The sequence below is a fragment of the Symphalangus syndactylus genome, chromosome 15 (assembly GCF_028878055.3).
Source record: "Symphalangus syndactylus isolate Jambi chromosome 15, NHGRI_mSymSyn1-v2.1_pri, whole genome shotgun sequence".
In the NCBI taxonomy this organism is placed as follows: domain Eukaryota; kingdom Metazoa; phylum Chordata; class Mammalia; order Primates; family Hylobatidae; genus Symphalangus; species Symphalangus syndactylus.
This window is the reverse complement of record NC_072437.2, coordinates 60,318,542-60,390,630: the sequence shown is the minus strand read 5'-3', so window position 1 is coordinate 60,390,630 and position 72,089 is coordinate 60,318,542. Positions and strand designations below refer to the sequence as shown.

At 35.7% G+C, this 72,089-nt stretch overlaps 1 long non-coding RNA gene across 1 annotated transcript; it reads left to right on the top strand.

Moving 5' to 3' along the window:
- Positions 1-25,878: 25,878 nt before the first annotated feature.
- On the top strand, positions 25,879-52,864 carry LOC129463862 (uncharacterized). The gene is made up of 3 exons (XR_008651316.2): positions 25,879-26,363; positions 47,323-47,666; positions 52,302-52,864. It is a non-coding gene; the product is annotated as an uncharacterized lncRNA (long non-coding RNA).
- Positions 52,865-72,089: the final 19,225 nt, after the last annotated feature.

Below are 72,089 nucleotides of genomic sequence, written 5' to 3'. Positions count from 1 at the left end.
GGCTCATTCCTTTAATCCCAGTGCTTTAGGAGGCTGAGGCAGGAGGATTACTTGACACCAGGAATTCAAGACTAGCTTGGGCAACATAAAAAGACCCCATATCTACAACAAAAACTAAAAATATTAGTTTTCATAATGGGTTTTATATTAGTTTTTATACTGGGCATGGTAGTCACATGCCTCTAGTCCAAGCTACTTGGAAGCCTGAGGCTGGAGGATTACTTGAGCCCAGGAAAATAATAATAATAATAATTAATCATCATAATAATAATAAATAATCACCACCACCACCACCACCACCATAGGCAAAGAAAGAGAAAGAGGACAACTTTTTAAAAGATGACTTTGTTCTCTTTTGCGTTATTGTTATTGATTACTACTACTTTTTCTCTTAAGAAACAGCAAAAGCTCAGGAAGGTTGTAATATTTTTGAAATAAAGAAAGCTCACGGGTGGCAGATGTCGGCTTCCAACACAGGCCTCTTGGCTCATGCTCAATTCATCCTTTTCCTAATACACACTGTTAAATTTCTCGTCTGCACACAGCCTTCTATTAGGTTCTTGTTCTCACAGAACTTCCAGTCAAGATACAGAATACTGTAAATATCAGGATTAAATACTAAAATACCAGTTATAAATCTTATAGGAGTGAAGAGAAGGTTATCAACAGGTATTTTCATCCCTGCTACAGAGCCAATAAAATTAATAAGTGTCTTAGCTGAGAGTAATGAGCCTATTACTTTGAGCTATCATAAGAAGTTAGAATAAGTTAGTATTTTAGGAAATAAAGCAGGAGCTGTTGATTAATTTTTAAGTTTGTCATTATAGCATAATTTCTCTAAGATATTAAATTCTTAGTATTTTATATAGGAAATTAAGCAAAACTGTGAAATACATACATAAGTATTCACTTACATATATACTCCCATATGTTTATATTACAATAATGGAAATAAAGTGCAATAATCAAGCCAAGAACCAAACTGTTGCTGGATTTTATCTTTCTCACTTACATCAATACTGTCAGTGCTTAGATTTTGTTTTTGATTGTTTCTAAAATAGTTATTTTCCATCTACAATAAAAGAGAAATGTTCATATTTGCTGAAGAAATGTTGAAGTTGCTTATGCTAGATGAAGTATGTGTCTACAGTGAAAAGCATCAGATCAAAACCAGTTGTTTTGGTGTTTTGAGCTGTCTTAGATGAGATGCATGCTGATCTAATTAGTGGTGCAAAAAACATTTTTAAAAGGAAAAATAGCTGGGCTGATTGTTGCACATTGTCATCAATTAGCAATAACTAGACAATTCATTTCAAAGGAAAGAAAAATATATCACTAATTGACTGTTACCTATAAACATTGTGCCAAGCAATCTCAACTATTTAGAGAGTGCAGACTTTAATGTTGCTTTGTGTGTCTCTTACTCCTTGCATAGTTTTCCTTCAACCACTGTGAACTTTGTCAGAACACAATAATCCCCATTTTTAACTATATTAGTTTCCTGGGGCTGCTATAATAAAATAACAAATACTGAGTAGATTAAAACAACAGAAATTTATCGTGTCACAGTTCTGAAGGCTTGAAGTCTAAAATTGAAGTGTTGGCAGGACCATGTTCTCTCTCATGGCTCTAGGGCAGAATCCTTCCTTGCCTCTTCTAGCTTCTAGTGTGTGCTGCAATCATTGGCATTTTTTTGCTTGTAAATGCATCGTTTTAGTCCCCTGGCCATCTTTTTCCTATATGTCTTCGCATCGTTTTCCTTCGTAAGTTTGTCTGTCTTTGCATATACAAACCTCCCCTTTGTATAAGGACATCAGTCACATTGAATTGGGGCCTACCCTAATGATTTCATTTTAATTTGATTCCCTGTGTAGATACTTTATTTCCAAATGAGGTCACATTCTGAGGTACTGAGGGTTATGACTTGAACATATCTTTGTGGGGGGGGGACACAATTCCACCCATAACAACAAGCATTGGAATTTTACCTATAAATCGCTAAAAGTGAGATCCTTTTCCTCTTCCTCCCCAGGACTTCCTCCTAACTGAGAATAGGTTGGCAGATCACCTGGCTTTTGCATTTGGCACCTCTCTCATTCCAATAAGAGACCAGAGGTTTCCGTCAGCTTTTTCATATGAGTTGTTATCTGCTTGCTGGGTTATTGCAGTGATTGTCTACCCTGCCTGCATATTGGAACCCTCTAGGAAACTTATGTAATCATTCTGGGGTGTGACCTGGGCATGGGTTTTAAAAAAATATTCTCAGGTGATTCTAATATGAGAATACAGCTGAGAACCTCTACATTAGGAATAATATTGAATTGATCATTTGTTGATCCCACATTCTTTCAATACTTTTTCTTCTCTAAGATTACTATTATATTTTTTATTACATTCTAGAGCCTTTTGAAATACTTTAGCTTATGTGCTTTAGGATAATCATGAAGAAGCCTAGATGGATAACACAGGGGAGGAAAGATAGGCATGCATGAAGAGTCATGCTGGCTAGGGAAAAAATACTGTTTGAGTCCTAGTTACAAGGGGGCCAAAATGAATTAATCATTTGCCTGTTGGCTTTAGAAGTGGGCTTATCTGAGACAAAGAGAAGGGCAAACTAAAAAAACTGGGCCCTGCAAAGTGCTGGAGATGTCAGAGAGCAACAGGCCCAGAGATAATGCCATGAATCTGATAACAAAAGAGGGGGAGAAAAGGAAGGTACATGTCTCTTTTTAGTAACGTGAACACTAAGAATGAGAGGGTTATTCTCTCTTTTTTCAAAAGTATGTTTTAAATGTATCATGGCTTACAAAATAAGAGCACTGAAATAATCATTTGAGAAATAATGAAGTTATTATGTATGAGGGGTGCTACTGGGGTAACACTCTGTACCTGGTTTGCCATGTTTGTTTCCAACATTTATTTTCTCCTTTGAGAATGGGAATGTGTGTATGTGAATGTGACTGTGTGTGTGTGTGTGTGTGTGTGTGTTTCAATACCCTGAAGGTATGATTGGTCATATTCCAACACTGTCTTAACTTTCCTTCCTTTCTATACAATTGACAAAGAGTTAATATATTGAACCAAATGATATTATCATTTTGAAGTATTTGCCCAAGGCCGTGAGCATTATATTCTCCATTTCAACAATGACTTAGGAGAAGGCAGCTCTGAAAATGTACAGTCAAAGCAGGACAAAACTCAACTCAGAACAATGACTGAAGACTAGTTTTATTTGATCGATGAACTAGAGTATTGGTTAAGATTATCTAACATTTTTTACGCCCCTAACCCATGGTATAAACCATGTTTATGTCAATCCTAATCACAGTTCCCAACTATTAAATTATTTAACAGTAACACTGCAGACATTTAAATCATGATTTATTCAAAGATGTCTTTTTCACATAAAGTTTATCTTGTTAGTTTGGTTAGCTCTGCATTATTTTAAAGATAATTATCTTGCAAAGGATAATTCATTGAAAAGTATTTTGCTAAGACTCCAGAAAAAAAATGGATCACAGGCAAGTTCCCAGAAGAAGCATATTAATAAAGTGTTGGAAAACCTCTGAAGGATTATATTCTCTAGAGATGACCATCTATTGGACATATTAGCCTTTAAAGTCATTTTATTTTTAAGTTTAAAGATCTATGTGAAATACTGTTTTGAATCCTGGAATTCAAATACAACCTTTTATATTGTTAATCTTCCTTGAAGTTTAAAGAGATGGGAATAAAAAAATTATTTCATCTTAAATTTAGCTCCATGTATACTTTTTTCTTTTTAACTCACCTACCTTTTATGAATACTGCCTATGGACTAGGAAGTATAGAGAATACAAAACAACTGACATAATCCCTAAATATAGGAGTCTTTTGTATATATGAAGTGGCTACATATGCATAATACCCTGTTTAGGAAAATGCTGCAAGGTCAGCTGTATTTTAAATAATCAATGGCTTATTTTAAGTCACTAATCTTAAATCGAGAATGTTAATTCCATTAAAGCAGAAATCATGTTTACTTTGCTTATTTCTATATACAAAGCATCTTTGATATTTCCTTATGCATTGTAGGCATTTAATAAATATTTGTGGAATGGACAAACAAGAGGCAAAAGAGGAAGTTTTAAGCTTTAAGGAGATTCCAGGTGTTCTGTGAAGGAGGATTGAAATTTAAACTGGAACACATGCTAAAAGCAACCAGAAAAAAAAATCTGAAAATTAAGGTTATTTTGAAGAATGGATAGAACTTGGACAAAATAAAAGGGAGTGGGATGTGCATAGGTGTATATGAATGTGAGCATATGTGTGCTGACACATGTATGTAGAAACAACCTGAGAAAATTAAAGTGGCAGGGTGGATGTGTGGTGGATAGAGAACGTAATAACCACGCATCACTGCAACATCCTTTTGGGAGTTAAAAAAGAAATAAAGCTGAGTAGGTTGAGTGAAACCAACCTCTTGGAAAGCCTTGATCTTTTCTTTTAGAAGTTTATAAATAAATAAATAAATAAATTTGTATATGAACTGTGTGTGTGTGTGTGTACAATTTCTTTTTTTCTTTTTATCATCAAGTAGTTTCTAAGATAGACTTGAGGGGAGCAATTCCTAAACAAATTAATGAATTTGTGGGGCTTTTACAGTCATGTAAGATGCATCTATTAAAAACTGAACCAGGTAATGCAGAAGTAGTGAGGGGAAAAGGAATAATGAATCAACATAGTTTAACCAGAAGGATATGAAGTAAGAGGGAGAAAAAGAAGCAAAATATTCCTGCAAGTTTACATGTTGGGTGATGAGGAAATGATGGCTTCATTCTTCCTTTTGTCAATATCATTTCTCAAATTGTCTTTCCCTTCTCCTTCGATGATTTGGTCAATGTTTCCTTCCTGACTTTCTCTTGCTTTTTCTAAAGGCTTAGTTCACAAGTCTCCTCCTGTTTCCTGTCTGGATTTAATGTCCCTCTTACACAATTTCTTGGTTTCCTTTGTAGGCCAATGTCATAACACTCATCACACTCCATCACATTATTTGTTCACACCTGTTTCTTTTACTACATTGGGTTCCTTGAATATAAAGGCAAAAACATGTCTAGTTCTTAGCACGACGTTTGGCATGTGGTTGATTTAAGTTGATAACCATAGAAAGTTTAATGAATGAGTTTCTTCTTTTCTTTGCAATAATTAGTAGTCTAAGACCTGGATATTTACTACTTGGAAAGTTAGTTCTAGAGTGCTCTACCATGGTGGAATAGCTTTCTTACTTCTCTTTTTTATATAACCTGTGTGACACTGTTCCAGCATTAGATAAAATATTAGATTTAAAGTGGAGTGAGAGGAAGTTTTAAACTTATTTATTTTATTGTTCTCTTTGGGGTTCTATGAAATCTCAGAATGGAGAAATGTAGAAGATGATGGTTGCCGCTACATTTCTCGATTTTCAAAGATCACTCTGGCCATTTATTTCTGGGGTATCTGGAAAATTTAGTTGTGGTCCCCAACATGCTGAATTTTTACATTCTAGGAAACACTAGTGAGAGTTATATGTGAAATGATGAACTAAGAAAGAAACTCAAATTCTCTTAATATTTAAGTATTTAAATTTAGACATGAAGATTTAAAAAAAGTCATATCCCTTTCCTTGAATCCTTATATAATAAGCATTTAATTTACCTGAGCTTCAGCTAAAAATGAGGATAACAGCTGTTGTATCAAGGAATTTAAAGTGTTCTGTGTTAAATCCCAGTGTGTATGACATTTATGTTGCTAAAATAATTTGAGAGCTCTGATCTCTAAAGTAGATTGCTAAAATAAAATGTACTATGATTAACAAAAACCAAATATTACAGAGATAGATTTTAGGGATAGTATTGTTGGCTTTAGCAAAGAGTATGGGAGATACTAGATTTGTCATTAACTGTTTTTCTTTCACCTGGAACATCCTACTTTTATTCTTTCTCAGTCTGAAGTTTCTGAGTGGATATCTACCTAATTGTGTTGCTTGTTTTCAAAGAGGGATATTAGAAAGTTTCATTACCTACCCCATGAAAAAATGTGTATTTTCTTAATAGTAAATATTGATCATTATCAATTTATGAAGAAGTATTTATATTTTTAACATATTTAAAATTTGGGTTACTCACAAACAGAAAATACTATTAAAGAAAGTTTGGCAAATGTCTTTAAACTTTTTACTGCCTTAAGTATGTAAGATTCATAGTTTTTATTCTCCCACAATGATGTAGTTACAGTTAATATTTTGCTGTATATATCATCCAGTATGTAGGAATGTGGCATTTTCTTTTTTTTTCTTAAATCTTTCTAAATTGTAGTCAATTATTAAAAGACTATTAGACTAGTCTTTTAAAATTCTTCCACAATACCGAAAAACCTGAAGATGAGCTTTTTGTTTTTGTCAAGCTGCTTTATCTCTAATGTTAAACAACTTATTAGTTTAGGGATAGTGTTTATTTTTCTGGTAAATAATGTTCATTCATCCAGAAGTATTTATTAGGTGCCTACTATGCATTTTTCTAAGTCTGTAGATGCAGTCATTGATAACACAGACAAAATCTCTGCTCTTCTAGTGCTTACATTTCAGTGAGAAGACAGTAAAAAAAATAAAAAACTAAAATAGTTTGAAAGTTAGTGAAAACTGCATTGAGAAAATAGGAACAGGATATTATTAAAATTTTAAGTAGGGTGGTCATGAAAAGCATCATTAAAAAGGTGGAAAGAGGCAAATGGAGTGAAGTCTGCATGTTTGGCAAAAGAATATTTGAAGCATAAACCTCAGCAGAGGCAACAATCCTCGGGCAGAAGCACGCCTAGTATGCTCCAGGAAGAACATAGAGAGCCATTTGGAAGTGTAGTAAGAAAATAATTTTAAGAAGAACTGTGGGAAATTAGCCAGGTGTGGTGGCGGGTGCCTGTAGTCCCAGCTACTTGGGAGGCTGAGGCAGGTGAATGGCGTGAACCCGGGAGGCGGAGCTTGCAGTGAGCCAAGATAGCGCCACTGCACTCCAGCCTGGGCAACAGAGCAAGACTCCATCTCAAAAAACAACAGCAACAACAACAACAAAAAAGCAAAAAAAAAAAACAAAAAACAACCAAAACACAAAACAAAACCAAACCTGTGGGATAGTGAGTCATGTGAAAATAGCCATTAAAAAAATTGCCTTTAATTTGAAGTGAAATTGGAAGCTATTGTATAGTATTGAGCATGGCAATGACATGATCTGACTTGATTTTTAGTAGGATTATTGTGGCTCCCTTGTTTAAAAAAGGAAAGTGCGGGGGTAAGGGAAGAAGTAGGGACACAGTAGGAGACACATGGAGTGAACTCGACAAGAGGGTGTTTATAGCAGTGGAGGCAGTGAGAAGTAAAATCTGGACTGACTTTGAAGGTGAAGCCAGTTAGATTTGGTGGACTCAATGAAGTACAACAGAAAAAGAAAAGAGATGACTCCAAGAGTTTTGTCCCAAACAACTGGAAAAATAGTGCTGCCACTGAGGAGGTGTAAAGATACAGGGAGAAGCAGTTTTGGAGGGAAGACCAAGAGCTCATTTCTGGACATACCAATTTTGAGATGTCCGTCAGACTAACTCAGATGGAGTTAATTAAATAAGCTTTTGGAAACTATAGACTGGTGATATAAAATTACAAGTTGCCAGCATAGTGATAATACTTAAAGCCACGGAATTGGATAGGATCACCAAAGGACTAAACATTTTAGAAAAGAGAAAAACTTCAAGGATTTCCTTTGATGCCCTCCAGCTTTGAAAATTAAAGAAAATAAAAAGGAACCAACAAAAGAGAATGAGGACAAGTGGCCAGAAGAATGGAGTGTCCTGGAAGCTAATTTGAACCAACAAAAGAAAACGAGGCCAAGTGGCTAGAAGAATGAGTGTCCTGGAAGCTAAATTGGAGAATCAAATATTTAAGGATGTTGCTAGGTGAAGTAAGGTGCTGCTAAGTCCAGTTAAGATGAGGCCTGAGAAGCGACCATTGGAATTAGGATGAGAAAATCATTGTGGTAGAGTGATGGAAGGCAGAAGTATAACTGGAGTAGTTGGAAGAGAAAGAGGGAGGAGATGAATTGGAGACAGTGAGCACGAATAACTCAAGGAAATTATTGGTTAATTTCTAATTATAATACATGAATACTAAGTACAAAATGTTAACAAAAATTGTCACTAGTATTTTAACATGCTGCAATATTCGTCTTCAAATTCATATACAAACCAACCTACAAAGCAATCATGTTGGGGAGCTTTACTCCCTTTCCAAGAGTGCTTCCACGGACCAAAATGATTGCGAAAAAGTTATTTTTTTAAAAAAATTCCTAGAACAAAAGGATTTTTGAAAGAGAAAGGACCTGAGAGATCATCTCTACAAACTCATTCAGTTAAGCTTTTCCCTCTAGTTTCTGATTCTTATTTACATGGCATCATAATTATTGGTGGAGAAGTCAGGAACTCAGGTAGTTTTTCAAAATAAATATCTTAATACATAGCAGTGAATACAAGGGGTTTTGAGTGACTTAACTTCCGATTACATTCTCATCTTCACCAATGCTCATAGAATGTGGCCATTAATATGTTACAGTCCACACAAAATTTTCCAGATAACACACAAATGACCAAAGTTACATTATGAATATCTAGCAATGTGGTGGCTGCCATCTTCCTCAGCGCTGCTCTGTTCTCAATTTTCCAAGAACTCTCAAGGGATCATTAAAAGAAGGAACTATAAATATCCACAGATAGTTTTGTATTATATAAATATAAACTGTGTATCAGAAAGTGGGCAAGAAACTATTAAAAAATCATTTATTCAGCATACCTATGCAAAAACAAAATTAATACTTATCCTCATATGATTTTCTGGTTTCAGTATGTATAACACTAATATCTTTTGTTTGCCAAACATAATGATATATCACTTTAGACTGAGAAACATGCTAATAAAATAATATTTATATAATGAATATATGCTTCCTGTTGTCTCCCTTCTCACCTTCCTCACCCATTCTAGTTCAGAAGAGAATATAATACTTATTCTTTGATTTTATTAATTATTACATATTGATGTTCTGAATTGTAATATGCATTTTAATAACTAAATTGGGATTTGCTAAAAATAGCATTTTAATATCTTTTGCAGTTCTTCAAACATCTGTCGGATGCCTTGTTATACACAGATTTTATGTCACATCCGTATATAACATTGCTTTTGATTGACATGAAAGATTTGTAACTGATTTGAGATCATTTAATCACTATATTCACGCATTTTTAAAGTCTTGGATTAAATGAATAGTTTACATCTAGTTTTAATATTCTTCACAAGTTTTTTGGGTATTAACTAAGGACTTCTGTTTGCATGTAATTTAAAAATTTGATTAATATGCTTTACAGTTTTACTTTGTATTTTATCTTGGATCTGAGATCTTGGAGGCAAATTCTAGCTAATGCCTCTTTGCAGAGATTTTACAAAGCCATAAGAAGAGAAATGAAAATTCTCAAAATTATTACAGGAAGCTTTTGAAAATTGCAATCTAGTTGGATAGGTAGCATTAGGATACAACTTTTTGACACTTTGTCAGGGTTAAATATATGTAGAAGACCTCTGCTATGGCCATAATGGTGCAACTTGTACAATGCTTGCTCCTCTGCCTGTCAGTAAACATAAGACTAGGCAAAATGTATGTCAACTATTTTTTAAAGATCAGTGAGATATGGAAATAATAATATGAGATGATATTTTCAAAGACTTTGGTTAGGGCACACTCTCGACTACAATATAGGAAGATGAGGCCCAAGCAAAGCATGGTGCCCTCATTGAGCTAAGGAGGCAGATATTATAGTTTGGGGCTGCTGAAGTGGCTAATAGTTTAAGGCAGGGTACTGGAAAGGAGGAAGCTGTACAGAGGGAGGTATCAGAAGTCTGTGTGAGGTATACTACATGCTTTTGGCCAAAGACTAGGGTCCATTTATATAGGGTAAGACTCCATGTGTTGTAACCAAGAGCGGCTGCTGGTTGCCTGAAAAGTGAAACTGAAATGCCAGGGGTTGTTGGAATTGCAAAACAGTCAGAGCAGAGAGACCATTCAGAGCTCCCCAGGCATTCAGCTGAGATCCCAGAAATGCCATGACTTTGGTGTAAGGAAAACACACTAAATATGGATCACATCATATGACTAAGGATAAACTCAAGATAGTTTCAAAGAATAAAACCAAACCTCTCCTGATCTAAGAGAGCCACCAGTAATTTAACGGCCACCAAGAACAATCTCAACAGATTTTAAAGGAGTTAACATAATTCACATAATGGATTATGGATCCAGCGATGTCCAGTATAATAAAAAATGCCTTGACCTGCTTAGAAAATTCAATTAAAAGGCACACTCAACTAAAAAAAGACATAAACAGACACTTTACAAAAGAATGTGCTTGAATAACCAATCAACACTTAAAATGTACTAAACATAATTAGTCATCAGGGAAATGCAAAATAAAATTACAATGAAATACCATTTTAAACCAGATAGAATGGCTGAAATTAAAATGACTGAAAATTCAAATGTTGGCAAGGATTTGAAGCAAAGTGGATCACTCATACATTGCTGGATACATTGCTGGTGGGAATTAAAATGGTAAAACTATACAGAGAACTGGTGGGGTTGTTTCTTAAGAAGTTAATTATACATATATGCTACAATGCAGCAAGTCTACTTGTAGCTAAAATCTGCATGTAACCAAAACATTTATCAACTGAGAATGAAGGAATAAATTTGGTATATTGAAACAATGGAATACTACTCAACAATAAAGAAGAATGCATATAAAAACATGAATGAATCTCAAGAACAATGTGAGGGATGTTTGCTTCCATCCATGAGGGAGCAAGAAGCTTTACCTTCTCACTGCAAGCTAGAAACAGTTGTTTTCCGTTATTATAGCAAAGAACTATGATCTCTGAGAGACAGATTTGAAAGAGGTAATCTCTTCAAATTAACTTGGGTTTCTGCCTGGATGAAATTGTCATTCTGTGGTAGAGGGATGAACTTGGCATTTGCTGAGTTGAGAAGATGAAGATCAGAATTTGTAGAGAACAAAATTTGGCTAAAATTTATAGGTAAAATACTGGATAGAAGGTAACCACAGATAGTCTAGAAATCTTTAGAGTTGTCCCCTTAAACTTTTGACTGAATCTATGCATGCCTAAGCAAAAACCCCATGGTGGGAGGAAAGCAAACACGGAAACAACTTCCAGAGGAAGAATGATTTCTGAGGGAAGGAGGAGTATAAACTAATCAGTTTAACTGAGTGTATAAGAGTAGATTAAATTCCATAGATGAAAAGATCAGTGAATAAAACAGTCAACCTAGAATTATAAACCTAGATAAATATTTTTCAAAAATATAAGTAAAATATAAACATGTTTTCAGACCAAAAAAAAAAAAAAACTCAAAAAAATTGTAAAATCAAGAGAATTCACTGGCAGCCGATGAATGCTACAAGAAATGTTGAAAAGAAAAAAAAAAAGTTCTTCAAGCAGAAGGAAAATAATGCCAGATAGAAAGTTAATCTGTATAAAAGCATGAAGAGAATAGAAATGGTAGATAATATGTGGATAAATAAAACAGACTTGGTCGTTATTATAAACATAGATTTAAAATATAATTGACAGTTAACAGCATAAATAATAATGCATTACAGGGCTTCTATATATATTCTTGGGTTTTACATATTCATCTTTATTAACTTTGTCTTAAGTGTGCACACGTATTCTGGACCAGAGACATAGTTCTTATTAATTACTCAACAGTGAATAATAAGGGTGTTCACCCTCTCCACCACTACCTTTTCCCCAGGCCTTAACCCTGGAAAAACACAATGAAAGCCAGGTCCAGTGTCTTGCAGGAGTAGTTCTATCCATGAGGGAAAAAGAAAAATACTATTTTTTGTTTGGGCGCGGTGGCTCACGCCTGTAATCCCAGCACTTTGGGAGACCGAGGCGGGCGGATCATGAGGTCAGGAGATCGAGACCATCCTGGCTAACAGGATGAAACTCCGTCTCTACTAAAAATACAAAAAATTAGCTGAGCGTGGTGGTGGGCGCCTGTAGTCTCAGCTACTCGGAAGGCTGAGGCAGGAGAATGGCGTGAACCCGGGAGGCGGAGCCTGCAGTGAGCCGAGATCGCGCTGCTGCACTCCAGCCTCGGCGACAGAGAGAGACTCTGTCTCAAAAAAAAAAAAAAAAAAAAAAACCAAGAAAAATAATATTTTTCTGCTAATAAAAGGCAGAAAAAGGTGACCACTTTAATTAATGCACTGCTAAGCAGTAGAATGTTGGAATGGACAAATCCTCTATGCAACAGCCCTATGTGAAACTGTGCACTTAAGATCTATGTATTTTGCCATGTGCACATTTTATTTCAATAAAAAAGTAGCTAGATAGCAGAAAGCTTTATCTATTCCAAGAAAGGAAATAATAGGGATGTTTCCATCTAACGATTCATGAGGATAATTTGTTGAATTACATAAGAAACTCTTCTTTTACTTGGGAATGAAGGACATTATATATTCTACCATTCTATTATTAATTCTAACTCTTTGATTGGCATTTAAAATATTTGCAAGGATTATAGTGAGACTATCTGGAAAATCATTGATTTTGAACTTTAGGTTGACGGAAATGGATATTGAAATATCAAGTACACTCACAACAACAAAACTCAACTTTTTTCACTTTAATGAATAGTTTTCCATTCATGACACTGTGGATCAGTGAGAAGAATAGAGTTTAGAACTGAAGTTTTGAGTTTAACCTTTGACTTCATTATTTACTAGCAGTAAATCACCAGGTGAGCCACTGGCTTCTCTACACCTTGATTTTTTTTTTTTTTTTTTCTTTCTTTCTTTCTTTTTTTTTGAGACGGAGTTTCACTCTTGTTGCCCAGGCTGGAGTGTAATGGTGCGATCTCAGCTCAGTGCAACCTCCGCCTCCCAGGTTCAAGAGAGTCTCCTGCCTCAGCCTCCCGAGTAGCTGGGATTACAGGCATGTGCCACCACATCCAGCTAATTTTGTGTGTTTAGTGGAGATGGGGTTTCGCCCTGTTGATCAGGCTGGTCTGAAACTCCTGACCTCAAGTGATCCTCCTGCCTCAGCCTCCCAAAATGCTGGGATTACAGGTGTGAGCCACTGTGCCCAGCCCACCTTGTTTTTCTTATCAGTAAAATTGAAGTAGTAATACTAATTTCATGTTAGTAATACTAATATCATAAAATTGTTGTATAGAAAGTATGAATATACAATACATTGACGTTAAGTAGAATCAAAAAATGACTAATGCAAAAACCCTATTAGACCCCACTGAAGTCTGTTATTAGAAATATCATCTATGTAGATATTTGCTGAATCTGCTTTTATGTTGAAGCTTAGGCTTCATCACATCTTTACTATTAGAACAATCAACTAACCAGTTTCTTTGTTCCCAGCCTTGTTCTTTCATGTTCTATCCTCCATTAAACTTTCAGATAGATGTCTTTAAAAGTTGGTGTATAAAACATACAATAAAAATATAAAGTTGTAACTGTGTCATATGAATGGCAAATGTTTTCTGCCCAATTTCTTCTCACTACCCAATGGCTAAAGTCCAAATTATCTATTTCATGTAGTACACATGAGCTCAGTTCTGCCTGCTGACATTTTCAGCCCCACTTTGACCATTCTTCACTTGACACTTTGTCACTTGACAAATCCTAATTACCTTCTAATATTCAGCAAAAGGTCATTATTTTATTGAAGACTTACTTAACCCTGTCTTGACCTAGGCAAAAAGTTAAATTCATCTATGCTCATTGTAATGCCACACACGTAGCTCAGCTTATCACCTAGCATTTTATACCAAAAACATTTTATTATCTGCCTCCTTGCTGAACTCTGGGTATTGAGAGAAAGGTCTTTGTTATATTTTTTGTTTCAGCAGCACCTATATAATATCATACATATAGTATGTTCTCAGTCATTTGATGAATGAGTGAATAAATGGACACGTGACTATAATGTGCAAATCAGATTCTCATTTCATGTAGGTGGTTTGTTTCTGGTCAGGGAAATAACCATTTCTGTTGATAACATATAGTTTTTTTAATCCTAGAAATATTGAAAAAAATTATCAGATTCTTTTTTTTTTGAGACGGAGTCTCACCTTGTCGCCCAGGCTGGAGTGCAGTGGCGCAATCTCGGGTCACTGCTCTGCCTCCCAGGTTCTTGCCATTCTCCTGCCTCAGCCTCCCAAGTAGCTGGGACTACAGGTGCCTGCCACCACACCCGGCTAATTTTTTTTGTTGTGTTTTCAGTAGAGACGGGGTTTCACCATGTTAGCCAGGATGGTCTCGATCTCCTGACCTTGTGATCCACCCGCCTCAGTCCCCCAAAGTGCTGGGATTACAGGCGTGAGCCACCGCGCCCGGCGCAGATTCTTAACTAGAGAAACTCTTTGAAAATTCTCTGTTTCAAAAGAAGGATATGTTTGCTCAGAATACTTGAAAATTATTATTTTAAATTTCTGTATTCTTTCCTTTCTAGAAGATTGTTTGGTCAAAATTATGCAGTTAGTCTTTATCTGAATGCCAATTAAGTAAGTAAATGTCAACATACCATGCTTACCTCAGCAAGGGTAACTGTTATTTCAGAGAGTATAACAGAATCCAGTTACCTAGGAAGAAAATCCCTCCTGCTGGAAAATACCAAAGATGTTCATGTTATTTCATGGACTTTAAGTATGCAAAAATGCTTATTTCTTTAAGTAATTGTCTTAAAGGATCTTTATCTAACTTCAAGCTCATTATGCTACAATTGCAATGAAAAACTAGTCTGGGTGGTTCCAAAGTCATTCCTGCATTTGAGAAAGTATTTAACGATTCTAAAATATTTTCATTTCTGGACCCCCTTTAAAGTGTCCAGCGACTCGACTCCTCAGTCCCATTGGTCTTTACAAACCTCATTCATCTTAAAGTCTAAGGAGGGACACATGCAGTAGGCTTAAATTAAGAAGGTCTAATTCAGGTATGGCTAGTATGTATACAGAGAGCACAAGCTACCCCAACTTTGCCCTTGTCAGACATTCCCTGGTTAATCTCAGTTCTCTTTCCTGTTTGGCACAGACTCATATTCATAATTTATTATAATAGACCTCCAAGCAGCTACCAGTGATTGTTCTCCAGCAGAAAATAGGGGGAAACACTTCTGTTATCCAAAAAAATCATGAAGAAACTAATTATTTCTTCCCTATTGTACGGAATTATGTTCACAGTTTTTAGTTACCATTGTCACGTTGTGGGTATCACAGGCTGCACTAAGAGAACTGACTCAGAGCCCAGTCTACCAGGGCTTAAATCTAGCCTTGTGATTTACATGTTGTGTGACATTGCAGAGATCACATAACTTCACCTGCAACATTGGAAATAGTAACACCTACCACACAGGATTGCTGAGGGAATTTAATGAATTAATACTTGTAACTATTAAAACCTTTCTCAAAATGTTTTGAAAAAGTGTTGTTAAAGAAGATTAGCAGTTCTAACTTCTAAGACCTCTTTAAGAGTCATGACTTCCTGAAGATAGCTATTTTTCTATTGAAAATAACATCTGGAAGATAAGGTGATAGATTTTGTTTCTCTGTATTATACAGCCCATGTAAATATATATCTTATGAATATATATACTCTCCCATTCTGTAGGTTGCCTGTTCACTCTGATGATAGTTTCTATTGTGGTGCAGAAGCTGTTTAGTTTAATTAGGTCCTATTTGTCAATTTTGGCTTTTCTTGCCATTGCTTTTTGTGTTTTAGTCATGAAGTCTTTGCCCATGACTATGTCCTGAATGGTATTGCCTAGGTTTTCTTCTAGGATTTTTATGGTTTTATGTCTTACATTTAAATCTTTAATCCCTCTTAATTTTTGTATAAGGTGTAAGGAAGGGATCCAGTTGCAAAAGTTACAAAAAGAAGGAAATTTTGTAATTTGTGACAACATGGATGAACTTGGAAGACATTATGCTAAGTAAAGTAAGCCAAGCACTGATAAACCAATACTGCGTGCTCTGACTAATATGTGGAATCCAAAGAAGTGGGGAAATGTTGGTCAAAGGGTACAGAGTTTCAGTTAGGTAGGAGGAATAAGTCTTTTGAGATCAATTGCATAGCATGATGACTATAGTTAATAATGATGTATTGCATATTTCAAAATTGCCAAGAGAAAAATTTCAAATGTTCTTACCACAAAAAGTATTTAAGGTGATGGACATGTTAATCAGATAGATTTAATCATTCAACATTGTGTGTATAAATCATAACATCACTTCATACCCCATAAAAATATATAATTTGTCAATTTACAATAAAATTAAAAAATAGAATTTAAAAAAACCCTAAAATTGAGCCATTGATTTTTAAACAGCTTTTCTCATTGTTAAATTTTCACTGTTAGGTCAATAAGATATTTTTTTTTGTTGTTTCAAAGTTCATCACTTTGATATAGGTTTTAGTCCTGTTTCATCAAAATGATCTTCTGACTTTATTTTTAAAAACATATGTGTGTCTTAATTGTTTTGTACAGTTTTTGTTATATTTCATAGAGATTAAGGATTGAGTTGATTGACTTAGTCCTTGCTAATACATTAGTACATTTATTTTATTAATCACCTTGGAACACACGGTCAAAGCTCAACTTTGTCACTGAACTGATTGTGTTGAATGCTTCCTTTTTTTCACCTGTTATCTGTGATCAATGGAACTGATCAATGTTTTCTGTTCTTGGTAAACTTCCACTCTTTCCAAGACTATTTAGTTTGTTTATCCTTACTGTTTTGTTCCTGTTTCTGCAAAGAGGAGTGAGTCCAAGTCTATATTATAGTAATGTATAATTAATGGAAGAAATAAACACACACACACACACACGACCCTCCTCTATTTAAAAATAAATAATGAAATTTATTCTAACTTATTCATGTGTCTTTTTTCCCCCACAACCGTTTATCTGGGACATTTATATTAACCTTTCTTGTGTGAACGTTGCCATGTGCTAATGCACTTTTGCAGATTCATCTGGTTCCAGGATATATTTTGATGTATAAATGACTGTTACTTGGCCAGAAGAATTACTTTTGACTCCATTTCCCTTTTGGCCATGACTCACTCTTATTTGCTAGCATCACTAGGATATTCTAAACTTGTCATGGAAGCAGTTATCTTTCTCTGAATTCTGGTTTCTTTTTGTGGAGAGTACTACTTGAGATCAAATCCACCAAATAAGAGTACACGTGAGGGTGAGAACAAAAAGTAATGTTGCTGCTACCTACCATAGAACCACTTTTAGTGACAGAGTTTAAAAAAGTATCTCTGTGGTATGGGTTTCTTTGATATTTTCAATTTAACTTGTTACCATACCCTACTGTTTTCATAGCATGTCCACTTAAACTTTCTGCTATATTGATTCTTTTCCTCCTGGGGAAGGAAGTTGCATTTTATTATGGCCATCTGCCATACAGTGAAGGAGGAATAATTAAATTAGGAATTTCAGCAATAGTATTTTACATACACCTCATGAGTTAAATATCAAGGTTATTCAACCTTTGATAATGATTTCAGTGTCACTGGAATCTTAATGTATAGGAAGGAATAGCAACCCTTTAATCTCTAAGATCATGCCGTATTAGTAGCTGATATTCCACTGATACTATCCTATACAATAAAGCTAGCAAAATAGGGATCTTAAATATACAGAGAATTCAAAATTTCCTACAATTTAGGAAGGAGACATTTTTTACTTTGAAGTCTGATAAATCATTAATGCTCACACATTTACCCCTCTTCTCTTTCTGATTAGATTTTTTTCCTGGTGAAGAATGCGGGATGGAAATAGATGATGGAGTATGGAGGGTGTGAAGAGACATCTGTGTCTAGTGCCTATCCAAAGATGCTAACGAGATGAAATAGAGGAGTCCTAATTGCAGATAATGGATTTCTAAGGGGCTAAATAAATGGAGAGGAGTTGGAAAAAAGAAAGATTCGTTTGACAATTTCAGAAAGAACAAAACAGCAGCAATATGGCTATATGGGCCTCAAAGCTGAATCACAGAGTTCCAATGAATATGTAGCTGAAATGACGGGGAATGATGGCACTGCTTGGTTGTCAAGAGTGTAGTACTTAAGGCCGTTGTTACCTTTGTCCAAATGGCAGTGTTTGCACATATGCTTGAATTTTTAAATTGCGTTTACCTTACTTTAGAGAGAAAAAGGGGAAAAATAAAATTGATAAAAATAGTTCTAAGGGGCCGGCCAGCCACAGTGGCTCACATCTGTAATCCCAGCACTTTGGGAGGCCGAAGCGGGTGGATCACGAGGTCAGGAGATCGAGACCATCCTGGCTAACACGGTGAAACCCCGTCTCTACTAAAAATACAAAAAAATTAGCTGGGCGTGGTGGCGGGCACCTGTAGTCCCAGCTACTCGGGAGGCTGAGGCAGGAGAATGGCGTGAACCTGAGAGGTGGAGCTTGCAGTAAGCCGAGATCGCACTGCTGTGCTCCAGCCTGGGCGACAGAGCGAGACTCTGTCTCAAAAAAAAAAAAAAAAAAAAAAAAAAAAAAAGGCGGGGGGTGGTTGCCTCATATATGTAGTGTAAATGAAAGATGCTAGGAAGTCATCAGCCATGTTGAGAGCAGCGAATCTTTAGCTTCACTAAAAGCTCATTGGAATTAAATTGAGAAAGAAGAGACTGATGTAAAAACATGAACAAAATGCTAGAAATATATTGTCAAATACTGTGAAGAAAAAAAATTAAGGATTTCAGAAAATGTTTTAGCTATTTGGACTGGAATCTTTCTTTTTGCATAGAAACTGATAGTTGGACTTTCATGGACCTTTTCAGAGATGCTTTAAATATAATATTTCTGAAAACATGAAATTGCCCATACCTAAAAGGGAACTTATAGGCTAGTGGTCCCCCCAAAAGAAATATTTTGGCACATTTGCTGACATGTAGAACATGCTCAGTTAATATTTGTTGAAAAAAAATAAGACAGTGAAGTTGCAGCATAGTATCTCTTACTAAATGCTACAAGTTAAGAAATGAAGTTAACCAGCTGAATCAAGATCCTGGTTTCTTGCCATCTATCCTAGAGATACTGTGGTGTTTGACAGTGTTCCTAGTTTTAGTTTGACCCATCAAGTTGTAGGGCCTCAGCTTGTCTGTTAACCTTTATCTGTCAGAAGATCTCCAGTTAAGGTTACATCTTTTTCTATGTTGACTTTCATCATGTGTTCAGTTTGCATTAGAAAAAAAATATAAAAAGCAACATAAACAATCAGGCATTTATCCCCTTTAGGCAAACATGTCTCTGAACAAGGCTGTAATATTTTCTGTCATTTTAGTCATGAGTTGGACAGCTATATTCCTTGAAAAGATAAATTCTCTGCTAGTTAACGGAGTTTGAAGTAAATAACCAGAGGTGATAGGAAGCAATTTTAGAAAGATGAGGTTTTCAGGAAGTCGTTCTTTTTGGAGGATTCTGAGGGAAAACACCATTATCACCTTTCTTTTTCTTATTGTGCTGAAAAATTTTACACAGTTGGATTAATCATGCTCAGAGACAAAATACACACCAGTGATTATTCATAAGCACCAAAGTTGGAAATATGAGATTTTGTTAAATTTTTGGATTTTGACAATGAAAACAAAATTAATCTATATGTGTTACAAAGTTATTCATGGAGGGGCACTGATTTAGTGGAATTACATTTATGTTTGTATCCAATGACAGGTTATTTTCACCTCCTCATTTCTATTTTTCCTTTTTTAAATTTCTTTGAAAATATTTGATTTTATATATACCAAAATATTAACAAGTCCATGTAGTATGCAACCTTCTAAACCCCTGTGTTAACTAGCTAAAGACAACTCCTTCCTGTTGAAATCTGGAAGAGAGAAATTACTTACTGTACTCGGAGAAACTTAATATTAATTGAACTGTTTAGTGATTAAAACTATCTCATAACAAACATGACCCAATTTATGAACATGTTATGGAAATAGCTTCACTAACTTGTTCTGGTGTAAATTATTTTTAATCTCATTATATCATTGGCCTATCTACTTAATTTATAGAATTTTAAAACTGGATCATTTACTTTAAGCATCACATTTTACAGATGATAGCATAGGAACAAACCTGGCTCAGATAAAGTGACTTATTCAAAGATGCACAGCCATTTCATGGCCAACTTCAGCTTAACTGACTCTCAGTTTCGTCTATTATACAACATTACACTACAGAGAGCGGTGTCACAACAAAGCATAGGAGAGTCAAAAAGAGAAAAAGATTTTATGTTTTACATTTTAGATTCACTAGGAATGTCTCCTAAAGGCAAAACAGAATAGCCATAAAGCGCATGGGCTTTGGAGATGGACAGACCCTGGCTCTACACTGTGAGAATTAGAATTTTAGTCTTTGAATGCTGTAATCCACTTTGCAACCTGGTGAGATAATTTCTTCCTGAAATGCTTGCTGAGCTTTCTTGGAAGGTTTGGGAATTGACTCAACAAATCTATACTGAGCACCTACTATTTGCAAGACATTGCAACAATAATTGCAAATAGAGTATTCAAATTATGAGTAAGACACAATCTCTCTTTAGTTACTATACCTTTTGTACTTTTTTGTTTTTTACTTTTAAATCCACATTTGGTTAGTTGACTATAAAAACATTAGTAAAAGAAACACTGTGATTTGGGGCCAGCAAATGTATGTGAGATAAAGAAAGAAAAATCAGAGAAGTGTCTGTTCATGTCCTTTGCCCACTTTTTGATGGGGTTGTTTGTTTTTTTCTTGTAAATATGTTTGAGTTCATTGTAGATTCTGGATATTAGCCCTTTGTCAGATGAGTAGGTTACAAAAATTTTCTCCCATTCTGTAGGTTGCCTGTTCACTCTGATGGTAGTTTCTTTTGCTGTGCAGAAGCTCTTTAGTTTAATTAGATCCCATTTGTCAATTTTGGCTTTTGTTGCCATTGCTTTTGGTGTTTTAGACATGAAGTCCTTTCCCACGCCTATGTCCTGAATGGTATTGCCTAGGTTTTCTTGTAGGATTTTAATGGTTTTAGGTCTAACATTTAAGTCTTTAATCCATCTTGAATTAATTTTTGTATAAGGTGTAAGGAAGGGATCCAGTTTCAGCTTTCTACATATGGCTAGCCAGTTTTCCCAGCACCATTTATTAAATAGGGAATCCTTTCCCCATTTCTTGTTTTTGTCAGGTTTGTCAAAGATCAGATAGTTGTAGATATGTGGCATCATTTCTGAGGGCTCTGTTCTGTTCCATTGATCTATGTCTCTGTTGTGGTACCAGTACCATGCTGTTTTGGTTACTGTAGCCTTGTAGTATAGTTTGAAGTCAGGTAGGGTGATGCCTCCAGCTTTGTTCTTTTGGCTTAGGATTGACTTGGCGATGTGGGCTCTTTTTTGGTTCCATATGAACTTTAAAGTAGTTTTTTCCAATTCTGTGAAGAAAGTCATTGGTAGCTTGATGGGGATGGCATTGAGTCTATAAATTACCTTGGGCAGTATGGCCATTTTCACGTTAGGAGATATACCTAATGCTAAATGATGAGTTAATGGGTGCAGGAAATCAACGTGGCACATGGATGCATATGTAACAAACCTGCACATTGTGCACATGTACCCTAAAGCCTAAAGTATAAAAAAAAAAAAAAAAAGAATGACAAAAATTAAAAAAAAAAGAAAAATTAGAATGTAGAAACTAGTAATGAAGATTTTAAATGACATAAAATACTGATTAAATAGATTAAAACCATATTGAATGCTTTCATATTTGATCATGCATAATTTGACATGTCTAAACTACAATATTATGTCTTATCTGCAATCCAGATTATGTTTACTGAGTGAAGTCTAAGTAGACGAGTGAAGGGAGTCATTTGAAAATTAACTCATTTAATGCCTAAGGCAATTTTTTAAAATAAAATCTGCATTATTGTGATTTAAAGTATAAGATTTCCGTAGAAATAGAATTTGCAATGAATGTTTTTGGGTGTGGGTTCAGCACACCATGCTACTACAAATGAAAATCACTTACTTATTTTAGAACTTCTTACCTCATTAAAATGTGTCATTATTAAAGTCCCTTGTTACACATTCAAATATTAAAGGGAAGAAAATAAAGCACACCTGGCTGTATATAATTGTCCTTGATTCTAATAGCAAAATCATCAGAATTGCTCTTTAAAGATGTTCACATTATAGTCACTGATCGTGCTATTAATAGCTGTATAGCACTTTAATGGTGGCCTACTTAAAAATATATGTGAATAAATTGCATATTTTTTACAATATGAAATTTGGGAGACATGTAGAACCTGACACTCACTTCATCCCACCCTAAATCTTGGCGTCATTACAGACCGTACAAAGCTCCTTTATTCTAAGACTATGGTATGACCTAGGGCTAATATATTTTTGTTTGGGTCAAAATAAATTTTTAAGGATGTGCTGGGAATAGTATAGTCATTATTCTCATATATTTTCACTTCTCTCTGGGAAAAAAGTTTCATTCTGGTCATCACTGTACTTACATACCTTTCAAGGGTGGGCAGTTCTCTTATCTCTGTCTTACCTGAGTTGAATGACATAAGGTAGAGCTGGGGAAAGAGCGTATCGAGTAATGAGTTAGAAGGTGAAACAGGTACCAGCCACAGCTTCTCTATGCCATGTAGCAGTGAGGAGTAGGGCGCATCTGGCATTATTTCATGATTTGTCCACAGGACTCAGACAGCAATATGTTCCCACAGCACCTAGTTTTAGTTGCTTTGAGAAGAACACTACTTTGTCAATATCATTTTATCCTTTAAAAATCTTGCCCTTTAACTTGAATAGCGCCTGCCAAGGCATTTAATGTACAGTTCACATTAAAATTATCTTGACAGTTGGATATTAAGCAATGAATTCCATGAACTGGAAGATAACAACAACAACAGCAAAACTCATAAGTGCTTTCTGGTTATCTCTGCTATCTCAACTAACTTATTGTCATTTGATGGTTGGGTTAGCCAACCAGAGTTGAAAGAAAGTCATTCAGCTTCTCTTGGCTTTGGTTTCCTTTTCTGTATAATGATATTCTCTTATTGTAGTTCAAAAGTTCTTTAAAATGCCCTCAAGATCTCACATTATATGGATACTCTTCCTTCTTGAGAATTTCCCAGAATTGCCTCCCCTTAGCCCAGAGTAGTTAGAGACTTGTTGCTGGGTTCGTGGCATTAGGATCTTTAGCAAATCTTTTTGAAAAAGCAGAATTCTGAAAATTTTTAACCAGTGGATGTAGAGTGGGGCCTCAAAGTCAACATTTCAAAATAGTTCTACATATGAGTGTGAGACATAGCCATATTTGGGAAGAACCTGAATTGTTACAGATTGTGTGCTGCTATGTATTTTTCAGACCTGAATGATGTCAGAGTAGCCTCTCTTCACCAATAGGCCTACAGAGAATGATCTGGAGAGTTATGTAAAATCAGTTTAACTTTATCGCAGACCCTCAAGTATGCACATTATAACATTTTAAAAAAGGAAAATATATTCTTCATATGCCTCAATTTGTTTAAATATCAATTCAGGCTTGAGAAAAGAATCAGTTATGACTCCAGGTTTAAGGATGGAGAAATAGAGGAGTTGCTGGTAATTTAGCATGTGAGGAGAGTGAATGGGTTAGAGCTGATTTAAAATCGGTAAAGGGAGCAGGGACAGATGGTTTCAGCCTCACATTTTATGTGTTTTTAAAGGGAAAAAATGTTCTACATCTTCACAAGACATTTTTATTCTCTTTTCAAAATGCAGAGCTACTTCTTACAATAATGACGCATATTCCAGAACAGCAGAGTCAGATTAATTCTTTAGAAATGAAATTAGTTATTTATCTGTGGGAGAAATTCAGGTCCCCCAGCCACAAGTCAAACTTGCCCCAAGGCCACATTCATGTTCTTCAAAACAAACTCAAAGTAGGCGAAGGGCATTTCACTTTTGTGACAATTGAAATCAAACTTCACTTTTAGAGTGGTCAGCAAGAACCAGGGTTAGGAAGTGCTCTCTTTCTCTCTTTCTTGTGGATGTGATGAGAGTGTCTTTTGAAGATTTACTTGGCAATGTATGAATCTCTTCTCATGGGGTCACTTTGTTCACAAACCGTAAGGTCCTGAGCTGCCATAGAGAGCACTGGTTCTACTAGAGACTTGCTCAAACACCAAATCTCACTTATCTGTCTACAATTTGTATTCTATTTTATTATGTCACTTTATTTCCAAAGACTGAATCCTTATGTTTTTGAGCAGTGTCAAAAATGAGGGCTTTTATTATCTTATAGTTCGTGTTAAGAGGATTCATTTGGCAGTGTTCAACTCTTAAACCAAATTAGTGCAATTTATTTCAATGCACCAATTTCATGGTTCGTGAATTCGTTGTTATTATTGCTGACTTTCATTCCAATTTTCCTTTGAAATTGAACAGTAAGTAATCTCTAACAAAAACTGTGTAGTAACTAAAAGCCCAGTAGGATGAAGGTAGAACTGTATATACTTAGACAAAATAGACAATGAATTGATAAAGAAGGTTTTTAATTAGAACAAAATGAAACACTTTTGCAAATGAAAAGGTAATTCAAATTAATTAGCAGCACAGAGCCAGTTACTTATGGTAGAAAACTGGCTAATCTTCTGATGGGAATTTTTGCATAGAGACTAAGGGAAATAATTTTGAAACTGTTTCCAGTCTATTTGTAATATTATCTTCAAAGAAGACATTCTTCACACTAAACAATTTTCCCTACTTCAATAGCAACTATTTTGAACCAAAATGCTCACATAAATGTTATTAATGTTAATTACAACTATGTATTATTCTGCAGCTGATATTTGCAGCTTTATTATTCTTATGTATAATTTTTTTCATGGTTGGCATCAGTTAATCTGCCTCAACTTTTCTGTGGATTTGATGGGTTTCCAAAATATGTGTTATGATAAATTGACAAAGGAAAAATAAGAAAATCCTTTTATATAAAATAGAATTTTACAAAATAAATTTAATTATAAAAGTAACTTGAAAAATATTTAAGGAATTGAAAATATTCATTTAACTGACAGTCGTATTTAAAATGTATGTTTTTAAAAACATTTGATATTTTAGTGGTGTTGTTGAAAAGAACACTTTCATATTAAATGCTCCTGTCTGGTCCTTATTTTCTCCTGATTGAGTCCAAATTTCCTCAAGTATTCCTTTAACACCATTCACTACTCAACTCTCATCTCTCCCCCTGTTAAGGCCTCTGGCATTTCTCTAATTAAAAAGTCAAAGTGATGCGTAGGCATCTCACATTGAGTGACTGGTCCCAACATTCATTGATGCCAACCAACCTTATTTTCTTAAGTTTGTCTTCCCTTAATTTCCACTACATTTCTTCAATGGCTTTCCTTTTATCTCTGAATAAACCTCTTCAGTTTCTTTTGTTTGTTTCTTTCTCTCCATTCATTCCTTAGTGCTGACCTCTTAAGTTTTAAATTTCAATTCTCACATTATATATTTTACCTGGACAATCTTGTCTACCTTGGTGATTTCAAATATAGCCTATACATAAAAAAAAATTCAAGTCAGTATTATGGGCTCCAGAGAGCTATTTTCTGATTGTATACTCAAACATTTCACATGCAAATGCTACTTAATATGTCTCAACCTTAACATGCCGAAAAGTAAAATGACTTCTTTCACTCAAACCTGTTTCTCCTCCTTGTTCCTTATCATTGTTAATAGAGCTGTCATGCTCTTAGCCCGCTTCCCAGCCTTCCCTGTCTCACTGAAACATCATCATCCACCAAGCTGCTAGAGCCAGGAATGATGGCAGCATCCCTTCTCTTCTTTCCTCAGTTCAGCTAACCAATAAGAACTACTTTGAGAAAATAATCTAAATATTTCTATTTCTCCCCATTGTCATGACTACCAATTGTTTAAGCGTCTAGAACTTAGAACCAATTGAAACAGAAGATACAGGAGAGAATCACATGGAGATCAAAATACCTTTACTATGGCTAAAGCTGATTGACAATCTTGGCATAGATATGGAATAAATATTAATGTCTCCAAAATCTCCTCCAAATTTATACTATGGCACAAACAAGTTAAATGTAGGTCTCTTCCTCACCATCTATCTTAGGTCTCTTTCTCATATTTTCCTCCAATCTCTACTGCTGGGAAGGCAAGGGACATGGAGGGGGAGAGATCACCTCAAGTAAGCACAGGTAACTTTTTACAATATCTCAACTACTTTTTCACAAGGGCAGCAAATACATTTTTTGTTCGGTATGACATTTACAGTATCCTAAACAATGCTAGTATATATGTATACCTGATAAATATGTGTTGAATAAATTTAAAAAGGACATATACAATTTTCCCTGGACTTGACTATTTGCTGATCTTGGTGTTCTGATTACATTTCTTATACATTTATTAAAATATTTTTCTCACTATAAATTGCATATATATTTTTACATTTCCATTTTTCCAACTGACATATAAAGGTAGTACATGAATTGTAGGTTAGTTCATCTTATTGTCCTGGAAGCCTAGCTCAGGTTCTGGCATTTATTCCTTCTTTTATCTCTTCTTCATCCAAAAAAAATATTTATTATCTGTTTGTTATGCTCCAGGCACTGCTTTAGGCACTAAACTTCAAAAATCATTAAAAAACAACTTCTGCTTTTGGCAAGTATCTTAGTCCATTTGTGCTGCTATAACAGAATATTATAGACTGAATAATTTGTAAAAACTAGAAATGTATTTCTCACAGTTCTGGAGGCTGGAAAATTCAAGATCAAGGCACCATCAGGTTTGGTGTCTGGTGAGGGTGTGGTCTCCACTTCCAAGATGGAACCTTGAACCTTGCATCAGGGAAGACGGAAGGAGCACTGGGTCCTCACATGGCAGAAGGCAGAGGGCAAAAAAGGACTAACCTCCCTCCATCAGGCCCATTTATATGGCATCAATGCATTCACAAGGGTGGAACCCTCATAACATAAACACTTCCCCCAGAAACCCATTTTCCAATACTGTTGCTTTGGGGATTAAGTTTCCAACACAAAAATTGGGGGGAACACGTTTAGATAAGTCTAAGTACAAACTCACATCTAAATATGAGGGTGAGACTCAAGGTATAATTCGCCCTGAGGCAAATTGCTCTCCAGCTGTGAGTCTGTGAAATCAAACTAGTTATGTACTTCCAAAATGTAATAGTGAGACAGGAATAGGATAGAAAATTTTATTCGAAAAGGGAGCAATAGTAAAGAAAAAAGGGGTAACAGCTACCAAGTAAGCCCAAAGCCTAACAGGAAAAAGAAGATTAAATCTTAAGGCTAGAGAGTAACCTTATCTTCATGTCCTGCCTTCTGGACATACTGGGATATGGGAGGTTGAGGTTCCCAGGCCCCAGGAAGCTCCATCCCTATGGCTTTGCTGGACATAGCCCACATATCAGCTCTGATACCTTGAAGTCACATGCCTGCAGCTTTCCCTGGCTGGTACTGCATGCCAGGGACTCTACAGTTTTGGGATCTCAAGGGTAGTCCTGCTCCACAGGTCCACTAAACATTGTCTTAGTGCAGTCTTTCTGCAGTGTCTCTTCCTCTGTGGCAGGTCTCTGCTTGGACCTCTGAGGCTCTCTATAGCATCCTTTGAAATATTCGTGCAGAAAGCCCTACCTCCACAGTTTGTGCACTTTGTGTGCTTGCAGAATTAGAACTGTCTGGATGCTGCCAAGGTTTGTAGTTTGTGCCCTTTGGAGTGACAGCCTGAGCTCTACTGGTCCTGCTTGAGTCACAGCTTGGTGCCTGAGGAGAGCTGCACTGGAATGTAGGGAACAAAGACTTGAGGTGGCCATGGGCAGTGAGCTCCAAGGACCCATGGGTACCCTAGGGCCCTCCTATGAAACTGTTCTGCTCTCAAGGCCCTAGATATCTGCAATGCTTTTGGGGTCAATTTCTCGTTGTCTTGATGAGTAGCACTGGCTTCCTTCTGTCCACACTAATCTCCTTAATAAATGGTAATTGGGCCACACCCTTGGTTTTCTCTCTTAAGCATAGTTTTTAATTCTCCACAAAGCCAGGCTGAGAATTTTCCAAATCTTTTCATACTGTTTCTCTTTTAATTATAAATTCTGTCTTTGAATCATTCTCTGTTCTCACATTTTACGATAAGCAGTAAACACTGCTGCTTAGAGATTTCTTAAATATTCTAGCTCATTGCTCTTAAGTTCTGCCTTCCACAAAGTTGTGGGACATTGACATTGTTCAGCCAACTTCTTTTTCATTTTGTATCAAGGCTAGCCTTCCTCCCAGTTTTCAATAAGATATTCCTTATTTCTGTCTAACACCTCATTAGAGTATCCTTTACTTGTCATATTTCTACCAGCATTTTGTTCACAACAATGTAGGTAATCTCTAAGAAGATTGGGGCTGCAGCTTTCCTCTTCTTCTGAGCTCTTACCAGAATCACTCTTACTGCTCTGTTCATGAAAACATAGGCTTTTTCCAGCATTCACTTCAAAAGAGTTCCAGCCTTTATCCATTATTTAGTCACTTCCACATTTTTAGGTATTCGTAACACCCCACTTCTCTGGTACTAATTTTTGTCTTTGCTGTAACAGAATACTATAGAGTAAGTTACAAAGAACAAAAATTTATTTCTCATTATTCTGGAGGCTTGACAGTCCAAGATCAAGGTAGCAGCATCTGGTGAGGACTGCAATCGACTTCCAAGATGATGCCTTGAATGCCATACCCACCAGAAGGGAGGTACACTGTGTCCTCACATGGCAGAAGGCAGAAGGGAACAGAGAGACAGATGCCTTCCATCAAGCCCTTTGATTACAGCATGAATACATAAGTGAGAGTGGAGCTTTCATGACCTGAATGGCTCCCCAAAGGCCCCACCTTCCAACACTGTTGCAGTGGGATTAATTTTCTAACATAAGAATTTTGGGGGACACATTCAGACCATAGCAGCAAAGCTGTAGACTAATTGAAGAATTAGTCTGTAGGCAAATAAGTATAATAAAATGTTCTGAGAGAAGGTTGTGTATGACACTGCACTGTAGGAACTGTGTTGAATTTGTGCTTGTTGAGTAAAAAAGTAAATCATATTTGCTAAGTATTTTGTCTTCGTTATCAACTGATCTGTATAAACAATGAAAGTATGTATTATCTTCATTGTACCTATGAAAATATATTGAGTAGCTGCATGCTAATCTTTAGATTTACTGATTCTAACTTCCGCCTAAGTTTAAGCACTATAATTCTGATATCTAACTCTTTTACCTTAATTATTTGAAATGAAATTAACAATTAACATCTGTTTTATGTGGTTATACTGTCCTCTCCACAGCCGTAATTTTACTTAAAAACATAAACCATATCTTGGCAGAAAAAGCTATTGCATTGAACATATTATGGGTTTAAGACATTGTACTTAATTTCAGTTTGTAGAATTATTTACAATCCAAAATGTCTTTAAACAAGATATGTTAGTGTCCTTCCCAATTTGAAATTCTATGATTCTGAGATACACAAAGAAACTTTGACTCTAGCTTGAGGATAGTGGAAATTAGTGCATAGAATTTTTTCAGTATTTCAAAAAAATTATAATTTCAACTTTTTTTTAGATTCAGAGGGTACATGTGCAGGTTTGTTACATGGGTATATTGTGTGATGCTAGGGTTTGGGGTATGGATGACCCTGTTGTCCAGGTGATGAGCATTATACCCAAGAGGTAGTTTTTCATCCCATGTCCCCCTCCCTCCTTTCCCGTTAGTCCTCCCCAGTTCCTTTGTTTCCATTTATAGGACCATGTATACTCAGCATTTAGCTCCCACTTATATTTCTCAGTTTTTACAATCATTTTGCCTTCTTGGCACTGGCTTCTTTTGGGTTGAAATAAAGGCCACTCATTCAACATGATCCTATCAAAAGTATACACATTATGCCTTTTCCTTATGATCTCCCAGCTGTAGAAAGAAACATGGGGACTCTTTGTGTAGTGAATGTTGCTAACACTACACTCTAAATGCTCTTTCAGTGAGGCGGTGGTCACCTCTTTTGAGCTGTCTCTGGAGAAGAGTGACAGCATTGATACTAAACTGGATCTGTAGAAGTGTGATTTCCACTGGTGATTGCACAGGCAGTTTTGAACCTGCTTTTGGACAAGAGAGGATAGGGAAGAGGCTTGGAGGCCTATTTGACCTTATAGGGGATGAGCCTAAAACTCTATTGGGCATTGCTGCTGCTAGGAATAATGGTTTCTGGTCATCAGAAACCAGTGGGACACGGTGGTATTGGTATTCATCACCCACACAAAGAGCCTGTCACTTGTTAATACTCTGGGTCTGGGCTGGGCAATTTCAGAGTTGTTCCTCTCTATCTCCTGTGACACAGAACTACAAAACTCTCCATATTTGGAAATGTTATTAAATCATCTAAGTTAGAATGAGGGTTAGTTATGAAGCACTGGGACCATCAGTCATCTTCCCTTTTCACCATGTCTAACCATCATTTTATATTTGCTTCCAGTAGCTGGCCTTATAAATCTTAATTAAAGGCTTTCTCAGATCCTGAATTGAAGCTGTCACCCATTATAGCTTTGTAGAAATGTCCATGTCCATTAAAACCTTATCAAAATGCAGCATCTATTACCTTTGAAGCTCATATTGTATTCATCTCTGCAAGCTTCGTTAATGCAGGGAAGGTGCATATATGCTGGCAACATAATGTTCCCTGACAGGTGCTGTTAAGCAGCAACGGCTGGCTTTACTCTCTCCACAGCCTCTGATGAATTTTATAAAATCCTGGAACTATGGTTTGCTACATACACGATGTGTAGAAGGATAGGCCAAAAAAAATTAAACTGTTGATTCTTATTCCATGTCATGAAAGGGTAAAATAATCATGTTTTTTTTTTCTCAGATCATTGGCACTTTAAAGCAGCCTAAAATAATGTCAACCTGTTGGCATGATCCAATCAAGCAAAATGCATACCTAAATTCATGAACAAAAAAATGTGTTGATTCTAAATTGTGATCCTGGTATTTCCTTGGAGAAGCGGATGTAACCTAAAACCAATATGCCTATCTTGGCTTTACTGAATGGTACTTTAGGCATTTGCTTTCTATAACTGGATTGACTAGGAAATGAACTTGAGAAGGTGAGAATTTTAGATGAAGATCTAAAGTATGACTAAGTGAGAGATTTAAAAGTAGATAGCTGAAAATTATGTAAAATAAACCTTCATAATGTCACAGCATCACATATTATCACTGTAGTGACACCAATAAAAAATATCCTCAAGTTCTTTAGTCATGGGGAATAAAAGAATGAAATAGTGTAGCATGCTACAGCACTGCAATTCGATACTATTAAGATTTCACAGTTGCTGTCAGCCAGGTCACAGTAAGGGTTAAAACACTTATCAGTTGTGACACTCTGTCTTGATAACCTTATTAATCCTTCAGAGGCACTAGAGGAAATAGCTAACAACTAAGAACAAGTTATAATGATTACGGATGTGTTTCATCCACTCATAATCCCTTCTCAATTATTCAAAGTTCTGTTTCCACTAAAATCTTTCAGATCCTCTTGTGTATCATTCATCTGTAAGAATGTCGGTGGTATTTCTGCGTATTCCAAGGGGACAGCTGGTTAATATGAATCTCTTCTTTTTTTCCTCTCCCCAACTAGAATCAGAAGCCCTTTCAGGGCAGGACTTTCTTGCTCACTTGTTCAACCTACATTCCTACCACCTGGCACTGGGCTCTATATAGAGGAATTGGAAAATGCGTTTAATAATAAAGGTGGAAATATTTCTGAGGACACATTTTCTAAGTGAGGGAATGAATAAGATTTTTCTCTCACTCTTTGGAAAGACTATGATCATAAGGCTAAAATATGCATTACCTGATCTAATATGTCTATCTCTTAGCAATGTTTTTTTAGCAGAAAGCCACCATATATCTCTGTAATTATGTTGTTAGAATATGTAGAAAAGACCCAAATTATACTATTTCTTTTAAATCTTAGAGATATTATTACATATTAATCATTTTTTTCTTTATGGTCTCCAAGACATTTTTTAGAGGGGCCTACATAATGTTAGGTGAGAAGTTTTATACAGGGGCAGGAATCACAATGTATCACACCATCTTTAAGAGTGAAGCTACATGAGTTTTTCCGAAAGTAAAGACCACCATTTGTTTGTTTGCTCATTTATTCAGCAAGCATTCATTCTAGACGCTGGAACGTAGCAGTGAATAAAAGTACTTTTCCAAAATAAAATATATATAATGTAAATTTTGTTAATTTCTGGGGAAAAATATAAAGCCAGGTAAGGGAATATAGGAAGCTTCATATAGAGGGGCTGTAATTTTAAACGGGGTGAGCAAAGAAGGCTTTACTGAGAAGGTGACATTTTATTCAAGACCTGAAGAGCTTAGGATTCAGTCCTCTGGGGGAGATGAGCATCCCATGCAGTAGAACAGCAAGTAATCAGAGGTAGGAATTAGTCAACAACCAGCCAAGAGGCCAGTGTAGCTGGAGCTGAGCAAGACAGGGGAGAGCAGACCAAGGAGAGGTCAAAGAGGAGGCCCATTGTATAAAGGAGGCCCATTGTATTAAGCTGTCCTGGCCATTTCAAGAACTTTTTGTTTTTTTTTACTCCAAATGAGGTGGAAAGCCCCAGAAGGATTTTGAACATTGGTTATATAGGCTGAAAGAACTTAGACTAACTAAACATTATAGCTTATATAGAATTTAGAATAACTAAACACAGTGGCTTATTAAATAAATCATGGTTAGTAAAGAAACAATGTATGTTTAGACTAATATCCTAAATTCTTTGAAGTGATGCTTTATTATAAACTTTTCTTGACATTACTATCAGAAATAGATTATATAAAATCTCATATTTTATGCAAACCTTAGGTGCAATAAAATTTTAAAAGATTGTCATATTCAGATAATTTTATAATATTGATGTTACTTTCTTTTAACAGTCATAGTGTAGATCAAAATATAGAGGATCCTAATGGAATGAGACAGGCTATATCTCTGATACAAGTGATCCTTACAGTCTCAGGTAGAGGCACATTTTCTTTCCTGGGTGGCTACATGTATATTGGCACCAACAGCCCTTGTAGAAAGGATCACTCATGATTTAATAAGTACAACTGAAAAGTGTCAGCAGTCACCAAACAAGAAGTTTTCCCTTTTGGAGTAAAGATATTTGGAATCATAGGAATCTCTAGTTTTCTTACTTCCTAATTCTGTGACAATGCAGTTTCAGTAACATAAGTGGATGCTTTCTACACAGTGCTGACGCTATTAACCATACAATAGATTTCAGTGTATTTTTTCTCATTCTGACCACTTTACCTTTAGCTTTAATATTCTGTTCGAGCATCATAATATTTATGTCTAGAAGGAACCATAAAGGTCTTCTACTCCAGCAGTTCATCTGAAGCTTACCTGCCAACTAAGTACAAATTGTTGCTTTGTCAGTTTTGAACAACCAGAGAATGAGATCTTAACTATTGTCATGATGTTGTCAGTATCACTTTTGGAAAACTGAGACAGTATACTATAGCATTAACTTTTCATTACTTAGGCCAAAGTCCATTCTGGGGCCAGTTAGGAAAAAATGATAATATCTTTTAGACATAACAGCCTTACCAATGTTGAAGACACCTCAGATGTTTGCTGACTTTTCTGGCAATCATCTTCTGCTCCTTTAGCTAATCTTTGTATAACATGACTTTGATTCTCTTCATCTTTTTGGTGACTCTCCTTTGAATGTACTCTAGTTTACCTCTCTTCTTGAAGTGTGTGGCTTAGACGTGGTTTGATATAGAGGCATAATTGAATGGAATTATTATTTCCCTTGATCTGGACAAAATATTCTATTAATGTAGCCAAGAATTGAATTAGCTTTTTTTGGCAACCACTGTTCAGTGCTGATTTATGTCAAGCTCCCTGTCAATTAATCCTCCAGGGACGTTTTTATTTATTCTCATGCTAAGCTATGCCTTTGACATCTGTATAAGTTTAGTTACTGTTTGGAATAAAAAGACTTTACTTTTTTTTTTTCCTAATTAAATTTCATCTTGCAAGTCCAGTGTTCCACCCATTGGGATATTTTGGGATCCTGATTTTATCCTCTATCAGGAATTAATAGCTTTAAGAATGAACTCAAATAGGCCAGTAATTTTCTAAAAAGGACTATTCTTTTGAAGATTGCCTTCTGAAAATATCAAGGAAATCTAAGAGACACTTCATAATACAGGTTAAAAGAACAGATCTGGGCAGCAGCCACACCTCATTTCCAGCCCTAGCTCTGTCACATTCCAGGTGAATTTATTCATTTGGTTAACTGATCTCCTACTACAAACTGATCTCCTACTATGAAACACATTATCCTAGGCACTTAGGACTCATCAGTGAATGAAACAGACAAAAATACTTATCCTGGAGGAGCTTATAGTCTAGCAGGAAAAGAAACCTTTGAAAAGAAATATATGCTCTACAATCCTTTATTTTCTTAACTGGAAAAATAGGAATAAATGTATTACTTTATAATATATAGTTCGTTTATCAGGGTTCTCCAGAGAACCAAAAGAATGCATATGTTATAATAAATAAAAATTTTTTTATAAGGAATGAACTCATATCATTATAAAGGCTAAGTCCCAAGATCTGCAGGGTAGGTTGGCAAGCCAGAGACCCAGGAGAGCCGATGATGTAATTCCAGCCTGGAAAATAGCAAGCTCAAGACGCAGCAAGAGCCAATGCTGTTTGAGTCCTAAGTCAGGAAAAAAACCAGTGTTCACATTTGAAGGTGGTCAAGCAGGAGGAATTCTCTTTTACTCTGGGGGAGGGTCAGTCTTTCTGTTCTATTCAGATCTTCAAGGGATAGATGGGGTTCACTCCCCTTATGGAGGGTCATCTGCTTTATGCAGTCAACTCATTCAACTTTGATACATAAAATTAACCATCACAAATAGTAATGAGGATTTTAGAAGTTATTGTACATAAAGGGCTTAGCATAGTGAGCTCTTAAGAAAAGATAGCTATTATTTGCATAAAGTATTTTTCAAACCCCTCTTCAGTATTAGGAATAGAATCAGAGCTCTCCAATACTGACACAGTAGTTTTAGCCCTTTCCTGGTGTGACACTTTGTCTGATGTTTGGTCTTGGGAAGCAGTCATACTTATGTAATGCATAATCAGCTAAGTTATTTCTCTGCTAATGCCTATTTCAAGGCTCTGTGAAAATATGCTCTCTGCCTCACATGTGTGAGACAGGGGAATTACCTACAGACACCTTGCTACTTTCTGGAGCAGCCTCTAGTGATGAAATACTTATGAAGGGTCTTTTATTATTTTTTTGGCAGTGTTTCCTTTTTAAAGAAAATATTACAAAAACTGGAAAGGCTTTAGAAAAACTGAAAGATAGATATTTTTATACCTCTCCTTTGAACTCACTGCAGGAGTAGTTCACTTTACTTATAGTGAGCTCAATGAGTAACTATCATTTCAGGGTATGCCTGACTCATAATACTGTCAAATAATTCATACATGTAAAAACGACCGTTGTCTCATTTACTTGTTATGCCAACACTTGTCAACCTCAGCAACAGCTTTCAGCTCTGTTAAATGTGGTTTAAATGTGAGGGATCTAAAATGAAATTGAAGCATCCTGCATTTGATAGTAAATCAAATACGAATTTAATGTTGTACTCAAAGACAGCATATTTAGTAAGTCTTGAAAGTAAAAATGGCAGATTTTATGATTTGACTGTAGTGAGGGTTTTATTGGGATTCTGATTATCTTTTAAAGGTTGAGATCTAATGATTTTTAAAAATTACACTTGAGAAAAATATTTTGGAGTAAATTATATTGAACTGACTTAACGATAAAAATAGTTTAAAGAAAATTACTTCCTAAAGAGAAGACAAGTATTATCAAATCATGAACATTAGATTTTGTTTTACTTTTTATTATAAAAAATTTCAGCCACACTAAGGGTAGAAACAATAACATTATACCCATATATCCATCACTTATATTAAAATGTATTAATATTTTATAGTATTTGCCTAATCTCTTTTGAACTTCAATTTTAAACTCACCCTCCGTCAGTATTTTTATTTATTTTAATTTTTTTTTTTGAGACAGAGTCTCACTGTCACTCTGTCACCCAGACTGGCACCTGCCAGTGCGGTGGCATGATCTCGGCTCATGGCAACCCCCGCCTCCTGGGTACAAGTGATTCTCCCGCCTCAGGCTCCTGACTAGCTGGGATTACAGGTGTTTGCCACCAGGTCCAGCTAATTTTCGTATTTTTAGTGGAGACGGGGTTTCACCAAGCTAGGCTGTCTCAAAATCCTGACTTCAGGTGATTCATCTGCCTCGGCCTCCCAAAGTGCTGGAATTACAGGGGTGAGCCTCTGTGACCGGCCAAGGCATCATTTTAACTAGATATAAAATAAATCTTAACTTTTCCAAGTATAAGGCTATAGGTGTGGAACTTTTAAAGGCAGAAGAGATTTTACATTTTTTTTCTAGCATATGGGAAAATTGATAGCTTCTTTCCGTATGTTTTAATGATGAGTGAAGAACCAGACTGCTTCTATGGTTTTCCCTGGAATGTTTAAAAATCACCTACCCATAAACTTACATTCTTCCTAAACACATGAATGTGATAAGAGTCTCAATAAGCAAAAGCAAAATGTACTGCTATTCTAGAAAGCATTTGGCAAAGAGACTCCAGGACAGCTCTTTGTACAAAAGGGAAATGAGGACTGGCTGGCTGTGTAGCAAGTGGATACATGGCCTCTGGTGGGAGGCAATGTGGCAGTGTTAGGGCCACGTGAATGAGGCATGAATTGTAGGTCTGATTTTTAGTAGTCACATGCCTATGGTCAAATCACAGCTGTTCTAAACCTTCAGTGTTTCCACATCTGTAACATGAATGCAATAATGCCTGCATTGCAAATGTGTTGTGAAGATTAGCTACATAGGTAAAGCTTTGTTGTACGTACTCAATATTGGCATCTGGTTGTTGTTTTTTGAAACAATGTACTAGAAAGACCATTCATGGTGTTTGAAATTATATGTAGGTGGTGTAACAATCCTTCCTGCTCACTTACTTGCTGTGTGTCCCTGGGCGTGTCCCCTAGTCTCACAGAACCTCAGTGTCTTTAGCTGGGAAATGAGTCTAATACTATTTATTCCATGATGGTTAGTTTAATGTGTCAGTCTGACTAAACTAAGGGATGCTCACGTAACTGGTATGTATTCCTCCTAGGTGTATCTTTGAGAGCATTTCTGAAAAAGATTAACATTTGAATCGATAGACTAAGTAAAGAAGATTGCTCTCATTAATGTGGTTCAACATTAGTCAATCTGCTTAAATAGAACAAAAGTGCAGAAGGAGAGCAAAGTCTATCTTCTTGAGCTGAGACAGCCAGATTCTCCTGCCCTTGGATAAGAGGTTCTTGTTATGGGGTCATCGGGCTCTGGGACTTATACTATTCCCTCCAACATGTAAGCCAATTCCCATGTATATATATATATATGTATGTGTATATATGTATGTGTGTATATATATATGTATGTGTATATACATACACACACACACACACGTATATATATATATACTTATTGGTTCTGTTTCTCTGGAGAACCCTGACTAACCCATATTCCCACAGCATTGTTTTTGGGGGCAAGTAATAATGTTTGTGTCATGTAGCAGACTCATTGTTGAAAATCTGTTCCTAGGAGTCTTGTTTTCTTGACCAATTTTGAGCTTTCAAGTTACTTTTGCAGTTTAATAATATAGGGTTTAGTCTTTTTGATGTTTTTGCCAGTATTTGGATAAAGATGTAAAGGTTGAACATATCAAACTTGACAATAGCTAAATTAGGTTCAGAAGTTCTCAATAGGCTAGAACTATAGGTAAAAATGAGCAAAACAATTTATATGGAAAACAATTGAACAATGTAGTAGTTTTATAAGTTCCTTGTGTGCCAATACTGTGAATGGCTATTCAATTTTTTAAGTTCCATTTTAGGCTAATTAATTCAGGTGCAAAGCATAGATTCAGCAATATAAAGGTTGTTCTGTATTCAAATTGGTCAGATGACAGCTAGAAGTATGTGTCCTTTTTTAAAGCTAAATTCCACTCTTCACAAAGGACATTGAAAAGCTAAGTAGGGGTCAGGTGCGGTGGCTCACGCCTACAATTCCAGCGTTTTGGGATGCCCAGGAGAAAGGATTGCTTGAGCACAGAAGGCTGAACTGCAGTGAGCCAAGATTGTGAAGTCCAGCCTGGGTGACAGAGCAACACCCTGTCTCCAAAAAAAGAAAAAAAAAAAAAAAGCTAGGTAGGGTTTCTCAAGCTATGGAATATTTTGATCAGATAATTCTTTGTTGAGGGTGGTATGGGCAGTCTCCTGTGCATTTTTAGCACATTGCTGGCCTTTATCCATTAGATGCCACTAGAACTTCCATTTTCCCACCCAGAAAGCCAACAAAAATGTCCAGACATTGACAAACATCTCCTGGAAGGCAAAATTGCCCCGGTTGAGAACCCCTGTGCTGCAGGGTATACAAAAGAAGGTAAAAGGAAAGTAAAAGGCTGGGAAGGATAATCATGAAGAATAATAAGGGTAGGTGTGTCTCATTCCTAAACTGTCCCAACTCAATAATTTCATTTTGTATTAAGTTTCTCTGTCTTCATCTGCCTTCCCATTAAATTAATCTTTTTGCAGTCAGGGATTGTGTTTTGTTCTTTCTGCTTTTAGTGTGCAGAGTAACTCCTAGTGTACTGTAGACTCTCAATGTTTTTATAAGATAAAGTACACTAAACTGAAGAAAAAAATGACCTGGTGTGGGCAACTACTAAGGAGACATTTTCTGATGGTACTTGAAGAGCTGCCAAAGGAAGATCGTATTGGATTACTCAATGAAAGAAAGAATGCGTCTTCAGAGGGCAGAGCTAATAGCAATGAATAAAAGTTATGGAGGCATAGATTTCACCTTATTTTAAGGTCAAATTTTAATATGATATTTATACTTATATAGCACCAATAATTCTTGAAATCAACTTGATTAGCATTGAAATGAGTGTGTTTTATAATAGAATTGTAAATAAAATTGTCTCTTTAACAAAATGGGGATTAGGGGTACTGATCCTCAACACCGTTGAAAATTCACATAGAACTTTTGACTCCCAACAAACTTAACTACTAATAGACCATGTTGCCCAAAAGCCTTACCAATTACACAAAAAAATCAATTAACACGTATTTTGCAATTTATATGTATTATATAGTATATTCTTACATAAAGAAAGCTAAAGAAAAGAAAATGTTATGAAGAAAATCATAAGAGGAAATACATTGTAGTACTGTATTGTATTTATTGATACCACAAGTTTAGTCATTTGTTTACAAGATGAATCTCTGAAATGGTGGGTAACTGCAGCTGCAAACCTCAGTCTATGGTACATATCAAGCAATTCAGCTTTTTTTTTGCAATGCCATGACTTCTCTGCTTCTCGGAAGCACTTCCAGCATCACTAGTGGCACTTCGTATGTGTTCCATGTTGTTATGCGAGGTTGAAAATATTGCACTAAACAAAATGAAAAATACATGAGAAACACAAGAGATCACTTTTTACTGCAATTTATTAGAGGGATGAATTGCTCATGCAGAAATGATTAGTGTCACAAAGTATTTTAAATGGATACTTGCAACACTTGAGCTCACTGCAAGAACAGGAAGTGGCTATGAATTTATTACTGTTGTACAGTATGTACTACAGTTAATTTTATGCAGTCATGATTTAATACTGCATCTTTACATTTGTTTACATTTCTCTCTACCATGAATGGTGCCATGTACAGTTTGTGTTTGGGTGCATGTTTCAATAAATTTTAACTTTGTATAGTGGATTTGTGTGTATTTTATGATAGTAGATGATAAAATAGAGTAATATCTACATAGATTTTGTGCATTAATGCATACTTACCTTTTTCTTTTTTGATATTCCCAGTCTAGGTGTTTTGTGTGCAACATTTTTCAAATTGTTGTAAATCTCCAAAAAATTTATATATTTTTATATTATATAAAATGTATTATATATCATATGAAATATATTTATATATATTAAATTTATATATATATTTATTGAAAAAATCTCATGTGCAAGTGGACCCACGTAGTTCAAAATCAAGTTGTTCAGGAATCGATTGTACAATACTATCAGAATTCTGAGGTATACTACATACATTTGTAGGATATAAAAATATTGATCAAATACAAAATTATTGATTTTCCCTGCTTAAAAATCTATATTTATACTCATGCAACTATTAAATAATTGACAATATGGCAAGTATTCAGAGGCATAAGAAAGAAATAAACTAAAAGAAGAGAAAGGACAGAAAAGAATATCTCCTATATATGTATTTGGTAACTTATTAAAAATGAGTAGTGAAAATGATACTGATAGAAAATATCAAGTGCTTATTGTATTAGAGTCATTGTGTTGTGCTTTAAATATAGTCTCATTTAATCCCTACAACACCTCAATGAAATAAGTGCTTTTATTTTCTCCATTTACATATGAAGAAAAAAATTTGCAATTACAAAGAGATAAGCATTTCAAAAGAAACTAATAGAACTTATAAATAAACTGTGTATTGCTTTCAAAATTGTAACTTCAGAAGGAATGTACTGAATTTTATATTTCTTTTAATATTTCAATAATATCAGTCTCGTGAACATTTTTGGATTGCATTCAGGGTCATTTTTTCAGTTCAATATTTGCTCTGTGCATCTGAATACGTATCTAACCAAACTAGTAGTCATGTGACTCATCGATAGAGAATTTCATTCTTTGGTTGTTATATGGTTCATAGAAACACATTTCCGCTCTCTTTTATCTGACAAGGACTTCCATTTTATTGTCAGTATGAGGACAAATTCGAAATACACATGAAGTTTCCCACAAGATCTTAAAAATAGTACAGAAACTTGTATCTATGAGATTATTTTCAAATTATATTCAACATTCAGTTAAAATTTTCCTTAACATTCTTCCCTGTGGCCAGACCTTAAAACTAAAGTATCTTGAGGTGTGAGGGGTATCTCTGTATGGAGGAGTCCGCTCTGTGAGAATGCTGGGAGACACTCCCTGGAGCAAACGCTAATGCAATGGAGGCTTTTTGTTTGTTTGTTTTACTTGGAGAAGAGTAGCCTGAGAAAGACAATAGTGTTCCAGTCTGGAAAGCCATATATTAATGAGTGATATTTCCCATTAAGTTAAGGAGAGGACAAGAGGGTTAAATTCAAGCAGGATGGTTTAGGTTGCAAATTTTCAAGATGATAGGGCATCTTCACCGTAAAGGCTAGGAGAGGTTAGAATATGTTACCGAGGGAACTTGAGTGTGACAAAGTTACTTTTCTTTCATATGACAATCTATTGGCATTTATTTCTAATTACCATTGTCTCTTTGCTACTGAAGTTATTTTTGAATGAAAAGCATTCATTCATGCCATATCTCTTCCACATAGAATTTTTAGATATAAAAATTAATTAAAAATTTATAGCATTTAACCAGGGGTGAATGAAACTCAATTCTGCAATATTTATTCATATAAAGACCATGGTCCTAATTATCTAGGGAAGTCAGAGAAGGCCTAAAGAGACCCACGTGGGTATTATAGATTTGTTTTAGGAACCTCGGTGTCTGCCTTTTCTCTCCAGGTTTTAAGTAGAGTTGTCAGATTTAGTAAATATAAATACAGGATGCCCAGTTATATGAATTTCAGATAAGCAATGAATAATATTTTATTATAAATCTGTCCCCGAGACTATATTCCTATCACAAAAAAGTTATTTATTGTTTACCTAAAATTCAATTTTAACTGGGCATCCTGTATTTTATCTGGCAACGTTAGTTATAAGGGGAGCATGTAAGTGGATTAATCCTGAAGCTAATGAAGCTTAAGTTTTCAGGGGTCTTCACTGGCAGGCTTTTGTTTAAATCTAATGTTGCCTTTGTAATTTTCCATTCTTTTCTTTAGAGCCTGCTTCCCAATTATATAAACCTGAGGCTCCACAAAATTTAGATATGCCCCTGCAGGGGAAGTAATATGAGGAGACAGTCGACAAGGTGACAGAAGTAAATTTAGCAGGCTCGAGGAGATTGTTGATGCCCTTGTCACATTCGGAAATTATTTTCCAGGAGATAATTAAATAATCACTGGGCCTTGAGGCACCTTTGTAGTTGAAACTTGACTGTCACTGTATAGGGAAGAGACAGGAATAAGTTTTCCACTTTGTTGCTGTAGCCTAAGAGTGAAAAATTCAATGCTCTGAGAAAGTAAAATTTCTTTTTCCATGGATACGATCAGCAGATGAAGACTCAATAATTTTGTTTCTACTTACTAAATTCAACTCTTCAGATCTCATAGACTTTAAATGCCTAAAGGAAGTTATAAAATAAAAAATGAGAATGGCAAAGAAGTGTCCTCGAGAAAAGCAGATCTGGCTTTATTCTAAGGCTCATTCACAAAAAGGCAAAGCTAAATGTTTGTCTCCCTCCTTGATGCAGTGCCCTGCTTTGTGTAATAAACCACAGAAATGACTCAGCTCCCATGCATTTAATTAAGACTATAAGGGTGATAATCCTCTTTTTAATCACTCATGACACTGCCTGATTCTTAGAGCCCACAGTTTTGGGAGTGCTATTGATGGGAGTGCTATTGAAGTGTTATTGATGAGGTTTTCAGGTTAAATCTTTTGTGGCTTCAAGAAGCACAAAAACGGTGTAAAGAAGTTCCACCTAAGTACCTGATATGGATTAAGGGAACTTTTCTCCATTCAAGAAATTAATTCAGCAAATATTTGCTGTGTGTTTCCTAAGTGCCAGACACTGTGCTAGGAATGGGATTGCTTTGGGTTTTCAGTACTTAACTGGGAATTAATTAATTGATGGAGGGAACAAATGCTTTTAAAGCAGAGAGCTGTTTAGACTCCATAAATGAGCAATACATATTTGGCATAATAGAGCCTGCCATATGCTATACATGATATGATACTGGATAATTGTTCTCAATTTTTTACACCTTTGTGCCATTGACAAGCCTTCCACTAGTGTATATGAAATATACATCCCTGCCCAATGGATGTTAGGCTTGATCACATGACTTCTCTTGGCCCCTGGAATGTCAGTGTGCACGAGGTAGAAGAGGTTCAAAATGTGTTTGTGTGGTTTGGCTTATCTTCTAGTACTACTGTGACCCACCATGGAAAGAACATGCACCTGATAGTCACTGGTCATAGGAAAATGACAAACACAGTAAAAGGAGAAAAATCAGTGGTTGTGGTTGTAAGCCATTAATATTTGGGTTTTTTTCATGAAGCATTATGATGGCAATAGCAGATTAACATAGACAGTAAGACAATCATACAAATAAATGTAAGTTAAGATAAATTGAGATGTCTTTATAGATGCAAAATGCAATATGATTTTCAGTGGTGGGAAAGCATACGTTTGATATGGGGAAATATTTGGGAAAAGCCAAGCTTGAGGTAAGCACTGAACAATTTCAACAGGCAGAAAATGTCATGGGAATTAATGAATACGTCAAGTAATCTGAAGCTTTGTAGGTGGTGCAGAATTGGTTCATCTTTCGAAAGCCTTTCTATGTTGGGGTACTGAATATGGTATCGACTTCCAAAGGGGGCATTAAAGTGTACCTGTGTGTGCTGACTCAGTCCAGTGCCCTCTGGACTTTCTGAAACCATCCCAGAGTCTTTCTAAAATCTTATTCCCATCCATGGATGGGGACTGGTAGTAGATACCCTATGGCCTGATGCTACTTGCTGATACTCTCCAGCATTCTGTAGTTAACCAATATAGCAGCCAAAGGCTTTCATCTGCTTCACCTGGAGAATCTTAGATTATAGATTCTTTTAGATCCCTTTTAGATTTAACAATTATTTATTCCAAGCTTCTTATATGCAGTTTATTTTCCATGTATTTTCTCTCTTAATCTGCACAGAAACCTTTTGACATAGTGTTATCATCCCCATTTTACTTACAATAGATCTGAGGACCAGAGAGGTTAAAGGAAATGCTCAGGTCACACAACTACCTACTAAATGCCGAGACCAGGACCCTGACTTGAACATTAGGCACCTGATTACAATAGGAACCTGGTCTTATTAAAAATCTTCATGGGACTTTTCTAGAAGCAACTCCAAAGTATACAGGATGTTGTTGATCACCTTTATATATAAAGTAATATTATGAAATCTAGGTTTATTTGGTAAACCTAACTTTTCTAGAGGAGGCTCCAGAAAGTTGCAGAGTAAGACTATCCAGAGCTAATCTGTGTTCACTGGCTTTACTTCAAGTTATTCTAGCCCACACACAGCCCTCAATTCACCTGTGAAGTTACTGAAACTTGGCTTGAGATTTGAAACTTGGCTTTGAGATTCTCAAAGCATTTTTATAATTAGAGAGTAGAGAAAATTATTCAATGATTGACCTGATGAATCATTTTCTTCCCGGGGTTTTCAGTCCTCTCTTACTTGCTCCTAGGAGTTTTATTCATTATATTCAAAAAGCTTTCACTCTTCTTTGCATCACAAATAGTATCTTTCCCTGTGCAGACTGTTATAAGCGTTATCTGTTAAAGCATACCTGGTAGAAACCTAAAATTGGAATTCAGTGCCTGGAAGCAGGGGGTCCTTTATAGATAGCTGAGGACTTTGAAATTAGTTTTTCCTTGTGATTCAACAGGTCTTAAATGTTGTGACCTTGATTTAATATTTATTGAGCTTCCACAAAGTGCTAAGCCTTCAAGATACAGAACAAATCCCATTTTTTCGATTAAGTTTTTACCTGATTTAATTTGTCTTATTTATATTTATTAAAGTCCCAGCAATGTTGTTACAGATGTACTCACAGATCTGTTTCACATGCAGCATGGTCAAACAACAAGGGAAAAAAGAAAACAAACACAGACGCATGCACACAAGTTATGAATGTTTTGTAGAAACAATAACTCATTCATTGATTTCATGAAATCTATGGCTTACCTTTTTCCTTGCACTGGTGAAATTATAGAGACTGACAATGCTTTGGTTTCCAATTTTTTTTAGAAGGTTAATAAAGATATTTGAGACTGTACCATCTTATTATTATGCTAATCAACAAAGCTACTCCAAGTCTATTTTGAAAATGAACCTTCTTCATTATAAAAAATTAATAATAGTCTCAATTTTCCCACTCAGAATTTATCATCTTAATGTTGAATCATAACAACTTTTAATTTGAGGACAAATTACAGAGTGATTTATAAACAGCAGTTATTGTCTTCTTAAAGGTCTTTCTCTTTATAGATAAGTTATAGCTAACTACTATCAGTGGCTCTTCTGTGGAAATGTCTTGGGGGTCCCAGGCCTGCATTTAATGTCACAGGAACAACAGGCAATATTCAAAGTCAATAGAACTGAACATCTCCTGTTCAACAATGTGGAACTGAAGATCATTAATGGATTGAAAAATTACAAAACAAAGTTTCTAAAGATATTTGGAACACTGAGCATTCTGCATAATAATCCATAATAGGACTAGCAGTCAGTGTTCCATAGAATATCTGCTTTAAAATTAACTGGTGGCATTTTATTTTTAGAACCTGATTCTTTATTCAGTGTGGTTTGGGACAGGCCAGATGTTAGTTCAATGTCTAGTTCTTTCTCATTAAAGCTGTAGATGCCATAAAAAGAGAACTCCTTAGCCTGAAAAAAGAAAAGAACTTATTGAAATAGTGCTATGTACCTTAGAAAATACAAAGAAAGTAGAAGCATTAATAGGAAAAGGATAAAAGTTAAAGTTCTATTATTTTTCTCCAGTGTTAGAATTCTTCTCAGTATCCCAGTACATCATCTTGAAAACCCCTTACATAAATATATCCTATTTTAGAGGCCACTGCTTTAAATCTACTAGCTTGACTGTTTAGTAGTTTAGATAATCTGGAGAGATACCAAAACTTGTATTTGATATCACTGTATAGCTAAGCTCAGGTGTGTAATCATTCCTTTTGTTCCTAGAAGATGACTGTTGTAGAAACTTAAATGTGACTAGTTACATGTAAAAAGAAAATAAGTAACTGTCTCTTCCTGGGGTACGATTATTGTTAATTTTACCAAAATTGTTGGCTTTGACTTTATTCACATGATCAGGATTACTGTGATCCATTGATAACAGATGTTTCCAAAATTGAGCAAAAGACTTGAAACCATCTTGGACCATTAAAAAGTGCTGAAGGCAAACTAGATTTCACTTTATCTTTACTTTCTTTACCTTCTAGTTGCACCATGTTTTACATGAATAGCCACAGAGACGGAGAGCCAAGGGTGCAGTAGGCCTGAAAGTGGGAATTTATGGACACATGATTTCTTTCCGGTCTGACTGCGTTGTCAATTTCACTGGAGAAGCTATCTGGGAAAGACCCAGCTACTATGTAACTACCGAAGGAGATCGTGCATTGGGGAGTGGGAATGAAGATTTCCTTGAGCTCTGCAGTCTTGCATCATGGCTCTCCAGCTATGATTTTGATGAAATATTTTCCTCTTTAAGAACACTACATTAAGAGGAATATTTCCTTATTAATATGCCTTTAGTTGCAAGTAATGTTAATAGGTGTTAAGTGAGCAAGTATTTCTATGGCCACATGCATTTGGAAAAGAACTTGTTATTCAAGGTTTAACAGTCCTTCATAGGCTACTCTTCACATTACTCTCTGATGGAGGAATGTGCATGCATTTATCTTACAAAGTCAACTATTACTGGGTTTCAGAGTTGCTATCTGCTTGGATCTTACCAAAATAATGTTCCATGAAACAAACTTTGAGAAATGCTGGTCCGTAGGGATCATGTTTCCAGGACAAGCCTCCTGAGGATGAGGGTCTAACAGAACCATTCCCAATTTTGGTATTTCGGTTTTATGCAGCAGTTAGAAGGTATATTAAAACAAAACAATACGACAACTGAGTTGAGATCAGGCACTTAACATCCACAGATTTTATTTATTCATCAAGCATTTACTTAGTGCTCACTTGGTTTGTTTATCTCACAGGATTCAAAGATGAGTGAAGCATAGCATCTTTCCTGCATAAACATTAAAAAAAGAACAGGAGAAAGTGAGAGAGAGGAGTCTTCTATCCACTTCTAAATAGAAAAAAATGATATCTCAGTGCCCTTAACTTTGAAACTGAAACAGAGCTTCTAGGTCATCTCAAGATTTTGCAGCTTTGGAGAAAGCAAGCTGTAGGACTCATGGCATAGTGAGCAGCATTTTTGCCATGAGCGTCTGCATTAGGAAAATCTGGAGACTGCCCTCTCAAAGGGCTCCTTGGGCCATGGATCTCTGCTCAGGGGATGGGAGGAGGCAAGTCTAGGAGGGCCTGCCTGTGAGCTCAGGTGAGATGCCCTTGAGGCCACTAGGGAGAAGGTGGGCCAGAGTCATTGATGGGATTTGAATAGTGAAGGGTTTAATAAGCCAATGAAATCTGGATTATTCAACTTAATAAAAGCACATAAGTACTGTGTGAGGAAAAACAAACTGTGGAGAAAATAGATTTTCCTCTGCTCTCATCCCACAACAACGAACACAGAAGACTTCTGTGACCAAATGTGGGTCCTCCCCTGCACCCCACACACCAAGCAAGTGATCAGTTCTGCAGTGGACACCAGTATTCGGTATCCTCCACTTCAATCCTGACACCATCTACCTGGAGATAGCATCAGATACCGCAGCTTGGGGGCTCAGTCCCACAAGAGTGCCCTCGACTTCGGATGCCAATCACAAGCCCCAGGTTGTTTTATCTGTGCTTCTGACTGACTGGCTGTAAATAGAAGTTCCCAAAATTCCCTTCTCCTGTTCAATTAGTTTGCTAGAGTGGCTCACAGAACTTGTTACAGGTAGTTAGACAGGCATGAGTGGGGCAGGAGAGGGTCCTCCCCCACCTACTAGGAATGTTGGGTGATGGTTTGGCAATTATCACATTGCCTTTCTAAAAGTGATAAGTTGCCAGCCGGTGCCAGGGAAAGGCCATTTCCTCATGGTCTACACCTGTTGCACTAAAGTGTTAATTGAATGCAGATGCCAGTGGGGAGCAAATTTCTGGGCATGCACATTAAGAGACAAAATGGCTGAGTATGATCTTCCAGGCACACTCCACCAGAAAAGGGAAGAAAAGCCTCAGATGGGCATGTGTACAACTTCCTAAACACACTGCATGTGCTCACTTCCCAAGCATAAGGAGGGCACTGTGCATGCAGGCAGCCCACCCTAAGGTAGAATCATGGGAAAGGGGCCAGCTTACAAAGTCCTAGGATCCCGGTTAAAGACCACATTTGTTCTTCAAGCCACATGCTTGGGTCTCTTCCAAGCATACTTTCCTTTCTTTTCTGTTCTAAAGCTTTTTAAAATAAGCTTCCACTCCTGCTCTGAAACTTGCCTAGGTCTCTTTTTCTGCCTTTGCCCCTCAGTTGAATTCTTTTTTCTGAGGAGGCAAGAATTGAGGTTGTTATAGACCTGCATGGAGTCACTGCTGGCAACTCGGATACCTTCCACGGGTAACAAACTCAGGGAAACACTTAGGTTTACAGGTTTATTGCAAAGAACATAACAAAGGATGTAGATAAAGACATGGGGAGGGCAAGGTATAGGGGAAAGTGCGTGGAGCTTCCATGCCCTCTCTGGGCATGCCACCTTTCAGGAACCTCCATGTGTTCAGCTGTCCGGAAGCTCTGTGAACCCTGTCCCTTTGGGTTGCTATGGAGCTTTCATTACACAAGAATGATTAATCAAACCATTGGCCATTGGTGATCAACTCAACCTTTAGCCCTTCTCCATTCCCTGGAGGTTGAGGGGAGGAAAAGTCCCAACCCTCTAATCCTGCCTTGGTCTTTCCAGTGACCAGGTCCCATACGGAAGCTACTTAGGAGCTGCCAGCCATCAGTCAATTCATTAGCATACAAAAAGATATCACTTTGGATATTCTAAGGATTTTAGGAGTTGTTTGTGAGAAAATGGGGAAGAAGACCAAATAATTATTTTACAATATCACAAGTACTCACAGTCTGGTGAGATATGGAAAACCCAGATCTCTTAGACCAATAATCTCAAGAAAAGATTATAAGGTGTCCTTATATTTAAAAAAATATTTAAAAATTGTGGGGAGTAGAATGTAAGAAAAAATTTCTGAATTTCACAGAGAGGCTTAGCCTTGACACATGCTGGCTGTGTTACTGAGCATGCTATGTTAAGGTCTCTATGTATAAATACTTTTTTTTCACTTATTACAAAGGTCTAAGACCTATCATATCTATTGTGGAGATTAAATGAGATACTTCACATAAAATTAACAAACACGTAGTAGATATTCGGTAACCACTGGTTTCCTTCTTCAGACATTAAATAGTCTGAAGCTATGATTAAAGTGATCATAACTGACTGATGTCTTGATGTGAGAGAAATGGTAGGCTTTCTTTCAAAGATGGGAGAAACTTTAGAAGGATCAGCTGGTATGTAGCAAGGAGCTACGCTAAGGTTGGAGGAGAATTACAAGGGCAGGGGAGGTGGGATGGGGTTGTGAATTATACCCACCCACCAATGGTCAAAGCACACTTATTTCTTTCTTAGGAATTTGTAATCAGAACTGAGAGAGATCATTCTCTGACATAGTAGCAGAAAATATAATATCTAAACTTAGAACTATTGGGATCACTTTCTCTACCTGGGTGACTGGAGAAGCACAGGAGGCCACTCTAAAGAAAGAGAGGGAAGAATTAGCCATGCCCCCCACCAGAAAAAAAAAGGAGTCCAGATATGAAAGCTAGCCTAAGTCCCTGCTTCTATTTGTTTCTAGGGATCAGATGTGTTCTCTCCTTAGCTTGCGTAATCAAATCCCATATCATTACACCAAATTTCTACTTTTAAGTGTAAGCTATTTTGAATGGACCTTTAGTACTTCTTACCCAAAGACCACAGAGCAGGAAATTAAGCAGCTTCCACAACTTATGGCACTTTGAAGCTATGATTAAAGTGATCATAACTGACTGATCACTAATTCACACTCCGGGCCCTGACCTTGTGAAGAGGGTGATATGGTTTGGATGTGTTTCTCCTCCAAATCTCATGTTGAAATGTGATCCCCAATGTTGGAAATGAGGCCTGGTGAGAGATGCTTGGGTCATGGGGGCAGATCCCTCGTGGCTCAGTGCTGTCTTCGAAATAATGAGTGGGTTCTTGCTCTAAGTTCATGTGAGATCTGGTTGTTCAAAACACTGTGGTGCCTCCCCCGCCCTTGCTCCCTCTGTCTTGCTCCCACTCTCACTGAGTGACATGCCTGCTCCCTCTTCACATTCTGCCATGATTGGAAGCTTCCTGAGGCCCTCACCAGGAGCAGATGCCAGGGCCATGCTTCCTATACAGCCTATAGAACCACAAGCCAAATAAACCATTTTTCTTTATAACTTATGTTATAAGGTATTTCATTATAGCAATGCAAAAACAGGCTAACAGGGGAGAATTTTAACAAGGGCAGAATTTTAACAAGATACATAATGGACTTCCCAGAGCAGTCAATAATTTTAGTTCTTAAGTTCTGTGAGTAAAGAATTGGTTATACCTTCATGTATGAATGAGTCTAGATTCCTGCTTCCAACGGAGAAGATTCAGTTTAATCAAAGATTTTCTGGACTCAAAATCATCAGAGCATAATTGTAATTGTCATAACAGCTCTATTGTTCCTTCTGTTGAAAAATCTTAAGGCATTCTTCCTTACCAAAACACAGTGACATTGGAGGTGGCCTTCCTTAATAAAATACCCTGTTTACTTCTTTTTCCATCTGGCAGAAGTTGTTTTGGGGACAGGACTCAACAGGCCCAGTGAGAAGGCACATCAGCTTTTGCTTAGTCCTAATTTACTTGATTGGATCTAAAATGTAGAATAAAAGTTTGTACAATCAATATTTTCAGTTGACTCTTAACCTTTATTCACTTCTAGGTTATCTTGAAACTTCCATTTCAAAGGAAGGGAAATGCAAACATTTAATGGTCACAGTGGTCAGGCCTCTCCTCTTCCCACCACCCCACACTGCAAGTGGACAGTTCACCCTGAGCATTTTGGGCAAAGGCAGATTAGAGAGGTCCTCTAAGCCCCACCTGCTGTTCTGTGCATTAGGGTCAAACCCGGTGTCATGGCACTTTCGCTGCCTAGCCAGCTCAGGGTGGAAGTCACCTGGTGTCTGGTCTAGATGCTCCTCATGCCCCCAAATTGCCCTGTCCAAGCACTAGCTTTAACCTTTTAGAGAAATAAAATCAGTCATTGAACAGTGTCATCAGAGAATGAGAGAAAAAGTAAAATCAGAGCAAAACCAAAAGGATTTTAGAAAGGGGAAAAAAAATAATTTCCCTGGCTAAGCCGTTTTGAACTGATTCCACAAAGACAGCTTAAATGTTCTTATGTATCTGATTTAAAAGAATTGAAGGAGAAGGCAAGGGGCACTTCTTGATATTTCCTGATGAGGACCGAGCCCACCTCTTAGTTCAGGGTCTTCTCTTAAATTGCCTGTGGCAGTTTTTTTCAGAAATATGGTTACTACAAGATGATTGTGTCAGAGGTCATATGTTTTGGTTTTGTGATTTCTTCTCTAAGCCTTCAAATCATTCTGGAATTAACAGAATGGACTAAGCGAAAGCTGACGTTCCTTCTCACTGGGCCTATTGAGTCCTGTCCCCAAAACAACTACTGCCAGATGGAAAAGGAAGTAAGCAAGGTATTTTATTAAGGAAGGCCACCTCCAATGTCACTGTGTTTTGTTTCTCTGAGCTACTTTAGGGAATAATCTTAATGTTTTCTATATTTTGTTTTGGGGATACATGTTTAAAAATTCGTTTATTAAGTTTATATCTTGTGAGAGGCCCTTTTCTAGATTCTGGGGATAAAGCAGTAAACAAAGATGGGCGATATCTTCTCAAATGCTTAAATTCTAGAAGAGGCAAACAAGCGTATAATAAAAAAGTAGATGTGAAATGTTTTTTCACAGAATTATGATTAATCAATGTGATAAAGTGACCTCATGGCTGAATTAGGTTATCACCCTTCTCAGAATAGGTGACATAAATCAAGATCTGAAAGAAGAGATGGAACCAGCCACACAAAGACCTTGAATCAAGTCATTCCAGGCAGAGGGAGCAGCTAGTGCAAGGCACTAAAACAGAAATAAACTGGCTGTGTCTAAGAAACAGCAAGAAGGTGGAGCACAGTGCATGAGAGAGAAGCATGAGCAAGATGAGACAGACTGGTAGGCAGGGAGCAGGGTTGTATAGGGCTTATCAACCAGATTAAGAAATTGGGATTTTATCCAGGTGCAATGGAAATGTCTTAGAGTGTTTTAAATAGAATAATGATATTAATTTGAGTTGTTATTTTATTTTAAAAATAACTCTGCTTCTTTGGTGGGTGGATTATAGGAAAGCAAGCAGGGAAACATAGAAACCAGTTGGGAGGTCTTTTAATGGTTCACCTTGTAGGTAATAACAGCCTGAACAATGATGATTATGGGAAACGTGGAGTATATATATATAGGCTGTGGATATGCGTTTGAGGCTGAATTGGTAACATTTGTCAATGTATTACATGGCGTGTGTGTGTGTGTATATTCGTGCATATGTGAGAATACATACACTTTGGGAAGGATAGAGTTAAGAGATGAACAAAGATAATTTCTGGACATTTTGCTTGAACACTTGGGAGACTTTTGGCATTAATTACTGAAATGGAAAAGTTGAGGGGGAAATAAGCTTGGTGGATGCAGATGGTAAGAAATCAAGATTTTGCTTCTGAGACATGCCTCTTACATATCTAATTTAGAATAAAATAAGTATGGAATTGTAGGAGAGAAAAATGTGAGACTCATTAGGATCAAGATAGTGTTCCAAACCATGAGACTAAAAAAGAAAACAGAAATAATGGGTCTAGGAAAGAGTATTGGGAACCAACATTCATTCATTCATTCATTCATTCATTCATTCATTTTCTTGAAACCAAAGGTTTCCAATCAGTTTGCCTGACTGGTCTTTATTTATACATAAATATATAGATTTCTTTCTTCCTCATTTGTACAAATTTGAGGACAAGTGCAGTTGTGTTACATGCATCTATTGCATGGTGGTGAAGCCTGGGCTTTCAGTGTATTCGTCACTCAAATGTGTATGTACATTGCACTCTTTAGGTAATTTCTCATTACTCATCCCCCTCCCATCCACCCACCCTCCTAAGTCTCTGATGTGTGTTATTCCATACTTGATGTCTGTGTGTTTACACTATTTAGCTCCCACTTATTGGTGAAAATATGCATATTTAACTTTCTGAGTTATTTCACTTAGGTTAATGGCTCCTAGTTCCATCCAAGTTGCTACAAAAGACACGAGTTCATTCTTTTTTATGGCCAAGTAGTATTTCATGGTATATAAACATACCACATTTTGTTTACTCAATCATCCATTGATGGACACTTGAACACTTAGCTTGATTCCATATCTTTGTGATTGTGAATAGGGCACTGACATTTAGAAGTCAATTAGAAGTGAATTGAGACTCAGCAAAGGAGACAGAAAAGGTGTAGTGAGTGATGTTAGCAGAAAGCCAGGAGAGACCAGCCTTACACAATCCAAAAAAAAAAAAAAAAAAAAGTATACCAAAAAAGGAAGTCAAATATATCCAAATCCATAAAGGTCAAGAAACTACAAAGAAAAGCTAGTATTGGCTATATACTAAACAGTCCATTGCTGGATCATCTGGTAGTTCTATTTTTAGTTTTCTGAGGAAACTCCATGCTGTTTTCATAATGGCTATACTACTTTACATTCCTATCAGCTGTGCCTGAATGTTCCCCATTCTCCACATCCTCACCAGCATTTGTTATTTTTGTTCTTTTGATTAGAGCTATTCTAACTGGGGTGAGATGATATCTTGTTGTGGTTTTGATTTGCATTTCCCTGATGATTAGTGATCAATTGTATATTTGAATATGAGATGCAAACAGAGGCTACCACTGAGCATATTAAAATTTACCCCCAAAACACCCCCCAAAACAAAAAACAAAACAGGAAATAATGGCAAAACATCAACTAAAACAAAAGTAGTAGGTACTGAGTCAATGGAGATGCAAATAGAGTTCTGGGCTAGTGGGGCTGCCATTTTCAAAACCAAGGAGGGAGGGTAGTGGAGCCAAACATGAGTCATTCAAGGCTTGGTGAGTGTCTCTGGAGAGGGATCAACTCATGAAGACCTCACTTTCATCTTTGTAAAAAATATTCAGAGAGGATTCTTGATTCCAGTAGAGTAGCTAATCTGAAGACTTCCCCCGCTTTTCTCGCTGATTATATCAAATTCATTAAGATGCCTTGATTGTAGGACAAAACACTCAATTTATCAGCTAATAAGAAAGAGTGATACATGCTAATTAAACAATGACACAATGTTTTATTTCCAAAGCTATAATTATGTTGTATATTCATTGAAAGTGTTTTTTTAGACTAATTTGCTCATGGAATTAAAAAAAAATTACTCTTGTGTATACCTAAAACTAACGATTACATATAAAAAGAATTGGTTAAATATTTTTAAAACTTCTTTACATTTGGAGTCTAACTATTTTATATTACTTTTCAACTCAGCAAAGTCATCCATATTTTTGCACATGATATTATAACCTATGCCATTAAGAGCATTATAGCATTTCTTAAAAGCATTTTGAAGTTTTCTTCCAAGTTAGTAACTTATGAATTTTGAAGCTGCTGTTTTTATATTTGACTAATTTATAGCTTCATTTAACCTTATGGAATCATGCATCACTGAATATTAAACAGCTTCTGCTCAAAATCAGCCTTAAATTTCTGACAAACTGATGTTTTCTGTCTTAATGATAGTTTTACGTGATTAATAGATATATCAGTCAGCCTCTTGTCATGAAATTTCTTTCATTGACTTTGAGGAATTTTTCACTTTCTCTTGCCTTCAGGTGCATTGCTTGGCATGCAGTAACAACAGTGCATAATTCATTTGAATGCATGGCGATGTATACTACTATGACCAAGTTTGCATATGCATGCACAGGCAATGGCAATTTATAATGACTTACATCTGGCCCACAACAATTATAAACTCCATTGGTTTCAAAAACATTAAAATGTGAAAAAATGTACATTTTAAAATTAATATAACATGAATTTACTTCTCATATTCTGGGTCCTTTTGCATAAGAGAGTTACACAGGAAATAACATATTAATTTGTTTTATAATGGCATTTTTGCCTTATTTATCAATCATGTATTAGCTAATTTATGTAACAGAAACCCATATAGCCACTTTTTAAAAACTAAATCAAAAAGAAAAAAAGAAACACACATAGCAAATCAGAATGTACTGAATTTCTAGCTTATCTTATCGCTAGGGAGTGGCTATATGACAGTTCTGTCCATTGATATGTAAATTGATTTCTCCTGGATTTCTTGGGAAAGTTTTTACATTCCAAAGGGACATATGAGCTGATACAACCACCCATACCGCTAATCTGACTTTGAACACAGACATGTTGTCTGGAGATGTAGTGCCATCTTGCAACCATTGGGTAACACCCATGTGAATGGGAGCCAATATAAGATGGCAGAACAGAATGATAACACACTAGGTTAGGAGCAGTTTCATTGGGAGGCAAGTGAATCATCAGGAGTTCAAGACCAGCCTGGCCAACATGGTGAAGATGTTTAGTAGAGATGGGGATCTCTACTAGAAAAAAAATTATATATATATGTGTGTATATATATCTGTCTATAGCGTATATATGCTATCTAGAGATAGGCAGTTGCTGGAAATACTTTATCTGGAAATACTTTATCTGTTCATGGAAACTACTCTGCTCACTGCAGCCTCTGCCTCCTGAGTTCAAGCAATTCTCCTGCTGCAGCCTCTCAAGTAGCTGGAATTATAGGTGTATGTGACCACACCCAGCTTATAGCATATATATGCCTGGCCAACATGATGGAACGCTGTCTCTACTAAAAATATAAAAATTAGCCAGGCATGGTGGTGGGCGCCTGTAATTCCCACTACTCAGGAGCCTGAGGCAGGAGAATCGCTTGAACCCAAGAGGCATAGGTTGCAGTGAGCCGAGATCGCACCATTGCACTCCAGCCTGGGCAACAAGAACAAAACTCCGTCTCAAAAAAAAAAAAAAAAGGTTAATTTTGGTCCTTAAACCCTATGGCATCTGTGAAGGTGGTTTCACAGCATTCAGCAGTTTTTGTTTTAGAGCTAACTTAATAGCTAACAATAATTTAAGGAACTTGAATTTTTGTAGTGTACTTTTTACAAAGTACATTAGTAACTTTGAGCTCAAAACATTATTTCCATATGGATTATTTCTCTGGAACACTATTTAAACTAAAAGAAAAAAATGTATACTCTCAACCTACTAGTGTGAAATAAAAGATATAAGTTAAGCCAAGGGAAAATACTCTTAAATAGCCTACTGGAACATCATAAGATAAATATTTTAGACCAGGTGGAAAGAGTCCATTCCACTCTTCAATTTAATTTGCAACTCAATATTAATTTGCGAGAGTTTGATCATACATGCAATTGAGAAAACGAAATTACATGAATATAAAGTTTAAAATTGGAGCAAATATCTCTTCAGTTCTGTAAGTGACTTCATGATGTGTACATTTTATTCACCTATTTTGTAAAATGTTCTAGTAGAGTATTAAGATATTTGCTTTTACCTCTTCTCCACTTAAAGGGACTGGAAAGCTAGATATCCTTTCTCTTGTTTGTGTAAAGATGATCAGAAAAGTAAAGTACTGTGAAATTATTTAGACACTCCTCCACCCTCCTCCTTTTTTTTAAAAGCAGGAATTCTAATAAATCCATTGAAAGGTTATAGAATCAGTGATCACAGTCAATGATAAATAAAGGTGTAAAGACATTGTTCCTACTGTGCAGATAGTACAACAGATATCAAATTAGTCTATATTGATTACTGGCAAGTTGCTTGCTCATCTTTATAAGTCTTTAACAATTTTCCTAAATTTTGTAGATATTAAGGTTTTTCCATCCTACTTTTTGTAATGCTGTAATGCCGTCTTTATTAAACTCTTGAAAAGTCATGCCAGCCTTCAAAATGCTATGCAATCTTAATATTGACATGAGAAGTGAGCACAAATACTTGCAAACTCTCATAGTTAATTCCACAAGAGTTTCTTTAGATGAGCTCTAGGCAACAGTTATCACATATTTTTAAATGGAAAATCTGTTTCTCCAAATTTCAACTTAATACTTTTTGAGTCGATTATTCTCAAACTTTCTTTGTGCAACTCTTGTAAGATGTTGAAAAACTGTATATTCGCACATACAATATTAAACTTTCATTTAAGATGTAACTTTTATCATGTTGCATATGTTTATATTTTAAAACAAAACCATCAAATTACCTTTTAAAAAGTTTTCAATGGAAATAAATGCCAGAGCAATTTGATACTCATCATCAGCTGTTGAAAAAAATACACATGAATATTCTTCAACAGTTAAAAATTTTTACTTCATTTTTCCCTGTGATCTTATATTTATTCCTCTTACTCAACAGAATTTTCCATTAATGTAAAATATGTTTTTGCTTGATAGATCAGAGTAATATATTTTATTCAACAAAACTATGTATATAAATTAAAATGTTATTTCTTGTGATCAATAATATTCTAAGTGGTTAACATCTTCATTGAGTTATCATTATAATTATTATCAGTTCAAAATGACCATAAGAACAGAAACCTAAAATTTTTGATAATTAAATAATCAAAATTTATATGATTTTAAAAATTAATTGATGTATTGATGTGAGAATGAGATAGTTCAGCACTAGTTCTATGCTATTTTTTTTTTATTAAGTGCTGAAAACCACATAGAAATAGATACAAATAAATAAGTCACTTTGAACTCCTACCTTATTTGTTAAAAATCACAGACTGAACTGTCATCAAAAATTATGTTTGATTTCTACCAGTTAATAGCTTTAGGCCATTTTTGTTTTTCAATTTTGTCTTAAGCAAATAATTGGTAATTACCTGTCTTGGAAATGGATTTGTTTCCCAGTTACTAATGCCTTTTGCCTTTTCAGCATCCTCTATTGAAATTACCCTTTGCTGCTTTGGTGGTTTTCAGAGCTTGGGGCAATTCACCACAACAAGTTTCTGGATGTAGGAAATATGTGTCTTTTTTTTTTTTTTTTTTGTCAAGTGGGATAAGGGCAACTGGGATAGGAGAACCAGCATGATAAATTATTTGGCTTATCAAGTGTTTGAAAAAAAAATACAAAAGACACTTGATACTCTGGAAATTGATACTCGTAACTTTTTTGTATTACTGCCCCTTCAAAAGTTTCCAGCTATAGACAAAGAAGCCCCATTCCATATTCATTGCTTTGGAAACTCTCAAAGCTCTATGTCTTCTTTATTAATGTATTTAAGAATTAGTTTTTTATTCTACTACAATGCAAAAGGAGCAAGTTGACTTTCTCATCCCATCAAGACTATTGGTTTAAGCAGGGAAAGGGTGAAGGTGGGGAAAGAGATAGGAAGGAAAAAATGTGAAATAACCAAGAAAACCTCATTCTGCTTTGGTGTCAAGGCACTTAGGACTAATTTCCTTGGGAAAAAAATGAGTATATCATTTCATTTAGCCAGAACTCTTTCCCAGGATATTTTAAGCCAAAATTACTTTGAGATCATGTAAATATACACTTCCTCACCAAACTTTTACCTATTAACTTTGAAAGCCATAGGTGATTTTCCTATTTTCTTGCATTCCTCCTATGTTTATTAGTTAGCATTTTACTGTAAATAAGTATCTTTCTGTCTATTTAAATCTCTATGGACTTGCAGATTCTTATTTTGTTCCATGGATTAAAAACCATTACACCATTATCTCTCTTGTTGCTGAAATTTTCCTGGATTTGTCCTATATTTGAAAAATATTTGAGGGTGTGGAGATAGATAAGAGAGTGCTTATGGCAATTTAAAAAGATTCATCATGATGAGAATGTAAAAAGGAATATAGAGATTAAATATGAGAAAAGCAATCAAAATGAATGAAAATAAATATAACTTAAAATGATTAGAGATAAAATGATATCTAGGGAGACAGACAAAGGAGATCTAACGTGTGCTTACTGGAAATTCCTATATAACAGATGAGAAAAAATACTTGAAATACGATTGAAGAAAATATTAACTTTGAAATGGCATGTCAGGTCTTAGGAAAAATTAACATGTTATGATCAACACAGAGACATATCCTAATACAACTGCTGAACTTCAAAGATATCCTAATATAACTGCTGAACTTTGAAGATAAAGAAAGAATCCTTTGGACAATCAGGCAAAAACAATGATTCATCTCTAGAGAGTAAAAACAAAACAGGCTGACATCAGACTTCTCGACAGTCGTATTTAATTCTAGAGGACAGTGGAGAAATGACTCTAAAATTTTCAAGAAAGGAAAGTATTACCCAAGTATCTTATATCATCCAAATGTTCATTCAAATATGAAAGCAGTAAATAATTTTTAATCTTCATTAACTCTGAAAATACTAGGAAAATATTTGCAATTCATATCACAAAGTGCCAACTTTTATGTATCTATAAAGAAGAGATATATAAGATTTTTAATATGAAGAATCTTAAAAACTCTAGATAGACCAGTAATCCAAAAGATAAATGAGCAAAGATTATGACCAGTTTACATGAAAGGAAATATAAATGGCTCTAAAGTATATATGGGAAGGTATAAATCTCATTCATCATGAGAAATACAAATGAAAGTTATACTGAAATATCATGATTGACCCATTAAATTGGAAAAGATCACAAAGCTTGGTAACACTGAGCATTAGTGAGTGTGTGTGAAAGAGGCATTTAAAAAAAAATCTATGTAGGGTAATTTAGCAACATTTATCAAAGTTACAAACACACATACTCTTAAAATTAATAACTCTACCTCTGGGAATTTATCTTAGAGATTACTTACCTATGTACGAAGTGACATGTATAATGCAAGTCATTGCAGCATTATTTGAAATAGCAAAAGACTGAAAACAAACTAAATGTCTATCAACATAGAGCTGGTCAAATAAATTATGATACATCCATTCAATAGAATACTATCTACTGAAAAGAGAAAGTAAATTTATTGCTGTTAGGGGATAAGTTCCAAGGTATAGTTTAGTGGAAAAAAAATAAGCTCCCAGGTAAATAGAATATTATTTGTGTAAAAGGAAGGAACAACTATATGAATATATTTGCTCATATATGCACTGAGCATTGTATATAATATTAGTTGCCTCTGAGGAGGAGAACTAGGTGGCAAGATAGGAGTTAAAGAAAACTTATTACTCTATTCTCTGTACTTTTGGAATTTTGAGGCGTGTGAATGCAGTACGTTTTAATCAGTCAATAAGCAAGCAAAAAAAAGTGTCATACTTAAAGAGGTGGACTTTTTTATAATACTAGAATTTCTAATTTTTCCTAAGTCTAAAAACAGTGGTTAAGAACACTTGATCATCTAAGGCAAAGTCAATGCAGGTTCATCCTTGTTTAGACCTCGGTATCTCATATATTCACAGTCATTATGACTTAAGTCAACACTTAAGATGTTTTCTTTTACACATTTTTCTTCACCAAAATATTCTAAGTTCCTTTATGCTATTCTACTTCCAATTGCTGTGTACAAGGTTGTTGTCCTGAACTATACTTCCTAAACTATCTACTGCTATGATAAATTACTCAAGTTGTGATTAACGATGTCCTTTAATCATTCCTTTACCAGTTTTCCCCCTGTGGTTACTGGTTCACCCCTGTTTTCGACCATACACTCATGGTACAGGCAGGTCCTGTCTAAAGAAATGCATTATTAGGGTTATTGGATAGGTCATATTTTAGGGTCTCAGTCATCATTACCAATTTTTAAGAGAATTATTAATACAACTTGCCAACAGAATAAGAATAGATGAATCTATAACCATCCAAGCTGATATGCCCGTTAAAGAGAATTTTGAATGAGTCTTGTTTGAACTTTATAGATTCTGATCTGAAACTATTTTGACTAAATGTAATAAAATTTCAGAAAAGTCAGTGTTTGCAATCAGAGGACAGTTTGTAATCAAGAACCTTTATTTAATAAATGGAATCCTTTGGTGACTGTGAATTTTGTAACCATTTTGCCTAGCTCAGGGCCTGGTGCTCACTAGTTGTTCCCCAAAGAGAAAAATAAAGAATTAGCCCTACATTTGAGCAGCTTTTAGCTTTGTCATTGTAAAGAAAAATGATTACTGTGTTGAAGATATTATGCTGAGTTTTAAAGAGTGCACTAAGGAAAATAAATTAAGCACAAAATAAATTATTGGTAATTTAGCAATAGAAGGGATAAAACTTCGGTTTGAAATAAATAAAGTTTCGTAATAACTGCACAAGTAGCTACTTTTCAGTTTTGCACATTAAAATTGTTTTAATTTATTTTCATTTTTTGGCAACTTTGGGAGGAAACAGGTTTAACAATATGTAACAAGATTTTTGTCTTTGGAAATTGTAATCTTTGCTTAAAAGTAACATAACAAAAAGATTTGTTGGAGGTTGGGCAAAACACCACACAGTTACTGAAGTTTTAATATTTAAAATGCATTAATATATTTATTTTCAATGCTTATCAATAAAATTGAGGAAATCAGTTATTACTTTCAATTATATAATTTATTGATATTTTGGTGAATTCACTTGTATTTAATAAAACCAGATTATTATATTTGCCTTGTAAATAAATAAATTGTTAATAAAGAAGATATATAGAATATGCTATTTTATTACATGACTGCCATGGTCTGAATGTGTCCTTCCAAAACTCGTATGTTGAAACCTAATCGCTGACGTGATGGTGTTAGCGGTGGAATATTGGGAGGCAATTAGATCATGAGAGTGGAACCCTCATTAATGGGATCAATGCTCTATAAAAGAGACCCCCAGAAAGCTGCCTTTTTCCTTTCACCTTGTCAAGACACAGCTAGAATTAGGACCTCACAAGGTACTGAACCTGCCAGTGCCTGAATTTTGGACTTCCCAACTTCCAGAAGAGTGAGAAATAAATTTCTGTTGCTTATAAGCTACCCAGTCTAAGGTATTTGGTTATAGCAGCCCAAATGAACTAAAACAATGACATTAAAAAATTTTTTGGTGGTTTTTATGACCAAATTGTTAAGTTTGGATTTCTGACTTATTTACATAGTACAACTTTGTGATCAAGTGGATGGATGGTTTATAGAGAACAAAATTCCCTTCACCTTTACTCCATCTCACTTCTGTATAAATAGAATAACAGCATTAAAACTAAAAAAGTAACAATGTTTTAGGCATTTTTTCAATAAATAAACATTTTTTGAAAGCCTCCCAAGAGTTAGCCAACTTTGTCATATTTTAATTCTGTGCCAATGTTTTTTTTTTTTTTTTTTTTTTTTTTTCCTTTTTTTTTTTTTTTTTTTATTATACTTTAGGGTTTTAGGGTACATGTGCACAATGTGCAGGTTTGTTACATATGTATCCATGTGCCATGTTGATTTCCTGCACCCATTAACTCGTCATTTAGCATTAGATGTATCTCCTAATGCTGTCCCTCCCCCCTCCCCCCACCCCCCAACAGTCCCCGGAGCGTGATGTTCCCCTTCCTGTGTCCATGAGTTCTCATTGTTCAATTCCCACCTATGAGTGAGAACATGCGGTGTTTGGTTTTTTGTCCTTGCGATAGTTTACTGAGAATGATGTTTTCCAGTTTCATCCATGTCCCTACAAAGGACACGAACTCATCATTTTTTATGGCTGCATAGTATTCCATGGTGTATATGTGCCACATTTTCTTAATCCAGTCTATCGTTGTTGGACATTTGGGTTGGTTCCAATTCTTTGCTATTGTGAATAGTGCCGCAATAAACATACGTGTGCATGTGTCTTTATAGCAGCATGATTTATAGTCCTTTGGGTATATACCCAGTAATGGGATGGCTGGGTCAAATGGTATTTCTAGTTCTAGATCCCTGAGGAATTGCCACACTGACTTCCACAATGGTTGAACTAGTTTACAGTCCCACCAACAGTGTAAAAGTGTTCCTATTTCTCCACATCCTCTCCAGCACCTGTTGTTTCCTGATTTTTTAATGATGGCCATTCTAACTGGTGTGAGATGGTATCTCACTGTGGTTTTGATTTGCATTTCTCTGATGGCCAGTGATGAGGAGCATTTCTTCATGTGTTTTTTGGCTGCATAAATGTCTTCTTTTGAGAAGTGTCTGTTCATGTCCTCTGCCCACTTTTTGATGGGGTTGTTTGTTTTTTTCTTGTAAATTTGTTTGAGTTCATTGTAGATTCTGGATATTAGCCCTTTGTCAGATGAGTAGGTTGCAAAAATTTTCTCCCATTGTGTAGGTTGCCTGTTCACTCTGATGATAGTTTCTTTTGCTGTGCAGAAGCTCTTTAGTTTAATGAGATCCCATTTGTCGATTTTGGCTTTTGTTGCCATTGCTTTTGGTGTTTTAGACATGAAGTCCTTGCCCACGCCTATGTCCTGAATGGTATTGCCTAGGTTTTCTTGTAGGATTTTAATGGTTTTAGGTCTAACATATAAGTCTTTAATCCATCTTGAATTAATTTTTGTATAAGGTGTAAGGAAGGGATCCAGTTGCAGCTTTCTACATATGGCTAGCCAGTTTTCCCAGCACCATTTATTAAATAGGGAATCCTTTGTGAACTCCCATTCACAATTGCTTCAAAGAGAATAAAATACCTAGGAATCCAACTTACAAGGGATGTGAAGGACCTCTTCAAGGAGAACTACAAACCACTGCTCAATGAAATAAAAGAGGATACAAACAAATGGAAGAACATTCCATGCTCATGGGTTGGAAGAATCAATATCGTGAAAATGGCCATACTGCCCAAGGTAATTTATAGATTAAATGCCATCCCCATCAAGCTACCAATGACTTTCTTCACAGAATTGGAAAAAACTACTTTAAAGTTCATATGGAACCAAAAAAGAGCCCGCATCACCAAGTCAGTCCTAAGCCAAAAGAACAAAGCTGGAGGCATCACGCTACCTGATTTTAAACTATACTACAAGGCTACAGTAACCAAAACAGCATGGTACTGGTACCACAACAGAGACATAGATCAATGGAACAGAACAGAGCCCTCAGAAATGATGCCGCATAGCTACAACTATCTGATCTTTGACAAACCTGTGCCAATCTTGTCTGTCTCATGTGTACTATAGGATAATACTATAGGAAATTAAATTTTAGTATTGTAATCCTTCAATCCCACCTCAAGGGGGCAGTGCAATCTGGGACTTACTCGAAGGTAGACTCTAATTGTTTGAGACCCTATCTTTTTGTATTCTGACATAGTACCTTCTCACTTCAGACAGGTAATTGAGGTTTGAAGATAAACCGTTTGTTTTTCTTTGCTTAACCATCCTCTGCATTTATGGCTTCCCTGATGTTATGGTTAATATTAAGTGTCAACCTGATTGAAGGATGCAAAGCATTGTTGCTGGGTGTGTCTGTGAGGATGTTGCAAAAGGAGATTAACATTTGAGTCAGAAGATTAAGAGAGGCAGACCCACCCTTAATCTAGGTGGGCACCATCCACTCTGCTGCTAGGGCTAGGGCTAGAAAAAGCAGACAGAAGAAGGTGGCATCAGCAGACTTGCTGAGTCTTCCAGCCTTCAACTTTGTCCTGGATGGATGCTTCCTGCTGTTGAACATCAGACTCTGAGTTCTTCGTCTTAGGACTCTTGGACTTACACCAGTGGTTTGCTGGGGACTCTCAGGCCTTCGGCCACAGACTGAAAGCTACACTCTCGACTTCGCTACTTTTGAGGTTTTGGGACTTGGACCAATTCACTACTGGCTTCCTTGCTCCTCAACTTGCAGACAGCCCATCATGGGACTTTACCTTGTGATTATGTGAGGCAATTCTCCTTAATAAACTCCTCTTCATATATACATATATCCTATTAGTTCTGTCCCTCTAGAGAACCCTGACTAGTACACCTGATTTTTACCATGCTCAGAGCATATAGCAATAGTCAAGCATATACATTCATTGATGGACCACTCCACCAAGTTCTCTGGAGAATTCCATGCACATAGCAATACTGGAGAACAAGGGAGGAAGAATTAATACAAGTGAACAAACATGTATACAACAATTGCAACTGTACAGAGATTATGTTCCTGAATCCAAATGGTTTTTGAGTGTTTAGAATAGATGAACTTGAAGCTTGTTAGAATATGTTAAGTTTCATAAAAGGGTAAATAAAAACTTTAATCAAGTTGTGAATAAAAGAAACCAAGAATAGTAATGGATGAACTCAGCACATAAATTAATACTCATTGTTAAATCAATAACACAGGTTTACTTGATACTAGTAAAGACTACAAAACTATATAAACACACTTAAGTAAGAGTAGTGCAACTTGGGGAGAGTAAAACTTATAGGTAAATGATGATTGAAAGTAAAATGAATTACTATGACAGTGAATGATCATCTCAAGAGCACTTAGAGAAAATGACTTTTGTCATTGTTGTATTTATGTATAGATGGCAGTTCTTTTGGATACATCAGGGACTGTGGAGTTGGACAGAACTTGGTCCAAATCCCAGCTAAGCCACTTAATAGCTAAAGAATTTGGGAGGGGGGCACGTGAGAAGGGGTGACAAATTCTATGTGTTTTAGTATCTTAATTAAATAGAAGATAATATGTACTTTTTAGGGTGAGGTTGGAATTTGAAACATTAGTTTGATGCTATCCAAATCATAGCTATTTTATGATTAAAAAGCAGGTCAGCTTATGATTCACTTTTGTAGCTTCCAAAGTGATAGAAAACATAAAGATTTGAAAAGGCAATGAACAGTGAAAGTGGCTAAAAAATATGTATGACACATGTATCATCCTGCTGTGTAAATGGAGTAACCCTGTAACAGTAAGCATATTGGGCAAGTGAAAACAAAGGTTTTGATGATAAAACAATGGTTTAAGTTTCATAGACTATGGTTTGTAGATACCAGGACATATGATACGGGAGATATATAGATTCAGAAATCATTCAATTAATATATGAAATGAAACATAGTTGTCCTAGAGGCTCCAAGGGCAAGAATATGTATGGTGAAATCATTGAGGGATAGGGAATGAATTGGTCCTCCATTATGTTAGGACATCTTAAAATCTCTTTCAAGTGTTCCAAGAGTCTCTATACAAGTTACTGTGTGAATTTATCCATTTTGCATTTATTTAATATTTAAGATATATTAAGTCTCTGAGTTTTAAATGATTTGTATAATTTTTAGCCTCTTTCACAAGGGTTCCTTGATGGATCTGAAGCTATTGCAGTCAACTAGAGACTTTTTCCTATATAAAGCAAATTAAAAATTTGAAACATCAGTTAGCAAGAGGTTCATGATTTCTGAAATCACCCGTAGTAAAATTCACAATTTCAGATCTAGAAGACACTATCAACATGTCAAGTCTTCATGGAAAACATCAAGACATCAAGGCTTAAAATGCTCATCATAAATATTCTATGAAAAGCATATAGTAATGAGAGATTTTTAGAATTGACACATAATAATTGTACATGTTTATGTGGTACAGTGTGATATTTCCGTGTATGTATACATTGTTTAAAGATCAAATCAGGATATTTAGCATATCCATCACCTCATGCATTTAATATCTCTTTGTAGTGATAACATTCAAAACCTCTGATATGGTTTGGCTATGTCCCCGCCCAAATCTCATCTTGAATTGTTGTTCCCATAATCCCCATGTATCATGGGAGGGAACTGGTGGGAGGTAATTGAATCATAGGGGTGGTTTTCCCCATGTTGTTCTCATGACAGTAAGTTCTCATGAAATCTGATGGTTTTATAAGGGGCTCCCCACTTTGTTCAGTTCTCATTCTCTCGCCTGCCACCATGTGAAGAAGGACATGTTTGCTTCCCCTTCCACCATGACTGTAAGTTTCCTGAGGCCTCCCCAGCCCTGCTAAACTGTGAGTCAATTAAAGCTCTTTCCTTAATAAATTACCCAGTCTTGGGTATGTCTTTATTAGCAGTGTGACAATGAACTAATACAATCTATTTTCTAGCTATTTTAAAATATATAATATAGTATCGTTAATCATAGTGACCCTGTTGTGCAATAGAAAACCAGCATTTTTTCTTCCTAACTGTAACTTTGTACTCATTGACTAATTTCTCCCTATTACCTTTCCTTCCTTCCCTCCCCTGCCTTTGGTAACTACTATTCTACTATCTACTATGAAATCAACTCTTTTAGATTCCACATTTGAGTGAGATCACTATCTTTCTGTGCCTGGCTCATTTCGCTTAACATAATGTCCTCCAGGCTCATCCATGTTGTTATAAGTGACAAGATTGCATTCTTTTTTAAAGACTGAATAGTACTTTAAAATAGTACTGTATTCACACTGTAAATACAGGCTACATTTTCTGTATTTGTTCATCTGTTGATGGACACTTAGGTAGATTCATATCTTGGTTATTGTGAATACAGCTGCAATAAATGTGGGAGTACAGATATCTCTTTGACATACTGATTTTATATCCTTTGCATATATACCCAGTAGTGGGATTACTAGATCATACGACAGTTTTATTTTTTAAATTTTTTGAGGAAACTCCTACTGTTTTCCATGACAGCTGTACCAATGTGCCTTCCCATCAATGAAATACAAAGTTCTCTTTTTCTCCACACTCTCACAAGTACTTGCTATCTCTTTTTGATAATCAGTATCCTAACAAATGTGAGGTGGTATCTCATTGTGGTTTCAATTTGCATTTGCCTGATGGTTAGTGATGCTGAGCATTTTTTCATATACGTGTTGGCCATTTGTATGTCTCCTTTTGAGAAATGTCTATTAAGGTCTTTTGCCCATTTTAAATCAGTTGATGATGATGATGATGATTTGCTATTAAGTTGTTTGAGTTCTTTATGTGTTCTGAATAATAAACGTGTATCAGATGCATAGTTTACAAATACTTTCTTCCATTCTGTAGGTTGTTTCTTCACTCTATTGATGGTTTCCTTTGTTGTGCTGAGCTTTGTAGTTTGAAGTAGCCCCATTTATCTGTTTTTGCTTTTTTTGCCTGTACTTTTGAGGTCGTATCAAAAAAATCCTTGCCCATAACAATGCCAGGAAACATTTCTCTTATGTTTTCTTCTACTAGTTTTATCCTTTCAAGTGTTACATGTAAGTCTTTAATCCATTTTTGGTTGATTTTTGTATAGTAAGAGATAAGGGTATAGCTTGAATTTTCTGCCTGTGTGTATCCAGTTATCTCAGCACCATGTATTAAAGAGGCTGTCCTTTCCTTAATTTGTGTTCTTATCACCTTTGTCAAAAATCAGTTGAACGTAAGTGCATGGACTTGTTTCTGGGTTCTCTATTCTGTTCCATTGGTCTATGTGTCTATTTTTATGACAGTATTGTGCTATTTTGGTTACCCTATCTTTGTAGTTTATTTTGTAGTCAGGTAATATGTTGGCTCTTTGGGATCTTTTTTGTTTCTTATGCATTTAGAATTATTTTTTTCTATTTCTGTGAAGAAAATCACTGGTATTTTAATAGGGGGTACAATTAACCTGTACACCTTTATTGAATTTGTTTATTAGTTCTAACAATTCTTTTGGTAGAGTCTTTAGAGTTTTCTAGCTATAAGATCATATTTTCTGCAAAGAGGGATAATTTGACTTCTCCTCTTCCTATTTGGATGTCCTTTATTTCTTTCTCTTGTTTAATTGCTCTGGCAAAGACTTCTAGTACCATGTTGAATAGAAGTGGTAAGAGTGGAAATCCTTGTCTCATTCCAATTCTTAGAGAAAAGCTTTCAACTGTTTGCCATTCGATATGATGTTAGCTGTGGGTTTATCATATATGACCTTTACTGTGTTGATGCATGTTTCTTCTATACCTAGTTTGTTGAGAGTTGTTATCATGAAGCCATGTTGAAATTTATCAAATGTTTTTTCTGTGCCTATTGATGTGATCCTTTTTTTTGGTCCTTGATCCTGTTAAGGTGATATATCACATTTCTCGATTTGATAATGTTGAAACATCTTTTCATCTCTGGTATGAGTTCCACTTGAATACAGTAAACAATCTTTTTAATTTGTTGTTAACTTTGATTTGTTAGTATTTTGTTGAGCAATTTTGCATTGATGTTTATCACGAAGATTGGCCTATAATCTCTTTTTTGTTGGTGTTAACTGTCTCGTTTTGGTATCATGGTAATGCTAAATTTCCTGCATTCAGACTATGCATACTATGCGTATATAAATGCAGACTATGGTCTACAGATACAAGGAAATATAAGATAAAAGATATGTAGATTCAGAAATCATTTAATTAATATATATAAAACTGAAACACAGTTGGTTCTAGAGGCCTCCAAGGGCAAGAGAATGTGAAATCATTGAAAATGAATAGGTCCGTGATTACATGCGTCTCCAAAACTCGTTCAAATGTTCAAAGAGTCTTCATGTAAGTTTCCAGGTTAATTTTTTCATTTTGGATTTATTTAACATTTAAGATATATTAGATGTGTAAGTTATGAATGACTTGTATAATTAACTTGGGTTTGGTTTTATGCATTTCTCACAGTTGAATATTTTCCTGAATTCTCTTGCCAAAATGAATTTTTGTTTAGGTTGCAGGTGTGCTGTTTTACTTGCTCAACAGATTTCTTTATCTCTTCTGCTCAAGCTAAAAATCAGTACCAATATAAATTATTGAACATTTTCAACATTTTAAAATTAAGCTAGAAACCAGGGAAGTACTTACTGAATAACAGTGACTAATGGGATTAGATATCTAATTCACCAACAATAGGTACTTAATTCCCACACTGGCAGGAATAATAAACATGTGATTGGACATCACAAACTTTGTGAAATTTTCAGAATTAAATTATAGCAAAATGCATAATTAGTTAAACATTTAAAAGCTTTTTTAGAAAAATTAATGAGCAAAAATATAAGACTTTCCTAAAGGAGGAGTAATAAAAGGGGATTTATTTTATTTTATTTTATTTTATTTTAATTTTTTTGAGATGGAGTTTCATTCTTGTTGCCCAGGCTGGAGTGCAATGGTGCAATCTTGGCTCACTGCAACCTCTGGCTTCCGGGTTCAAGTGATTCTCTCACTGCAGCCTCCTGAGTAGCTGGGATTACAGGCGCCTGCCACCATGCCCAGCTAATTTTTGTATTTTTTATAGAGACAGGGTTTCACCACGTTGGCCAGGCTGGTCTTGAGCTCCTGACCTCAGGTGATCCGCCCACCTTGGCCTCCCAAAGTGTTGGGATTACAGGCATAAGCCACCGTGCCTGGCCAAGGATTTATTTTATTTTGTATTAACATAAACTTTTTTTAAAGATAAAACAAATACAGTACTACAATGTTGGCCTGAGACCAAATAGATTAATAGAACATAATACAAAATTTATATACAGGTTCCACAGGTAAATACTAATGAAAAGTAATATTCTGAAAGGTAAATTTTAATCATATAGGGTCCATTTTCATATGTTAATTAGACATTTTGTTTTTTTCTGTGCATTGCTTATATTTCATTAGATTGTTTTTAATCTAACTCATCTCCATTTTTCCCTCCCTCTCCCACTTTACCTACCTCTCTTCTCCTCTCTCTCATTCTCTTTCCCTCTCTTGACCATGTTTAGAAATGTTATTTGAAAGGAATGATTCAAGTAAGATGAAGAGTGAAAATAATTTATAGTGTATGCTTCCTGTGTTTTAGACTTTGAACAAAAATAGGACATAGTTAAGCTGTATGAACTTAATATAGAGCTTGGGTTACTGAGACATAAAAATCTACATTTTATCACTTCTGTAAAAATCATTGTCAATAGAGTGACTTTCCGAAAAACAGGATTGCTCTTTTAAGTATTATATATAGCGTTTGATCATCTGAATAGACACTGAAAAAATGAATTTGATAAAATCCAACGTCAATTCCTGATGAAAAACTCTAAGCCAATTAAGAGTAGAAGGGTGTTTCTAATGTGATAAAGGGCATCTACAAAAGACCTACAGCTGACATCATATCTAATGATGAAAGACTGAATACTTTTCCCATAAGATCAGGAATAAAATAAGGATATCCATTTATGTCACTTGTATTCGACATTACACTGGAGTTTCTAGGCAGTGCATAGGCAATAAAAAAAAAAGCATTCACCTTGAAAAGGAAGAAATTATAGGGTCTTTATTTACTTTATTTATTTACTTTATGACATGATCACATGTATCAAAAAACCTAATGAAATTTACAAAAAAAGCTGCTAGAACTAATACGTAATTTTAGCAAGATTTTAGAGTACAAGATCAATGTAGAAAAGTTAATTATATTTCTATATACTACTAATGAACAGTTGGAAATTATAATTAAATAATATGTTTTCCCACAACATCAAAGTTACAAAATATTTTGAGATAAATCTGACAAAAGATGTGCAAGACATGTACATGGAAAACTATGAAACATTGCTATGAGAAAATACAGTAGATCTAAATTAATATAGCAACATCCATTGTGGTTGACTGGAGAAGGAGAGTGTTGCAGGGAGGGCCATCAGTAATCTTCTGGGGGTGACTGACCTGTTCATTATTTGATTGTGAGGACAGTTTCATG